The 72,089-nt window shown below is 40.0% G+C and overlaps 1 protein-coding gene and 1 long non-coding RNA gene across 2 annotated transcripts; both read left to right on the top strand.

The window, feature by feature from the left end:
* The first annotated feature begins 10,392 nt into the window (after window positions 1-10,392).
* LOC146579864 (uncharacterized) lies at window positions 10,393-15,350 on the top strand. The gene is made up of 5 exons (XR_014890874.1): window positions 10,393-10,632; window positions 11,645-11,704; window positions 12,067-12,126; window positions 12,274-12,339; window positions 12,476-15,350. It is a non-coding gene; the product is annotated as an uncharacterized LOC146579864 (long non-coding RNA).
* Window positions 15,351-33,722: 18,372 nt separating this feature from the next.
* On the top strand, window positions 33,723-68,140 carry LOC146579863 (Fc receptor-like protein 5). The gene is made up of 14 exons (XM_085265764.1): window positions 33,723-33,759; window positions 34,786-34,821; window positions 35,047-35,304; window positions 36,694-36,964; window positions 61,428-61,687; window positions 61,810-62,088; window positions 63,268-63,552; window positions 64,321-64,428; window positions 64,565-64,580; window positions 64,689-64,774; window positions 64,952-65,002; window positions 65,911-65,970; window positions 66,307-66,366; window positions 66,520-68,140. The coding sequence occupies exons 1-14, from the start codon at window positions 33,723-33,725 to the stop codon at window positions 66,606-66,608; spliced, it is 1,896 nt and encodes a 631-aa protein (XP_085121890.1). The 3' UTR covers window positions 66,609-68,140.
* Window positions 68,141-72,089: the final 3,949 nt, after the last annotated feature.

Here is a 72,089-nt window from a genome sequence, read left to right as displayed (position 1 = left end):
GCTCTGCGGAGAATTTGGGCTTCAACATCTACTGGCTCTTCAAGGAAGGGGCATGCCATGTCTGACACTTCCTACAGTCAGGTTTCCGACAAAGAGGCGGAGACAGTCAGGGTTAGTTGAAGTAAACCTGCTAGGGGGCAGGTTAGCTTCACGGAGTGTGTCGTCATAGTAACTCACTCAGGATTAATCTAAACTCGCTTTGTGAAACCGAAAACCCAGAGTTTTCGTTAACTCAGGGTATACTTACTCAGAGTTTGCACTAAACCGGCTTCCTGAAATAGGGCCCAGGGGCCCGTTCTTCGTACGTCGCTTACTACATCCAAGATCAAATGACACATCCAAGATCAAATCATCGCGCTAACCGTGAGCTCGCTAATCCGGTTCCCCGAACACACCTGCTGTTGACGATTACTACAGCTGGACGCAGGAATGTGACATCACTGGGTGTCGTAAAAGGGGCTACGCATCGATAGTAGAAACATTGATCGGCAACCCGCTGATTGGTCGGCGAAAATGTCCAAGGGGCGTGCTCGGTATTTTCCGGCAGCAGAGCAAGAACTCATGAGTGAGGGATTTCAGGAGTTTCAGAGTTTAATTAAAACGCAAGAGAACACTGCAAAGGCTGCAAAAGCAAGGAGAGAGGGCTGGCAGAAAGTTGCTGACAAATCAAACTCGTAGGTAATTTAATAATAATAATAATAATGGATTGGGTTTATATAGCGCTTTCCAAGGCACCCAAAGCGCTTTACGATACCACTATTCATTCACTCCCACATTCACACACTGGTGGAGGCAGCTACGGTTGTAGCCAGGCTGCCATATCGCGCCATCGGCCCCTCTGGCCAACACCAGTAGGCGGTAGGGTAGATCTATCATATGACACTATATTGTCCAATATCATATGGCATTATATTATATTATAATATGTTATATTATATCCCCTTTCACATTAGAGCCACAACAGGACCCACAAGAACATGGGAACAAGTAAAAGTGGAATACAGGAGTATTCTACAGAATGGTAATATTTATCTCTTAGATTGCTTTGCGTCTCTTGGCAAGGTAATACTGGCCTGTAATACTCTGTTAGTTTGTTCATAACAGCAACCAAGAAAAGGGCAGAGGAAAAAAAGACAGGTGGTGGTCCTGCACCCCCTCGTCAACAAGTTGGTTAAGTAAATAATACCCTCACGGGAATATCGATATCTCGCTATGAGCACACTGTCGCGCTGAGCTAAAGGATCCTGTCTGTCCCGCAATATACGCTGAATTCTGAGGACTCTCCTTATCAATCTTGCACCTTCCGCAATGGGTTGGTCGCGTATACGGACAGGACATGGCTGCGACAGGCTTCCCAAATCCACCTTCGCTTTTATAGCCGTGGTCTCTCATCTTGATTACACGAAGTAATTTACAATTACTACTCTGAAATATGAATTACATCTGTAATAATCACATACATGTAATAGAATGTTAATAGTACATTTCCCTTTTTTAGGAAATGACCTGTATGTATCTGTGTGACATCAATAAAAGGATCAAGTGCTGCATTATCTTTAGTTACATTGATAATATTTATTTATGGTGAAACAGTGGAAAAATATCGCTGTTGCTTTCGTATAAATGAAGCGGACATACCTGCGTGGCCGCGATCTAATCCTGTTTACATAAAGTAAACCTGCTCCCGAGCAGGTTTACGCTTACGGCTCTGTTGCTATGACAGCAAGTCCCGGATGAGCTTCGGGGAACCGACTGATCCAGGATCACGCGAAATCGTCAACAATCTAATCCGGCTAACCTACTTAGCGAGGTACGAAGAACGGGCCCCAGGTGTGTCACTCAGTGTTTACACTGCAATCTGCTTTTGGTGGCAACTGTGACATTCACTAGTAGAACTCACACACAAAACAAAACAACGACTACACCACTACACTTGAGACTCCAAACACGGTAAACGTCACGTATCTCTCACGTATCAAAACTCTCTCTCTCTCTTTCGCTCACTCGCTCTCTCTCGCCGGTCACTCCTAAACAAACAAATGCCACATGCTGCCATATCATTTTTTGATTGGTCGACATGGTACATTTTTTCCACCAATAGGGAAGGAGTTTTTTTTTTTTCACTCACAAGCAAAGCCTGTTCGCTAGCGCTCTCCTTAGAAAACACAGTTTTTACCGTTTCTTCCCAGATTAAACGCCACTGTTTTATTCAGAAAAAAACAAAAAACATCGGTTTTACGTGTCCTATCAACACAATTTAAAAACTGGTAAATGGTTTGAAGTCCGCACGTTAAACCCAAGTTGAAATGGAGACGGTTAATCAGAAAGCTTTAAGTTGGCTAGTTACAGGCAAAAAAGTATTTAGTCAGCCACCGATTGTGCAAGTTCCCCCACTTAAAATGATGACAGAGGTCAGTAATTTGCACCAGAGGTACACTTCAACTGTGAGAGACAGAATGTGAAAAAAGAAATCCATGAATTCACATGGTAGGATTTGTAAAGAATTTATTCGTAAATTAGGGTGGAAAATAAGTATTCGGTCACCTCAAACAAGAAAAATCTCTGGCTCCCACAGACCTGTAACGTCTTCTGTAAGAAGCTTTTCTGTCCCCCACTCGTTACCTGTATGAATGGCACCTGTTTGAACTCATCATCTGTATAAAAGACACCCGTCCACAGCCTCAAACAGTCAGACTCCAAACTCCGCCATGGCCAAGACCAAAGAGCTTTCGAAGGACACCAGGAAAAGTATTGTAGACCTGCACCAGACTGGGAAGAGTGAATCTACAATAGGCAAGCAGCTTGGTGTGAAAAAATCAACTGTGGGAGCAATCATCAGAAAATGGAAGACATACAAGACCACTGATAATCTCCCTCGATCTGGAGCTCCACGCAAGATCTCATCCCGTGGGGTCAAAATGATCATGAGAACGGTGAGCAAAGATCCCAGAACCACACGGGGGGACCTGGTGAATGACCTGCAGAGAGCTGGGACCACAGTAACAAAGGTCACCATCAGTAACACACTACAACGGCAGGGAATCAAATCCCGCAGTGCCAGACGTGTTCCGCTGCTGAAGCCAGTGCATGTCCAGGCCCGTCTGAAGTTTGCCAGAGAGCACATGGATGATACAGCAGAGGATTGGGAGAATGTCATGTGGTCAGATGAAACCAAAGTAGAACTTTTTGGTATAAACTCAACTCGTCGTGTTTGGAGGAAGAAGAATACTGAGTTGCGTCCCAAGAACACCATACCTACTGTGAAGCATGGGGGTGGAAACATCATGCTATGGGGCTGTTTTTCTGCCAAGGGGACAGGACGACTGATCCGTGTTAAGGACAGAATGAATGGGGCCATGTATCATGAGATTTTGAGCCAAAACCTCCTTCCATCAGTGAGAACTTTGAAGATGAAACGAGGCTGGGTCTTCCAACATGACAATGATCCAAAACACACCGCCCGGGCAACAAAGGAGTGGCTCCGTAAGAAGCATTTGAAAGTCCTGGAGTGGCCTAGCCAGTCTCCAGACCTCAACCCCATAGAAAATCTGTGGTGGGAGTTGAAAGTCCGTGTTGCTCGGCGACAGCCCCAAAACATCACTGCTCTCGAGAAGATCTGCATGGAGGAATGGGCCAAAATACCAGCTACTGTGTGTGCAAACCTGGTAAAGACCTATAGTAAACGTTTGACCTCTGTTATTGCCAACAAAGGTTATGTTACAAAGTATTGAGTTGTATTTTTGTTATTGACCAAATACTTATTTTCCACCCTGATTTACAAATAAATTCTTTACAAATCCTACCATGTGGATTCATGGATTTTTTTTCACATTCTGTCTCTCACAGTTGAAGTGTACCTCTGGTGCAAATTACTGACCTCTGTCATCATTTTAGGTGGGGGAACTTGCACAATCGGTGGCTGACTAAATACTTTTTTGCCCCACTGTACATCATGCTTTAGTTAGATCTTGTTACATTTTTATTTCTGTGTAAAAGGAAGGAAGCAGAGAGAAGTAATACAAACTCTTGGTTTCCTTCACAGCTCTTTGGTATCTGCTGTGCTGCTGCTTCACTCTCTCTCTTTACAGAAAGTTGTAGAAGTTTTCAGACGTGTCACTGCTGGATGTGAGGATGGGAGCCACTTTGCTCTGTGAGCTGGGCCTATTCTGTGAGTACATCACTGACTTCTATTGCTTGATTCATACTGATCCATAAACATGTTTTAGTAAGAAGAACAGAGCATCAGTCATTTGTACCATTTCAGGTCATGTGATCAGAGGACTCTCATGTTTGTTACCAACATGGTTGTTTGTAGACTGGATTAGATTTTAGTGCACTGACTCAGATCAGAGCGGAGCTGCCTTAGATTATCTAAGAAAGGTTTGTTTCTCCAACAGTGACAATTTAATGCATACAAATCATAGCAGCCACTGGTACAACCACACGTGTTTGATTTATTTTATAGTTGTTTGTCTTTAGTTTGATAATGTCTCTGTCTTTATTATAGTGCTCCTCTGCACTGGACATGCTTGAGGTGACTGAAACGTTTTCTCTTAAATTTCTTTTATTCAGTAAAGATTATTCTCAGCGTAGTTCATCACTGTACAGCACATCCCATTTCTATTTCCATTGTTTTATTTTTCAATGTATTTTCATTTCATGAACAGATTTTGCTTTGAGTACATAAAATTGTTTCGGATTGCTAATGATCTGTTTGTGTTGGATTCTAGATGCTGTGCTAACTGTTGAACCCAACTGGTCCAATTTTTTCATTGGAGAGGTTGTTACCTTCAGTTTACTACACACAGCCAGTCAGTCAGGATTGATGAAAAGGGTGAGTTTTTTTTATTCTTCTAGGAACCCAAAATGTGATAAGATAATGATCAGATGTGAGATCCATGGAGAAGACACTGAGTGTGTGTATGAAAGGATAACATCCAAAGAAAAATAAATCCAGGAAGTTAAATATGCTTATTAACCCCATAATGGAGTGTACAGGTGTAAAGGGAGAGCGCAGACCAGTATTCAACAGATTAGAGTGATTATTTCAATTTTTCACTATTCATTATGTTCTTTATACAATATTTAGAATAGAATCTAATTCCACACTCGCTCATTATCTACTGCATGATTATCATTATTAAAAAAACCACACTGTCTGCAGAGAAAATGTAAATGTTCTTCTGAGCTGAAACATTTTTTAGGCTGTTTATTAGCACGTAGAACTCATCCCAAGTCCGGATGAGAAAGGAGGAGGGTTGGGCTAGCAACCCGACCCCATAAATTTTTTTTTACCGCTACAGAAACGACAAGAGAGAAATATCGAATACGGGATGTTAGCGGTGAAGAGCGCCGTCTGATTACGGCGATGGAAGAAAGCCATCAATCGGACGTCCATCGCCTGATGCCCAGCGCCCTCTTTACGGCAAAGACAAGGACAAGGATCGGGACTTGGAATGTCAGAACTTTATTCCAGAGTGGACGGTTAGCACAAGTGCTGCGCGAGTTTGAGCGATACACGTTGGACATCTTAGGCCTGAGCGAGGTAAGATGGACTGGTAGTGGGCGAACTGTCAGCGACAAGAAGAGCATACTTTATGCGGGACACGTCACTGATCACGTTAAAAGTGTGGGATTAATTCAATTCAATTCAATTTTATTTATATAGCGCCAAATCACAACATAAGTCGCCTCAAGGCGCTTCATAGATACAGAGAAAAACCCAACAATCATATGACCCCCTATGAGCAAGCACTTTGGCAACAGTGGGAAGGAAAAACTCCCTTTTAACAGGAAGAAACCTCCGGCAGAACCAGGCTCAGGGAGGGGCGGCCATCTGCTGCGACCGGTTGGGGTGAGAGAAGGAAGACAGGATAAAAGACATGCTGTGGAAGAGAGACAGAGGTTAATAACGGATATGATTCAATGCAGAGAGGTCTGTTAATACATAGTGAGCGAGAAAGGTGACTGGAAAGGAAAAACTCAATGCATCATGGGAATCCCCCGGCAGCCTATGTCTATTGCAGCATAACTAAGGGAGGATTCAGGGTCACCTGGTCCAGCCCTGTAATAATGAATTACAGTAGTCCAGCCTGGAAGTAATAAATGCATGAACTAGTTTTTCAGTGTCACTCTGAGACAGGATATTTCTAATTTTAGAGATGTTGCGCAAATGGAAGAACGCAGTCTTACATATTTGTTTAATATGTGCATTGAAGGACATGTCCTGGTCAAAAATGACTCCAAGGTTCCTCACAGCGTTACTGGAGGCCAAGGTAATGCCATCCAGAGTAAGAATCTGGTTAGATACCATATTTCTAGGCTTTTCAGGGCCGAGTACAATAACCTCAGTTTTATCTGAATTAAGAAGCAGAAAGTTAGCGGCCATCCAGGTCTTTATGTCTGTAAGACATTCCTGCAATTTAACTAATTGGTGTGTGTTATCTGGCTTCATGGACAGATAGAGCTGGGTGTCATCTGCATAGCAGTGAAAATGTATGCTATGTCTTCTAATGATACTGCCTAAGGGAAGCATGTATAGTGTAAACAGAATTGGTCCTAGCACTGAACCCTGTGGAACTCCATAATTAACCTCAGTGTGTGAAGAGGACTCTCCATTTACATGAACAAATTGGAGTCTATTAGATAGATATGATACAAACCACTGCAGTGCAGTACCTGGATTAGTCCTATCGGAATGAGCCGTAGCCGCTCTGGTCAGTTGGCGACCAATCTCTGAACGACTGATCGTGGCAAGATTTATATCTGCCCATGCGAAAACCACTGTGATTCAAGTTTATGCTCCGACCGAGGACGCTGATGATATGGACAAGAAAGCCTTCTACGACGAGCTTCAAACTGTTCTGGACGAGGTGCACCGGCATGACCTCGTCATACTCATGGGCGACTTCAACACACAGATTGGACCTGATCGAAATGGCTTTGAGCAGGTGATTGGCCCACATGGATCGTCCGCGAATAAAAATGACAATGGCCTGCGATTGACTAGTTTCTGTGCGGCAAACAATCTCTGCGTCGGGAACTCATACTTTCGTCACAAGCATATTCACAAGAAGACGTGGAGAAGCCCGGATGGTCTAACAGCAAATGAGATCGACTACATTTGCATATTGAGGCAATGGAGGTCAGCTACTGCTGACGTAGTCACTCGACACGGCGCGGATGTTGGTCTGACCACTATCTTGTTATGGCAAAGATCCAGTTGCGGCTCAAACGAACAAGACAAGATGCTCGCCGCGTATGCTCTTTCGATGTTGCCAAGCTCAAGGATTGCGATTTCCGCGACCGATATAACGTTGAGATCTGAAATCGCTTTGCCATTTTTGGAAGAAGTCGAAGATCTGGAGGCACACTGGGAGTGTCTTCAAATTGCTGTGGCGGCCAGCTGCTGAGAAGGCCATCGGGTGGCGAAGAGGTACCTTCAAGGAACGTTGGATCCAAGATCAAACATGGCAGCTAATCGATGAACGACGAAGAGCAAATATCGCCCGGGATCAGACGACATCAAATGAACAACAGCAAGCCACAGAGGAGCGGTACCGACGCCTTGATCGGCAGGTGAAGCGAAGCTGTCGAAGGGATAAACGCGAAGGGGTCGAGCGGAAAGCAGAGGAGGCACAGGAAGCTGCTGATCGGAATGATACGAGAATGCTATACAGGATCGTGCGTGACCTCACTGGCACCTTTTCGGGTCAAGGAGTGCCAATTAAAAGCACAGATGGCAGACCTCTCGTCACGCAGGAAGACCAAGATAAGCGCTGGGTAGAACATTTCAAAGACCTCCTGAATCAACCCCAGACACGCCCTAGTTGGACAATGAGTTAGCCAAAAATGATGAACTCGTTGACACTGACCCCTTCACTATGGACGAGACAAAGGCGGCAATTAAGTCTCTCAAGAGTGGAAAGGCAGCTGGCGCCAACGAAATCACCGCGGAACTCCTGAAGTACGCGGACCCCGTTCTGGTCAGAGCTTTGACAACTCTGGTCAACAAATGCTGGGAAAGAGGCGAAGTACCCGGCGACTGGACAAGAGGTACCATCGTGAAACTCCCAAAGAAGGGTGATCTGTCAAACTGCAATAATTGGCGTGGCATCACCCTTCTCTCCATCCCAGGGAAGGTGTTCGGAAAGGTATTACTTCGGCGACTATTGAGAACGGTGGACGAACGGTTACGCGAGGAGCAGGCGGGTTTTAGAAGTGGAAGGTCCTGCATTGAACAAATATTCGCGCTGAGATCAATTATTGAGCAGAGCCTCGAATTCCAGCAAAGGCTATGCGTGAACTTTGTTGACTTTATAAAGGCTTTTGATAGCCTTAATCGAGACACGCTCTGGAAAATCATCAAGTCTTACGGCATACCCGACCGCTTCATTTCCGCGTTCCAAGCGTTGTACCGCAGCTCTAGTTGTTGCGTCCGAACAGACAAAGGCATCACGGAATATTTTAACATCGATACTGGTGTGCGACAAGGCTGCGTCCTATCGCCATTCCTCTTCAACATCGCCATTGACCATGTCATGCGCCGAGCAATTGGACCGAACACGATGGGCATCGCCGGACGTGATCCCCTGCAGCAGTTCACAGATTTGGACTTTGCGGACGATATAGCCTTACTTGCACCAACACTCCGGGCTCTTCAGAAAACAACCTCATCTTTGGAAAGAGAAGCAGCACCAATAGGACTCAGGATCAGCGGTGAGAAGTCGAAGATTATGCGAGTTGGTTACGCTACACCATCAAACACAGCGGTAACTGTGAAGCAGCAGCAGCAACTAGAAGAGGTGGACAGGTTCATGTATCTGGGTTGCACTTTTAGCAGTGACGGGGACGTGGAGCATGACGGAATTGGGAAAGCATGGGCAGCCTTTCAACGATTACGACCCATATGGATGACAACCACACTGCCTTTATCAACCAAGTTGTGGCTCCTGAAGACCATCATAAAACGGACAGCACTGTATGCAGCGGAGACTTGGAAATCAACTGCAAAGATCAACCGCCAACTTGACGTTTTCCAACAACGTTGTCTTCGACGGCTGCTCAAGATCACATATCGGGATCGCGTTACCAATGAAGAAGTATATCGTCGTGCGGGAGTAGAGCCGCTCCATGTCCTATGTTGATAATCTGTATAAATACATCTAATTAAAACCTGGTATTATTACAGCAGCACCTGAGCTTGAAAGCTCTTCATTTCTCACTCCTTTGATCGTTGGACTCGTTTGTGGAATTTTACTGATTCTTCTTCTTCTGCTGTTGTGTCGCTTCAAACAGTCAAAGGGTGAGACCATTATCAATCTGATATTAAACTGAATATGATGTAAATAATAAAATTCACAGATGTATCCTAAACACTCCATGTAATATTTCTGCACCAGAACAATTTACTATATATTCATTACAGATTCATTCTTTGTCAGGTTGGTTCAAATCTCCCCTCTCCAGTAGTAGAACTGCATCCCTTGTTTCTTATTAAATCTACAGGGTTACTACTTCCACGGGTTTCTACCAGGACTCGGAGCACAAATCAGAGCTCTGCAATGAATCACATGATCAAGGATGAAGCTCAACACAGTCAGCATGTTTCTACTCTCCAAAGTCAGCCTGATCCATGACAAGTTTTATTGTTGCTTTATTTATTCATTTATTTACTGAACATTTTTAAACTCAAAGTCCAATATATTTGTTTCGAGTTTGCTGATTTAATAATCAAATCTATACATTAGAACTTCAATTTTTAATCTAACATTGGCTTGTTTTGTAGGTGATTCTTGTGTTTATGAATCAATCAAAGACCACGATGACACAAAAAATGGTAATGTAGACACAGTAGCACAGAAGTATGTAGACCATAGGTGTCAAACTCTGGCCCGCGGGCCAAATTTGGCCTAATTACATTTGGCCCGCGAAGCCATACCAAATTACTATTACAGCTGGCCTACTGGTATTATACAGCTAATATATATATTGTTTAGCATTAAGCTTTGCTTGTTCCATATTCAGTTTTTCAGCAAAACTTGTTTGAGTCCATAAGAAAAGATTCATTCTTAAATCTGGAGGAAGATTTTTTTTTCAATAAATATTAATGTTAGCCCGCGACTTTGTTCCAGTTTTGAATTTTGGCCCACTGTGTATTTGAGTTTGACACCCCTGATGTAGACTGTGTGATTTAAGGTTTAAGAAATCAGCTGCACACCACACAGCTAAGAAAACAAAAGAAGCTGAACACTTGGTCCTTCCAGTGTGACACAAAGTCAGTTCAACTTTGAGGTCATCAACATACAGAAAAAAAATACAAACTTCAGGCACAGCTGGGGGCCGGCGGAGCTCATGGGCGTGTCACTGCAACTCCCCCTAGCTTCTGCTCCGCGGCTGCTGAGTGAACCCTCATCTGGGACTCTCCTCAGCTCTTACTGGAACAGTGGCGCGGCTGCCCCTCTGTTGGTCTTCCATGGTCTCTTGTGTTCTGGGGGCCTCTGGATGTCTGGAGTTTTGATCTCCTCCATACCCGCTTCACACCCTGGAGGACGGGGCTGTGGCCCCCCCACACTCCCTAGCAGATCGTTACATGGAGAAACCTTTGGAATACAAGCGCGCTGATCCACACAGGTATGCACACGGGTGTTCACTGCTCGTAGACCCAAATTACACCTTTCTTGGCCGCTACTTCGAAGCACATCTGTCCTGCGTGCTGCACAACAACATTGAATATTTAGTATTTACTGCTGTTTACACTTAGCTAGATTAATGCGATGGTGTTGTGTTTAGTATGTTGCTTTGTTTTTTTTGCTTGTTTTCTATTTTTCTCTCAACAGGTGATCCAGGAGATTTTTTTTTTCTCCCCCCCTTTCTCACTGTCCCTCTCCCCTTCTGTTTTTCCTTTCCTTCCTCTTTCTTTCTCCCTTTCCTATCCCTCACTCATGTCTGTCCCGTCTGTAACATCTGAAAATAAAATATAATAAATAATAAAAACAAAGATCGACCAAATGGACCAATACGGCAATGCCACGATGATCCATTTGGCAAAGTAAATCTATTGGGTATCCTTGTTGGTCTTCAGACAACAATTCTGATGGCTAAAGAACCAAATGGGACAGGCAAAAGAAAAAAAAAAAAAAATACAAACATAAATTCTATTTATTTCTTCATTTTCTAAAATCTTTGGATATATGTTTTTGTTTGTTTGTTTTTTAAATTTCAGAGGTTATTGTTTTTTCTTTATTTTGGTATGTTTTTTTGTGATGAAATTACTTTTTGTTTTTCTCATGCCAGATTACGGAATAAACATTATTATTGTAATTGTAATATTTTAACCTAGAAGCATTATGTAGAATTAATTTCAGTCCTGTTGTCAACAGAGTGAGTGAAGTCTGATCCTTAAGGTTTGGATTTGAGCTTAGTGGAAGGGTCATGCTGAGCAGGGTTGAGCTGATGTGACACTGAATTGAGGGCTAACAGGTTTTCATAGAAAAGGTTTTTAAACATGACACAAACATCTCATCTTTAACAGATTTTCAATAGATTTATGTGATCAGTGTGGTGTTGGCTGACAGAGATATAAATATAATGAAAATTACCACACTTAACATTTTATCCTGATCATCTGTCCATCCTCTTTCAGATGACATTTGTTTGTATGCACAGGTCTCCCACGATAGAGCTAAAACCAAGAAAGACAACGGTGAGTAAAATAATACATACCTTTTTTTCTTGTTTTTTATTTAGCAAGCAATCAACATTGACTACACCATTATTTCATCATTTTAAGAGGGTTATAATGACATCAGTTAGATATCATTGGATCATAGGGTCACTGACCTTAATAACCAGGGTGGAGGAAGCTTGAAGTGATCTGACACTGAAATGAGATTTAACAGCAGCAGAGAAAGAAACAGGTTTTCAAACATGTCTTCAATAGAGCTTCAAAACCTCCTTCAGTCAGTTCCTGTGATGAGTTACTGTAGGTGTTAACTGACAGAAATATAAAGGAAATTAAAGCCACTCAAGTTTGTTAATGCTGCTCATCTGTCCAACCTCTTTTAGATGACAGTCTGTTGTACGCACGGGTCTATTACATTAAAGCGAAACCTAAGAGACACAAAGGTAAGTAATGTAATAAAATAAGTAACTTATTTTTTGCTTTAGGTTTTAAATGTTTTACACAAGAAGGAAAATTGTATAAATAAATCAAGTCGTCACTTTGAACAAAGAGGTACTTGAAATCACATTTGACAAACTATTTCTTTGCAGGGAAACCAGCTCCTGTAGCAGCTGATGACACCGTTTATTCTGAAGTTAAATCACAAACAGCTCTGGGTAACTGTGCAGAAATAAAATAGCTTAAATGTTGTGATTTGTTGCTGTAACGATGAACCCAAATAAGTTTTAAAGGAAGTTAATTCAGTTCTAAATCACCTTTAATGACTGAATTATGCTGCATCGTTTCTTTCAGATTAATAACAAGATCTGCAAAACCAACTGGATCAGTGACAAAACTGAGTTAATTCCATTAGAAGTAAAGAGATCATTGAAGAAAATGAGATTATGCACTGTTTTGTAAAATAAAATAAAATAACTTTAAAAACTTTCTTCCATCATAATAGCACCAAATGATGATCTGGCTTTGAGACCAGGATGCTTTTTAGACATGAATATTCATTAAACTGTAAGTGTTATTACATGTAATTGTTCAATAAATTAATTACAAATAAAACAACACTTGGAAATGAAAATCATCAACCTACAGAGGGCTAAATGCAAAGACACATCAAAGTGACAACATAATGCAGCAGGTTTTTTTTTAACCATGTTTTTTAAAGAAAGAGAATAATCTGTTTACTGTTTCTCTCATATGATGACTGTGTGGCAGACAGAGCAGGACCTTAAATGCAGAACATGGTAATAAACTTTAAAAAAAAATCTTGATTTTATTCTCTGTGACTCACAGAACAAATTTAAATAGATAAGACAGAAGACACACAACCAAAGAGGGTCGAATGCGGCAAGAAACAAGGCGAGACTCAAACAACAAATGCATAAAAGGTAACATAGGAAGAGGAAACAGGTGGAAGAACAGCTGGGACTAACTGGGGAAATGATGGGGAAAGTAAAGCTGACCACTAACATATAAGAAAAAGGTTACCAAAAGAAAACAGGGAGTAACGAACACCTACCACAGAGACAAAGACTTAACAAGGTATGTGAAACACACTCTCAAAAGTGGAGTACGAGGATTTAACATCTATATGTTTATCTATATACTATTCTCCAAATAATTAATCATGCTTAATTCTAATTGAAGTATGACCCTAATTAATAGGATGAACAAGAAAACCTAGTTTGATCAATGAAAATTGTTTTAATGTCTGGATTTTGCCTGCACTGGCATCATTCACCTCCAACCTCAACATATTAGTCTCTGTGTGTGAGACTGGCTGCAGGAATGTGGTGAAGATAAGATTGTGGAAGTCTGTGGCCTGTCATCATGTGTGAGTGTTAAGTAGGTTGGTGATAGTTAATCATGCTTATTACTAATCAGAACCAATATAAAGGGTCTTTCTGGAGGTGTCTGGCTGAATCCATGACACAGAAGAAAGATTAAACTGAAGCAGAACATAAACAAACTATGACCAACAACTAAACTATAGCCTGATGGTGTAAAGACAAAAACATTACATGGTATCATAAATGTATGAAGCAAAAATTAGGCCCAATTACTCAGGATACTGAAGAATATGAATCTTGGTCTATAACTTAAAGCTGGGTCTAAAGACGCAGCACCATGACAGTCCCTGATCTCCTGCTATGTTACGTTTTCTGTGCAGCCTTAGTCAGCCTAAGAAGTGTGATTTCACCAGAACTGCTGTAATAAGTGCAGGAATCACCCCGAGTTATGATCAAATTCTAATAGTAGGTGATTTTAATATCCATGTATGCTAGAGGGTGTGGGGGGCCACAGCCCCGTCCTCCAGGGCATGAAGCAGGTGTGGAGGAGATCAAAACTCCAGACATCCAGAGGCCCCCAGAACACAAGAAACCAAGGAAGACCAACAGAGGGGCAGCTGCGCCACTGTCCCAGAAAGAGCTGAGGAGAGTCCCAGATGAGGGCTCACTCAGCAGCCGCGGAGCAGAAGCCAGGGGGAGTTGCAGTGACGCGCCCGTGAGCTCCGCCGGCAGCCAGCTGCGCCTGAGTGACCGAGCCCCAGGCCGAGAGGCCGGGGGCACCCCACCTCCGAAGTGGCCCGAGCGAGCCCCAGGCTCCAGGCCCCGATCAGCGGCCGCCAAGGAGTGAGCCGGTGTGTACCTGGACGCCCATCCCCGGACACAAAGAACCACGGTGGCACAGTGGTTAGCACTGTTGCCGCACAACAAGAAGGTCCTGAGTTCAATTCCACCATCAGGCCGGGGTCTTTCTGTGTGGAGTTTGCATGTTCTCCCCGTGTTTGCGTGGGTTCCCTCCGGGTACTCCGGCTTCCTCCCACCGTCCAAAGACATGCAGCTTGTGGGGATAGGTTAATTGGATGATCCAAATTGTCACTAGGTGTGAATGTGAGTGTGAATGGTTGTCTGTCCCTGTGTGTTGGCCCTGCGACAGACTGGCGACCTGTCCAGGGTGTACCCCGCCCTTCGCCCTATGACAGCTGGGATAGGCTCCAGCCGCGACCCTGAAAAGGATAAGCGAATGGATGGATGGAACCTTTTAAAAAAACAAAAAACAAGCGCGTCCATGCTCACAGGTGTACACACCCACAAACTACACCCTTTTTGGCTCCTACCTCAAAGCACACTGTGTTCTGTTGATCTTATGTGCTGCACAATAATGTTTAACATTTAGTATTTACTGTCATATTCCCATATATCATTGTGATGTTGTTTATTCTATTACTCTTGTTCTCTTCTGCTTGCTTTCTTTTTTCTTTCTCAGCAGGTGACCCAGGTGATTGATATATGCATTTTTTTTCTCTGCCCGTTCTGTTGGTTTTTGTCTTTTGCCCTTCTCCCCCGTCCCTCTTCTCAGCTGTTTCTCTTTCCCTCTTTCTTTCTCCCCTTCTTTCCCCCAGTCAAGTCTGTCCCGTATTCAGTAAGTGAAAATAAAATAAACAATAAAAGGTGAATCAAATGGACCATTAAGGCAAGGCTGGGATGGTCAGTTTGGTAAAGTAAATCCGTTGGGCATCTTTCTTTGCCTTTAGACAACAATTCTGAGGGCAAAAGAGCCAAACGGGACAGACCAAAAAAAAAAAAAAAAAAAAAAAATATCCATGTATGCTGCCCCCACAATCAGCTGGCTAAAGACTTTTTAAATTTGATTGACTCTTTTAGCCTCATCCAGCATGTATTGGATCCAACACATGTACAGGGCCACACGTTGGACCTCGTGTTGTCTTTTGGATTACCAATTTTTAATTTGGAAATAAGTGATGCAATCTTTTCCGACCACTGTCTATTAGTGTTTAATATACTTTTATCTCATTTCCATCTTAAACCTACATCCTCAACACGATGGTATCGTGTTTTTAAACCAACTTCCACAGAACAGTTTTCCACTGCCTTTGAAGGACTGTCGAATTCTGCTCTTGGTGATGGCATTGAGCAGATGCATTTGAATTTTAATAATAAATGTAAGACTATTCTTGATGAGATCGCTCCATTTAAATCAGTGCAATCAACAGCTTACTCAGACCCGTGGATAAACGACTCAACTCGATCAGCTAGGCGACAGTGCAGGAAGGCCGAACGAAAATGGAAAAAAGTTACAAGTCTCTTTCCTGCTGCTGAGAGAGAGCCTATCTAGATATCAAGTCATCGTAAAAGCCAAGAAAATCTAAGTTTCTCGCAAGCATTATTGAGACCAACTCTAATAACCCTCGAACTCTTTTCTCAGTTATTGAATCGGTCTTGAATACCTCCCCCGCTTTCCATATAGATAGCTCCATTGAAACTTGCGATAGATTCTTGCAGTTTTTTATTAATAAGATAGAAAGGCTTCGATCTACATCTATCCCATTGCTGTATAATGTCTCATTAACATATACCCCCTCAACAACTTTTGACCAGTTTGAGGCTTATCAGGTGGAATATTATTTTACTGTCTCTGTGTTACTATTCACACTTAGTATTATTGCTTTTGCATCACTTATGATTTATCATTTATCATGTATGGTTACAGAAGAATCCTACATTCCAGGCTTAATCATATTCATGTTAAACTGACCAATAATAAGAGGTCTGCAGATACATGCACTACACACTCCCCACACATTCCACTGTAATGCTGTCAGAGCTGAGGCCAACTAAAGACAACTCCATATTTGGTTTTGGACAACAATTGAATACACTTACACGGAGTACACACATTCAAGTCCACACTACACGCACCTACATAGTCATGTAGAACACGCACACACTTATGGAGAACTGTGAGGGCGTCTCAGGACATGCTCCCTGTTTGACACACACACACTCACAATAGACACGAATAGAAATACACACCACACACACTGGTTTTCTCTAAGTGCTGGACTGAGTGGAAACATCTGGAGGCCATATAAGGGGAACTTCCTGAGTTCTGAGAACTGACTGATACTTATCATGTGACTTGACGGCATCATTGCAATAAAAGCCTTGTGACATGGTTGTTCGGGGGAGATCAGCTCTGAAAGGTTTATGATGCTCATCTTCCCCACATATATATGTGTATAATAAAAACCACTATTTTGTGTCACGGTCCGCTGTGACGGACCGAGTGGAGAATGCGTGTAATGGACCCAGGTGCGTACACAAGTGAACAGACGGGAGTGAGCTTTAACAGAAGGCGAGCCTTTAATATGGCTGAAAACAAGGTGTGCAAATACAGCAGGGATTGCGTGGCTAAACAAAAACCTAAACTGGGAACAAACTATGGTGAGGTTATGGCTTGGAAGACAACAGACCAGGCATGGAAACACGGAGGGTGGGAACACAGACGACGCGACACAGACTGTAAGAAACACAGAGACTAAATACACATGAGGGATGATCAGGGGAAGTGGCCACACATGGGAACGCAGCTGACACACATGAATTTAACGACAGGACAGGAGGAGTGAGCTGAATACACAGACAGTGAATGCAGGCCTTCAAAGTAAAACAGGAAACATGAGACATGAACCGGGGAGACGTAGTACAGGGGGAGGTGACATAACTGACAGCATGAACTTGACAGTACAAGACACACAGACATAAACACACGAAGGGCAAGGGAGACGTAATGCAAGGGTAACATAATTACAAAAAGGGCTGGACTACCTTAAAGAACCTAAGCAAACAATAAACATCAAAATAGGTTAAGCATAACACACTGGGTCACACGACCCAGGACCATGACATTTTGACATCTACTGAGGACCATGCAGTCGTTTGTCTCCTCCTCAAAAACTCGAACCTTGACAGGCTGTATGTCTTAACGAGGCAGAAGAGCTTTGCAATAGCATAAAGATATCATCCTGCCCCTCAGATGCAGTCCCAACCCATTTTCAAAAAAAGATTATTAAGGTAGTCGGTCCTGACATTTTAACTATTTTTAACAGCAGTCTCAGCTCTGGAGTAGTACCAACTGGATACAAGCACGCTGTAGTGCAGCCAGTACTTAAAAAACCGAATCTTGAATCTTCTGTTCTTGCTAATTTTAGACCTGTCTCCAAGCTACCGTTTCTGTCAAAAATGCTAGAAAGGATTGTATTTGAGCAGCTACAATCCTTTCTAAACAGTCATAATATTTTTGAGAAGTTCCAGTTGGGCTTCAAAACCCACCACAGCACAGAAACTGCCCTCTTAAAAATACTTAATGATATTTTATTAATCACTGACTCAGGAGACCCAGCCGTGCCCCTGCTCCTAGACTTAACTGCAGCCTTTGATACTGTTGACCACAGCATTCTGATCTCCTGTTTGGAGCAATGTGGTATCAAAGGTATCCCCTTGGAATGGTTTAGGTCGTACCTCTCCAAGAGGACTTTTTCCGTGAGCCTTGATGATTTTATTTCTTCCCCAGCTCCTCTTACTTGTGGTGTCCCGCAGGGATCCGTATTAGGCCCAATTCTTTTTTCAATCTATATGTTGCCCCTAGGCCTAATTTTTAGGAAACATAACATCTGCTTTCACTCATATGCCGATGACACCCAGATTTATCTTCGGTTTAATAGAAACACCTCTACGCCCATGGAATCGTTAGTCAAATGTCTCGACGAAGTTAAAATCTGGATGGCCTCAAACTTTCTTACCTTCAACGAGAATAAAACAGAGGTAATTATTTTTGGACCAAGCTGTAATTTCAATGCCCCAGATTTGGACTTATGTAACCTAACATGTGCTGTTAAAACGCATGTAAAAAACCTGGGGGTTCTCTTGGATAGCAAACTTACATTTGAGAAACAAATTAATTCAGTTGTCCAGCGGTCCTTTTTTAAATTAAGGCTCCTATCCAAAGTGAGATCTTTTCTATCCTTTAGAAACTTGGAACGACCAATGCATGCGTTTGTTTTATCTCAACTGGATTACTGCAATTCACTGTATGTGGGTGTCAGTCAGTCCAGCTTGGCCTGGCTCCAACTTGTACAGAATGCTGCAGCTCGCCTTTTGACTCGTGTGAAGAAACACCAACATATTACTCCGGGGCTTGCTTCCCTTCATTGGCTTCCAGTGCGTTTTAGAATTAAATTCAAAATCTTACTTTTAACTTATAAAGTGCTAAATGGCCAGACACCGGACTATTTGTCTGACCTTGTGCAGCAGTATACGCCCTCTAGAGCCCTTCGATCAAGTGATCACCTACTCCTTACTTTACATAAGTCTAGGATGGTTCATAGAGGAGATCGGGCATTTGCAGTTGTGGCACCGAAAATGTGGAACGATCTACCTCTCCACATTAGAAAGGCCCCAACTGTTACTCTTTTTAAATCGCATCTTAAAACATATTTTTTTACTCTGGCTTTCGAAACTGTAGGAGAGTTACCAATTCTTTTATCCTAATCTGTTTTTAATTTTTATCAGTTGTTGTTGTTAATGTCACTGTTTAATTGTTATGTTGTACAGCACTTTGGTCAACGCCCTGTTGTTATTAAATGTGCTTTATAAATGAATAAATGAAATGAAATGAAGTGAAGAGAAACACAAGGAAACTATGTTAAGCTTAAGAAAGGCAAGTCTACACAGCAGGACACACAGTGTGGACGTTTTCCTCATCCACACGTAAATTTTACTCTCTGCAGTGTTTAAATGCTTACATATATAGTTAGAACTTTCGAAAATCTCCACCCTGGCAGGAGTTTTCAAAAATCTCCATTTTCAGTGACCGAAAAAGCCGTTTACGTGTGGACGAAAGGTGCAAATGCATAGAAAAATCTGTGTTTTCAAAAATACCCAGGTACATGTGGACGTAGCCTATGACTGTTAGATGCAGACCTTTTTATGTAGCTTGAGAATTCACTGTTGTGCTCATTACAGCAGTGTACATCCCACCCAGCGCTAATACTAAGGAAGCGCTCTGCGAGCTGATCAGTGAGCTCCTGAACTCACACTCCGATGGACTGTTTATTATCGCCGGAGATTTCAATCACGCAAATCGCAAGTCAGTCCTTCCAAAATTCCATCAACACGTTGACTTTGCCACGGGGGGTAAAACATGCTGGATCTTGTTTACACAAACATTCCCAGCGCGCAGAGAGCGAAGCCCCGCAGCTACCTCGGACACTCAGACCACTGGTCTATTATGCTAATTCCGGCATACAGACCGCTCATCAGACACTCCAAACTGGTTCTGAGACAGGTGGGAACTTGGCCTACTTGAGCTCTCTCTGCTCTCCAGGACTGTTTTGAGCACACTGACTGGAACATGTTCAGGGAGGCTACAACAAATGGCGACTGGACCAACTTGGAGGAGTACACATCATCTGTGACTAGCTACATCAAGAAGTGCATCGATGATGTCACCTACTCCAGGGATATTATAATACGGACCAACCAGAAAGCGTGGATGACTGTAGAAGTACGTGACCTGCTAAGGATTCAAGACTCTGCCTTCAGAGCAGGTGACAAGGGGGCCAAACTGTCTCAAACCATCAAAGCAGCGAAGTGCGCGCATGGCAGAAAAATCCGCAGCCACTTCCAGGACAGCGGTGACACGCAGCGCATGGTTTGATCCCCAGAATGATGTGCTGGTGAGGAAGTCATAATGACCAGGTTCTCTGTCTGACCTCTGCTGATGTGAGGAAAATTCTTTGCAGAGTTAACCCACATATCCAGATAAAATTCCTGGTAGAGTGCTCAGGGAATGTGCAGACCAGCTGACATATGTCCTCACCGACATCTTCAACCTCTCCCTGAGCACTGCTGTTGTCCCAACGTGCCTCAACCACCATCGTTCCTGTGCCAAATAAGTCCCCAGTGTCCTGCCTCAACAACTACCGTCACTCACACCCATCATGATGAAGTGCTTTAAGAGGCTTGTCATGAGGCACATTAAGACCCTGCTGCCACCCACACTGGACCCACTGCAGTTTGACTATAGCCCCAACCGGTCAACAGAGAACGCCATCACTATCACCCTACATCTTGCCCTCACCCACCTGGACAATAAGGGCATATATGTTCGAATGCTGTTCATAGACTTCAGTTCAGCATTCAACAGAATCATTCCTCAGTACCTGATTGGAAAACAGCCTGCTGGGCCTGAACACCTCCCTCTGCAAATGGATCCTGGACGGAGAGGCCTCAGACAGTCTGGATCGGCAACAGCATCTCCAACACCACCACACTGAGCACTGGAGCCCCTCAGGGCTGTGTGCTTAGCCCATTGCTGTTTACTCTGCTGACTCACGACTGTGTAGCAATGCACAGTTCAAACCACCTCATCAAGTTTGCCAATGACACGACTGTGGTGGGTCTCATCAGCAAGAACAATGAGTCAGTATACAGAGAGGAGGTGCAACAGCTAATGGACTGGTGTAGAGTCAACAATCTGTCTCTGAACATGGGCAATAGTGATGGTAAATTTGATTCTTTTTACTGAATCGAGTGTTAATGAGTCACTCACCAAAGTGAATCGGGTTTTTTGAGTCATTTGATTCACTGAGTCAGTTGACCAGAGAGTGCAAAAAATTTTCATTTTCACTCAAACTTAATTTGTTTCCCTTTTCATGTAAATCCCACTGCTAAGATGAATGAGTCAAAAAAAAAAACAAAAAACTATTTTATAGAGAAAAAAGAGCAAAAACATTTCTAAAATTAAGCAATTTCCTATCAAAATTGCTTAATAAACATTTATTTTGTTTTTTTGTATTTTATTAGTATTTTCCTTAAGTGTGTCAAATATATTTTTTCTCATCTAAATATCCACTGCGCTGTGAGCCAGGGGGCGGTAATGCGCCTTAACATTGGTTGCCAACCAAGAAGAAGAAGCTGTGAGCCAGGAGGGAGGGGGTGAGTGAGTGATTCGTTCGCTCGCTCTATGATTCAGCACAGGAGGGAAGGGGGTTAGTGAGTCCTGAGTGATTCGTTCGCTCTTTGATTCAGCACAGGAGGGAGAGGATTAGTTTTTTGTTTTTTTTTTGTTTGTTTTTTTTTTGTTTGTTTTTTTCTTTTATTAGTAATATAAACATACAAACAAAATGCACCATATATTACAGATTCAGAGAATAAACATTTCTTACATATTAGCAACTTTCATATATAGTGAAAATAAAATATAAAGATGGGGTCACATAAATTAACAGATTATTAACTCACTAAATCAAAATCTTCTACAAAGGAAACAAAAAAAGCAGCCTTTTTCTTTTTAACTAAAGTCAAAGATTTAACCAACAGGTTTAGGTCGTTTTTCCAGTGAGCCAGTGTTGGTTTAATCTTAAAAAAGCGACATTTATGTATAAAATACTTACACAAGATTAATAACACATTAACACCATAATTAGCTTTCTTTTCTTTCAAAAACACTCCAAACATTATCATATTTAAGGTAAATGGGGTAATTTGAATCCCACTGGAATAAAGCCAGGTATGAAAATCCAACCAAAATATTTGTATAAAATTGCACAAAAAGAATAGATGGTCCAAATCCTCCTCTTCTGTTTCACAAAATACACAATTACCCGTTTCTATTTTGAATCTATCACTAAGGAGTCTATTTGTCGGGTAAATTTTATTCAAGATTTTAAATTGGACTTCTTTCCCTTTAGGAGGGATAGGGAAGGTGATATAATCAGTTCTTATTTTTTCAATTTCTTCCCTTTGGAAATCTTTTAATATGTAATTACGTCTAAGTAAATTTGGAGAATAAAGCCTCCTTAATGAAGATCTAAGAAACTTATTGTTGCATTTAACATCACAAAATCGAATACCATCTATATATAATTGCCTTAACTTGGGGGAGATGTCAGAATATATTATATCATTTACAACTATGTTTTTAAGTGACAATGGAATGGATTTTATAACCCGATTAAATTCACTTTTAGAACATTGGATATTAAACTTTTGGCAAAAATCTTGATGTCCTAGAACATGTCCTTCCTCATCTACAAAATGGGCAATTGCCCAAACACCTTTTGATAACCAATCTTGAATAAAAATAGATTTTCTGTTCATCAGTATATATCTATTGTTCCAAATTGGGCTATTATGTGGAGTGAAATTATGTTTAAATAACATTTTCCAATAAAGAAGGACCTGTTTATGGAATTCAGAGAGTTTAGCAGGTAGCTTAGTAATTTCAAAGTCACACTTTAGGAGAAAGTCGATACCCCCTAGTGTGTTAAAGACCTTACTTGGTATAAAAAACCAAATGGAGTGTGGATTATTTAGGAAGGATTTTAACCATTTAAGTTTCAAAACACCATTCATTATGTCAAAATCAATTGCGTTTCCACCGCCTTCAATGTATGGTTTAACCAAATCATCTTTAGATATATAATGGCACTTATTCCTCCAAATAAAATTAAAATTCAAGCTATTAATTGTTTTAATAACTTTATTCGATATTGATAGAGAGTAAGCTGGATATATAAATCTAGATAAACTATCCATTTTGGTTAATAATATTCTTCCAAAAATTGTGATATCTCTTTGTAACCACTTATTTAGGATTGTCTTACATTTGTCAACATTATCTAAAATATTTACTTTTTCTAAGACTTTGTGATCTTTTGAAATTGTGATGCCCAAATATTTTACCACCTCCTTCACCTTTATATCGTACAGTAATTGTGAATTACACTCCTTTAATGCCAATAATTCACATTTATTTAAATTTAACTTTAAGCCTGAAGCTTTTGAGAATGTAGTGATTATTTGTTTTACCAGGGGAATCTGATGTTCATTTTTTAAGAAAAGAGTAGTGTCATCCGCAAGTTGACTAATTATTAAAGAATTGTCCATAATCTCAATTCCGGCAACGCTGCTGTTTTTAATTAGAATTGCGAGCATCTCCACAACCATTATGAACAACAACGGAGAGCTTCCACACCCTTGCCTAATTCCTCTTTTGACGCTAAATCTTTTACCAGTGCCATAGCCTAATGACACAGAGCTATTTATATCATTATACAGTATATCTATTATCTTCCTAAATTTATCCCCAAATCCAAATCGAGTTAGTGTTTCTAAAATAAAAGGATGTTCTACTGAATCGAAAGCTTTATAAAAGTCCAAGAAAAGAATAAAACTGTCATCACTAATCAGATCATTGTAGTCCAGTAAGTCTAAAACCAATCTGATATTATTATGAATGTTCCTGTCTTTCAAAAACCCTGATTGTGTCTCACTAATTATACTTGAAACCCCTTGTTTGAGCCTTGTTGCAACTGAGCTAGAGAAAATTTTATAATCTGTATTTAATAAAGTTATGGGCCTTAAGTTATCCAATTGTCGTTTATCTTTGTTTGGTTTAGGAATTAATGTAATTAATCCTTGTTTCATGCTAGACATCAATTCTCCCTTTTCAATACTGGCCAGTATAGCTTTGAATAAAATTTCCCGTAAGTCTTCCCAAAAAAATTGGAAGAAATTAACTGTAAGCCCATCTGGACCAGGGGATTTATTAAGTGCCATTTTCTTAACAGATGCATCTAACTCTTCAATTCTGAAGTCAGATTCACATAATTCCTTAAATGATTCATCAATTTTAGGGATCAGATTATCTATTTGATCAAAAAAGACATCACAATCTGCTTGGGAGAACTGTGAGGAGTATAAATTGGAATAGAATGTATAAGTTTCATTCTCCAAAATTTTAGGGTCGTCACATTCAATGCCATCAATTAACAGAGAAGATATAAAATTTCTTTTCTGTCTGCTCTTTTCTAAATTAAAAAAATATGAAGAATTTCTTTCCCCCTCCTCAATCCACTTGGCCCGTGAACACACAAAAGCTCCTTCTGCTTTATTTAGGTAGAGCTGATCTAATTTAGTTTGCAACTCCATAAGTTTACTCCTTTCTTGGGTATTTAGATCATATTTACTACAGCAATAAGTAATTTCTTGGAATAATTTACATTCATATTCTCTTTGCTTTTGACTTATGTTTTTACTGAATTGAATACTAAATTCTCTAATTTTGAATTTAATGAATTCCCATTTATTGATATATCCTACAATTAGATGATCAGCCATAATATCTTTTATATTTTTTTTGACTATGTTGCAGTAGTCTTCATTTTGCAAAAGTTTGGCATTGAACTTCCAATAAGTTATTTTATTTGATTGTCTAATTTCCGATTCTAAGCACAGTTCAATAAAGCAATGATCAGATAGAGGTGCATTTGACATTGCAACTTTTACAGTGTGGCTAAGAATGATGTCACTTCCTAGCCAATAGTCTATTCTAGATTTACAAGCTCCATTTGGTTTAAACCAGGAAAAGCTCTTAATTTCTGGATTTCTTACTCTCCAAATATCTGTCAAGTTGTTATTAATCAAAAATTCTATAATTAGGTTATTTTTTTGTGGTCTACCTGTCCTTGAGGGCCATCTATCAGTCCATTCATCAGGAGTCATATTCCAATCACCACCCATTAAAATGTATTCTGTAGGGTATCGACCTTTAAGTTCAAAAATATTTGAAGTTATATCTTCTAACATAATTTTATTCTGACTTTCATTGTTATATCCATAAACGTTGACTAAAATGAAAAACAAACTTTCAACTCTCATTACAGCAATCAACCAATGACCATTCAAGTCAGTTCGTTGTATTACAAGATCCCCGGGAAAGTTATTGAATAAAATTGCTACACCCCCCGACCTCATTGAGCCATGGCTAAACAGGATTTTGCTACCCCATTGGTTTGACCAAAAAGATACATCACTATCAGATGAATGAGTCTCTTGTAGAAAAATACAGTTTGATTTTTTACCTTTGCAGTACAAAAATAAGGCTTTTCTTTTAACAGATTCTCTTAAACCCCTAACATTTAAAGAACCAAAACAAATGTTAACATTCAACATGAACTATAGACAGAATATCACTCACCACGTGAGAAAAAGAAGAAAAAAAAAGTACTAAATGCTGAGCTCCTCAGACCGCGAACAAGTTTCCACTATTTCAGTTTTTGTCATTTTTAGTTCTCCTGTCTTTCCTCAACTTTGCGTCCATCAATGAAGGCATGTGGACCACGAAAGTAGGCCCGTTTACCCGCACGTCTTGCTTCCTCCACCAGAGGCCATAGGCGCTGTCGATCTTGTATGTCCTCCTGCGGCAACATCTCCGCGAAGCTGATGCCTTCTTGCTTGCAGGTTGAAGAGTCTTTGGTGCGCCTCCACAATTCTTCTTTAATTCGCCTCTGTGTAAATAGAATAATGATGTTTCTGTTTCTGCCATCAACTCGTTTCCCTAAGCGGTGGACAATATCAACGGCCTCTTCTAAGTTCAAGTCAGGGGCAATCTTCTGAAGCGTTTGCAAAACCTTCACTCTAATGTTTTCATCTTTGTCTTCCTTCACCCCTTTCAGTTTTAGGCACCACCTCATTCGGTAGCGCTCTTGTTCTCTCACTCTTCTTTTCAAGTCTTCATTTTCTTTAAGCAGCTGTTCATTGGCATTTGCCAGTTTAACAACTTTCAGTTTGCAATCAACTATCTCTGCAGCATTAAACTCTACAGCCTTAGCCAAGCTGGCAACCATAGCTGCACTTTGTTTGTTTTGTTCCTTGATATCCTCCAGTTGTGCTTCAAATTTTTTGTCAAGTCCCATAATGGCTTCAAAAATAGTTTTATTGGAGATATCATCTTCCTTCTCTGAAGATTTTGTTCTTTTCTCCTCTGGCGGTTGTTTTGAAGGAGTTGGCGGCGCCGAGTCTGTTCCTCGTTCTCGCTTGTTTAAGCCCACGTTGGCAGCTTCAGTGCTAGCATAGCCATGGTCACTGACTTTAGCATGCGACGACGTCTTAACAATGGGGTTTGACAGAATCAGAATCAGAATCAGAATGGGTTTATTGCCAGATGTTGAGGTTTACAACATTAGGAAATTGCTGCGGTGCTTCAGTGCAAACAATAAGAATTAAAGTGCTATGTAGAAAGAAAGATATGTGCATGAGATATACATGAGATATATACATGAGAATAAGAATTATGAGTGCTACGTAGAAAGATATATACATGAGTGCAGGTGGTGATCAGTGCCAGACATGAAATGATGCAGTGACACAGCGTAGGGTCATGTGTCAGTGGCGGGGACAGTCATGTGGTTATTGTTCATGTGTCCAACAGCAGAGGGGAAGAAACTGTTCTTATGGCGAGAGGTTCTGGTGCGAATGGACCGGAGCCTCCTGCCTGAGGGGAGCAGGTCAAACAGACTGTGTCCAGGGTGAGAAGGGTCAGCTGAGATCCGGGCTTCACGCCGCAGTGTCCTGGAGGTGTACAGGTCCTGCAGAGATGGGAGTCTGCAGCCAATCACCTTCTCAGCAGAGCGCACAACACGCTGCAGTCTCTGTTTGTCCCTGATAGTGGCTCCAGCGTACCACACGGTGATGGAGGAGGTGAGGATGGACTCGATGATTGCAGTGTAGAATTGCATCATCGTCCGTGTTGGCAGGTTGAATTTCTTCAGCTGCCTCAGGAAGTACATCCTCTGCTGGGCTTTCTTGATGACGGAGGTGATGGTGGGCTCCCACTTCAGGTCCTGGGTGATGGTGGTACCCAGGAAGCGGAATGAGTCCACAGAGGTGATGGGGGTGTCAGTCAGGATGATGGGGGGGAGTGGGGCTGTGTGCTTCCTGAAGTCCACAATAATCTCCACAATAAGCTGCACAAATTGCAGCTTTGCATTCTTAATAACCTTTTGGGCATCCATAGTTATAGTTCGAGTGGAAAGAGAATAAAGTTACTTAGTAAATTTTGCGGTCTTTCGGAGCTCCTGAAAAAACACGACTGTTCAAGCCGCCATCTTGGTGCCTCACCCCGGGAGGGGGTTAGTGAGTGAGTGAGTGATTCGTTCGCTCTATGATTCAGCACAGGAGGGAGGGGGTGAGCGAGTCCTGAGTGATTCGCTTATGCTTACGATTCAGCACAGGAAGGGAGGGGGTGAGTAGCTCAAATGTGTTGTTAGCATGTTAGCAGTGTGATGCTACTCTGAACCGAGGAGCTATTTTCTTGATGTGAGCTTCTACTCAGGGTTTTTTCTTCCAGTTCAGAGCAGAAATGCTTTTGTTACAAAACTGGCTGTTGTTTTTTCCCCCACAATTTTAATTATAAGCTAGATATATTTTTACTAATGGAATTAGTTTGCTAACAGCAACAGGGATGAGTCAGTGAGTCAGTTGGGCTTGTGAATCATGATTCACGAGTCAGTAAAGTGATTCTCGAGTATTGAACGATTCGTTCACGAAACATGGCAGAGCCAGTCGTCTATGCTAGAGCTGAAGAGGATGAACAGCCTTGGCCTCACATACAAAGGATGTTTCGCTTAAAAGCAGTACAAAAGAACAGCTATGTCTTCAGTGTCGGTGTCTTCAGTGAGAGCCAAAACAAACAAACTTTTCAGCGTGAAACAACTCAACTCGTGTAACCTGAGGAAACAGTAAGTTTTCTCTAAATATCTTTTAGCTGTGGTGTCAGTGGATGTCAGTCTTATGTTACAGACGCTGTGTCTAGCTCGAGCTGCGAGTCATATTTTCGGCGCTACGTTGTAGTGAGACAAGTTTGTGGGTGTTTTGTGCAGCTTCGGCTGTCCTGTTAACTGCTCGCTGGTTAGCCTATAAGCTAACAGCTAGCCTGGTTAATGACGCTAGAGTTCCACGAACATGCAAACAGCTCGTCTCTACTGCTTTAACTGTTAAAACAGAAGGCAATACTGCGGCTGACAGGGTTTAATATGTGAAACAGCAGCTTGTTTAGTTTAAACAGTCTGCATTAAGCTGGGCAAACACTGTGCGATTTTTTTCAGTCACGTTTGAAGAGAAAATCTCCGTCCCGGTTTCCCTCCAAGGCACGAGCACCGATAAGCAGAGTTCTGTCCTTTCTTTATTAGATTCCTAATTATTCAAAGTAACACTCAAGTATGCCGTTCAGCAGGTTAGTTACAGCGCCGGGAGTAGCTTGGGAGAACAAAATGACACAGAAACTGCTTCAGGTTGCTCTTCCAAAATCAACTCAAGGTTTATTCATCAAACAACAGCTTATATAGAGGAAAAAAAGGTTCGTGTGTCAGCAGGTTCCGGTACAGACCAAATAAGGAAACGTCTTCCTGCCTTCTGAGCAAAGAAGTATCCTGTGTGTAGTTTATCAGTTCAGCTACAATTTATGATCATCCCAGCAAAATACACTCCTAGACATAGAATACAGAGTTCTTTCATTAGTGAATTCTGAAACAAACCACCTGGCCTTTAACGAGCCTTTTTCTAAGAGATAAAGAAGAAGGGAGGATGGGAGTAAGGAAGTGGTCTCGTCTCTGTGGTATTTTCGACCTTGGGGTACCAGCCTGTGATTCTTACACATCAATACATGGGTCAGAGAGAAAGAGAAAAACAACTAGTAAATGGGCCTTATTGAGTAACAGTTTTCACTACAAAGCAATATCCTGTAAATGCTACCATGGTATCAAAATATCACAACAACGTTATTTAGCTCCTGCTCAAACTGTACAATTAAATCTCAGGGGTTAGAAGTTCATAGGTCACGATGCAGGGTCTCACACTATACGGCCTGATGCTCTGATGCGACCTGAGTGCTCAATAACATGAAGCTTATCATACAAAATCTGTCTCTTGCTCTCCCTCTTTGTGTCTTTCACTCACTCACACAGACACACACACACACACCATCAACTTTGCTAAATTACTAATGAAAAACATTGACCAGGCAGCTGTGATTGAGCAGCAATGTCCATCCAACTCTTTTCATGGTTGTTGGTTCATCTTTCCACAGGTCTCAACTTCATCAGACATCACCTAGACACAGAGATGGATGAGGCCAGCGCAAACAGCGGCCTATTCAACGAAGATGATGGATCCATGGGGTCAGGAAAGCCAGAAGCAGGGGAGCAGGAGAGGTACCTTTTCTTGTCCATTCACTGGAGGTGTGGATCTATTGCATGGCTTTCCTCACATCAAGAAGCTGTTGATCAAAGTCAATACAGCTCTTCCTGCATCTGGAGCTTGTGAAGGACTTCTCAGTCATGCAGGACTCCTGTTCACTGCTAAACAGTTACAGCTTCACAGAAAGAACCTTGAGAGCAAACTGCTGCTGAAGCTTAACCATCACCTCACTGAGTGAAGAAATGTCACATTTTTGCTAAATATGCAGAAATAAATGCACACCCATACAATTTATGGTAAACTGAGCTGCCTTGTATGTACATATGTTGAAGATGCCTCGTTCTGTTTTCTCTGAGACTCCTGTGCCGTTTGGAGCAAAAATGAATATAAAGTTTACAGCATATCTTGTCACTGGAAATTGTTTGCACTGTTTATATGTTTATATTATTTACTGTAGGTATTGGTGAAAAAAGCTTAATGTTGTGAAAAACTGAAATCTGGAAATTAGAATTGTTGTGCCTTATTTTGTTGATCTGTTTACATATATTCCTTTTGAAAATGGTAAAATTTGTATATTTATTTATTTCTGTTTGTCTGATAGCATTTATTTATAAAATAAATCGGACATTTGAAACAGTTACTCGCTACTTGAGTAGTCTTTTCGCCAAGTACTTTTTTACTCTTACTTGAGTAACTTTTTTGACAACTACTTTTCACTTTATTTGAGTAATAATATTTTAAAGTAATGCTACTCTTACTTGAGTACAATCTTTGGATACTCGACCCACCTCTGATACGATGAGGAAGTATACTCAAAAACAAACTACTGATAATCACTTATAATATTTAAATCCCCACTAAGATGGATCAATTACAAAAAACCTATAGATACAAGAGTAAATTTTCCCAACATGGCTGAAAATACTATTTAATGTGCAGCTTTAGATGACAAACTCATTATACACATAAAACAAAATCTCTACAAACTCTAAAAGACAAAATGCACAATCAGGGAAACACACAGCAGCAGGCCTCTCTTCATCCCTGTTTAGCACAGGTGCAAAACACATAAATAGGTGTTATAATGGATAAAAGTCAGATTAAATTAATATTTTTTCCTTTCAAAGTAATCAAAAGCACTTTGGGGACATTTAGCTCTAAGAACTAACACTTAGTAAAGCAACACCAAACTTAAACTTATAAGTTAGTACAGGGAGAGGACCTACAGTGAATGTGCCTTACCAGTGTGGAGATCATGCAACTCTGTCTGGGAACCTCCACATATGCAACATGTTTGCTAGCGGTGTCCCACTGACTAATGCCCCCGACAACATTGACATGTGGAACCTTATTATTACAAAAATTCAATTTAAATAATAAAAAATAAAATCTATGCAATGCAGTTTTGTGAAAGTTCACTGTGACTCACACATTATTACATAGTATATTATAGCTGCAGCTACATACTACATATATACATATAAATATATAAATAACATTATGATTTATGATTTGCTTCAAGATATGTTCTCTAACTGCACCTTTAGAGGAAGCTAATGTCTTCCTTCTCATTATCTCCGTCACTACCCAGAGCTTGTGACCACACAAGGGTAGGAAGATAAATCCAGATAAAGCCAGAACTCATCCCTAAAACACAGTTATGACTTCAACAATTATCCAGTGTCAATCATGGCTCAGAGTTGGAGGTGCTGATTCTCATTTCCTCCTCTTCACACTCAGCAGCAAATCGCCTCAATACGAGCTGGAGTCCACCATCTTATGAAGTAAAGGGTGCAGGAAGCACAACTGTGTTTCACCTATCCGGTTGTTCAGTGATGACGCGACGAATCCTACTTCCGGGTCTAAAGTAGTCTGCGTTTAATATGGCTTTTGTGTTGTTAACATGTTTAATGTTATGTATTTTCTTCTATTTGATCTCAAAAAGCTCCTAAAACAGTCAGTGATCACTGTTGACCTCCCTCGGCTTTTATTACCACTAATCATTTATTTAAGCTCAGTTTTTAAAACCTTAGGATGTAACTACAGCCCAGCCCATGCAGCAGTATATGAATGACTAACCTCGTATTGTGGATGGATTATCTCAGTTGTTCTCCTGGCTGAAGTTTGGTCCTTTTACAGCATCCTGCCATGCGATTACATTTGTTCCTGACCACCGAGAACACTCACGTTAACTTTTATCGAGTGGAAAAAAAGTTAGCTTGTTTATATTATGCTAACATACCTGTGTCGCTAGCGGTCACGTAGCACATCATTATATACCAGCTAGCCCAACTTCAGTAACCCTACAAACGTCACTGCTGTTTAGTTTTCTGTCTTAATTTATGTTGGAAGTGATAACAGAGCTGTACCTTTTAATTTGTTTCCAAAACCCCGCAGTCAGGACATGCTATATTGTATTTAGATAGAAGCTAGCGAGCTAACTCCCTGCTAACTTCTAACTCCGTTAAATGTCATAAATTCCGTTTTCATGGATGCCTGGATGTTAAACTCAATTGTTACACCTGGTAGTGCAGAACGCTGATCATTTTATTAAAGATGAAAGATTTTAGACAGTTTTTCAACTCTCAGTAATGCCATAGTGATCGTTTGATATATGGACCTGCAGCGGAGTTTAGACCCAGACATGGCTAGTGACGTCAGACTGAACAATCGGATAACTGTACGTTATCAGATTTCCATGGTAACTCTGCCTTGCTGAACTGCTTGCTTCCTCTTATTGCTTCCTTTATTTGACTTACACCGTTAATTCTGTAAAACACATTCAAGTATATAAACAGCTACTTTGTTTGCAGCTTTGCTCTGCTATCTAAAAATGTAGCCATGGAAATGAGTAACTAAGTGTGTAAGTGTGCTTTTTAGTTACTAAGTGTAGCTAAAAGGCACTTTCATTATTTATTAATACAGCAGTTACAACTACTTGTAAGAAAACAGAGAGGAGCTGAGAAAGGGGGCAGGACTTCATCTGGTCTCACGGTCACTTCTGGTTAAGGACACATTTCTATTTTAACTAGTGCACGCTTACTTTCTGTGAGTGAATTTATGACCAATCTAAGATGTCACCACAGTGGAAAGATATGTTAAAGGAATCTGCATTAGTTTAATGAAATAAAAATAAAATTACTGTCAGTTCTTGATTTCACTGCTGTGTGAGAAAGTGTGTGGATTACCAACATCTGCTGTGAACATTTGCTGTCAGTAAGTATGACATCTCTGTTTATCAGCTGGTATGGGGGCTCACCTCAAATCCATTTAATGTATATTTGAAGCAATGTAATGATTTTGTGCATCAATATTTAGTGTATCGTCATCTCCTTGTAAAGGAGCAGCAGCAAACTCAATGACTACATCTGTGACAGGAAGGGAATGGTAAAAGTTTATTGTCTTGGTTGTGTTTAATCAGTCGTCTTCATTTATGCATCTACTGCAGTTTAAAACGATATGAATGATGTGTACATGTAGTGTTTATGAGGGTAATTATTACTGGTGATAAAGCTCCTAATAATCAAACCAAGCATACAAGCAGCAGACAAAGGCAACAAAATATCAGTCGCTGCTTCTGTCGGACCTCAGTCAAATTTTAATAGAATAGAATTCAAATTTATTGTCATTGCACATGCACAGGTACAGGGCAACGAAATGCAGTTTCGTAATGCATGTAATGCCCAAGTCTGGAGTTATTACAGTATATACAAAAAGTCCATAGACAGCACTCTAAGCAACCAGGAAAAACGTATTACTAACCTTTTACTTTAATATCTAATGCTTGATAGATACTTGTTAGCAATCTGAATCTGAACAATGTTTCTCGTTGTGTTTCTGGGCTGTAAAATGAACTAAAGTACTTCACAGTTAAAGCTTGTCTTTGACTTGTGTCTATCTCATTTTGGGCACTCAGTCAAGCTATTATTGTTTAGTTTCAGTATATATATATTTTTTACAGCCGTTCTGATAAAAATCTGCCTGAAATGTTTCTGCAGGAGAGTATAAATGTATCACATGATGTGGTGGTCAGACTATGTTAAGTTGTTATTTCTGTGTAAAAGGAAGGAAGCAGAGAGAAGTTTTAAAACCTCTTTGTTTCCTTCACAGCTCTTTGGTATCTGCTGTGCTGCTGCTTCACTCTCTCTCTTTACAGAAAGTTGTAAAGGTTTTCAGACGTGTCACTGCTGGATGTGAGGATGGGAGCCACTTTGCTCTGTGAGCTGGGCCTATTCTGTGAGTACATCACTGACTCCTATTTTTTGATTCATACTGATCCATAAACATGTTTTAGTAAGAAGAACAGAGCATCAGTCATTTGTACCATTGCAAGTCATGTGATCAGAGGACTCTCATGTTTGTTACCAACATGGTTGTTTGTAGACTGGATTAGATTTTAGTGCACTGACTCAGATCAGAGTGGAGCTGCTTTAGTTTATCTAAGAAAGGTTTATTTTCTCCATCAGTGATAATTTGATGCTGATTAAATCGTAATACAAAATGTAACCAATCATAGTAGACAATGATAAAACGCCTAGAGGCAGTGATTAAAGCCAGTGCTAGATTTTAACAGCATTTTATTGCAGAAATATTCTTCCTTAGTCAAGGTATAAAGAGTACTAGACTAATCCTGCTCCTGACTAAATGAAACTTGCTTCCTAAAGGAAGATTAGAGCTCGTCCAGCCATAAATGGAGATTTAAAAAAGAAAACTGCCAGTAGGCAGGTTTAACTTCAGATGAATGTTGTTTGCTATGACACATAAATATGTCAAAAATGGTCAACAAATATCACCTTCTAGACAAATTCTTGTTGACAGAAGTGACCCACTGCAATTTGTCAATGGCATTAATTTTTGAGATTTTTTTCTAATATACAAAGTAAATACTGGGGAGATCATTTCCCTTTTGGAACCCAGTCTTTCACTGGCTGCCCAAAGAGGATGGCCTGTACCATTTCAGGTCATATGATCAGAGGACACTCATGTCTGTTATCACCATGTTTGTTTGTAGACTGGATTAGATTTTAGTGCACTGACTCAGATCATAGCAGACATTGAAAATCTCCAAGTGTTTTAAGGAGCTTGGTAAGAAAGCGACTGGACTTTAAACACTAGTGGGATTGTTCCTTAAGAAGGTCATTAACTCACTATTGATCATGTGCCTCAAGAAATGAGACACATCATTACCAACAGTTTTTTTATTTATGTTACATTTTGGTGTCTTTAGTTTGATAATGTCTGAAGTTTCTGTCTTTATTGTAGTGCTCTGTACGCTCGTCTGCAGTGGACACGCTCAAGGTGACTGAACAGTTTTCCTTTTTCTATTTCTTCCTTTTTATTTAATAAAGATTATTCTCAACCTGTATGACTCTAATGCAGATCCTATTTGTGTTTCTTTTTTTCTATTTATCACAGTATTTTCATTTTGTGTGAATATATATAAAGTGTTATCAATCAATGTCTTGCCTTGAGCATTAAATAAGTGTTTCAGATTGCTAATTGTCTGTTTGTGTTGGATTCTAGATGCTGTGCTCACTATTGAACCCAGCTGGTCCAGTTATTTCACTGGAGAGTTTGTTACCTTCAAGTGTGACATGAATGAAGGAAGAGACACTGACTGGTATTATGCACTCAACAAGGATGGTCGAGAGGATTTCCCCTACAGTGCACAAAAAGACTACAGATTCGAAACATATCGCAGTGGTGAATATCAGTGCTCTGGTAGATGGAAGGAGTCAGATTATACAAAGAACAGTAATACTGTCTTTATAAGTGTATTAGGTAAGTCCTCAGTGATTAATAATGTGATGATTCCAGTTAAAATTCTCATCTGAATTATTAAAAAAAATCTGTTTAATAAATGTTTCATTGAAAGTATTGTATTTCTGATGTATTGAAACATTGAACTTTAACCATGACCATTGCATTTTACCTAACTTTGTTCACAGTACACACTACAACCAAAATACTCAGACAATATGTTTCTTGTCATTACAACATGTGCATGTTTTAATGTATAACAAGAATAACTGTGGATGAAATGTAATTTAAATAATGAAAAAAGAAACATCAAAAGCTCCACATAATTTAAGGTGACGATGTTTCTGTTATCTAAATGTGAAACCAGGCAGATCCCTCTGAACCCATCGTGTGTTTCCTTCAACAGTGAACTTCATTAGTTTACATTCAGTGTGACTTCTTCAGGCCAAAGAATGGACAAACATTTGAAATGTGCTTATTTAGAGATCTACAACCTGAATTACCTGACTAACCTCAATATTGTAGCTCTCTTACTATGTCAGAAAAAATTAAAATGATCTTAAACTATATTAAAAAAATAAATTTAATTAGGATTAGCATTCAACTTTATTGTCACTACACATCTATAAATACAGGTTAAGGAAATACAGTTTGCATCTGTTTAGAGTGCAAGAGTAGTAAGTGCTTAAAATAGGAGCAATTATATACAGATAAGGGTAGTATAAATAAATGGTGGGATAGTTATGAACAGATTATATACAGAGAGAGCAAATATACAGATGACCTACAGACATATGTACAGATATACAGATGATCTATATAGTATACAGATGTTCTGTATTGCTATACAGACGGGCAGAAATACAGATGTACTATGAACAAATATAAAGTTTTGCTAAATATATACAGATGTGCTACATATGGTAAACAGATCTACAAAGTGCTATGAATATATTCACAGTGGAAGCGTAGCGCTCTGAACAGACTATAATAGTGAACAGTGTACGCACTATACCAGAGACTATACTGGTTCAGTGTCCTAAACTATAGCAGTAACCAATGTAAGCATATTCTGAATGTTGAGAATGAATGACAGTCATGATCATGGTCATTAGGAGGGATAAGTGGGTGTGGATGGAAAGGTTCAGCAGGGGACTGAGTTCAGTAAGCTGACAGCTGTGGGGAAGAAGCTGTTCATAAACCTGCTGGTTTTAGTCTGTAGGGTCCTGTAGCGTCAGCTGAAGGGGAGGAGCTGGAAGAGTTTATTGGCAGGATGAGAGGAGTCCCTGAGAATGATGCGTGCTCAACAAAGACATCTCTTCTTGGAAGTTGGAATTTAAATAAAATGAAAGCATATTTTAAAATGTTTTTCAATGGCTTTGTGTTTTCTTTTCGTCTTTTTGATAACAGAATATAGACCCTGGGCCACACTGACAGCAGGAACAACAATCATACCAGTAGGGGGCAGTGTGACACTGACCTGCTCTCTGCAGAGCTCTGATGGATGGAAATATGAGTGGTTCAGACGAACCCAAACAACCTCTGAAGTTCAAATCAGAGATCAACAAAACAGAGATATCAGAGTATCTCAAGGAGGAATCTACAGCTGCAGAGGAACAAGAGGAAACCCAGTTTACTACACTGATATAAGTGATCATGTCACCATTGAGAAAACCAGTGAGTTCAGTAATTTAGTTTGAAATATACATTCACTCATGATTATCAAACATACAGTGTGAAGTTTTCTGTGTTGATTTCATGTTTCTATTTGTATCTCAACTGTTAATATGTGTGAACAGTTTCCAATAAAGTTGTTGTAAAACAACGACCCAACTGGCCTCAGATATTCAGAGGTGAGACGATCACTCTGACATGTGAGGTGCAGGAAGGAGGTGAAACCACTGAGTGGGAGTATGAATGGAGAGGACCCAGGACACCCACACAGTGGACACACAATAACGATGTGACATTCAGAGTTTCTGAGTCCAGCAGTGGAGACTACATGTGTAAGAGTCGACGCAGAGATGACTCATATTCTTCAACAGAGTGGAGTGAAGCCTTCACATTGTCAGCATCAAGTAAGTCATGTTTGTTGTTGTGAAGTAGTCAGACTCGAATGTCAAGGAAGGTGGTAGGGAAGCAGACTATGCAGACATTTTAGGTTTCCAAGGTGAGCAATTTATTTACAGTGAACTTAATTTTAATGTAACTTAACAAAACTTACCCCAAATCAATTCATTTAACAAAACTCAACATGACATGGCTCTGGCGCCATGGCTCTGGTGACACAGCTCACCTCTCCACTCTCCTGCATCTGGTAGAGACTGGCTTTAAATAGGGCCATCAATTTCCCTCCAATTGCCCAGCCAGTACCACTCACTCAACTGAGGGATCTAAAACTCTACACAGATTATCTAAAAACACAAAACCTCTACACACTTCTAATATGCACATTTACACAACTAAATGGCAGTATTAACACAAGGAAAAACATTCAACAAATCCCTTTAAACATTAACACAAACAAAAGGAAGCATCTCTCTGGAAAAAGAAACCCCTCCACTTGGTTTGACCTGATGATGTCATGTGTGACATGATCAGGACTTTAAAATGAGGAAATGCCAGGCGGGCGTTTCCCCACACCTGACACTCATGATGACTGAAAAGACAAACAAAGTAAGTATGAACAAATGACTTAATCTGTAACATAATAAAGTATAAAGAAACATAACTTAGTATTTGTCTTAATTTGCAGAATGTTTGATTTGCCGGCAACAAAACGCTTACACAAACAAACCCGGGATAGTGAGTGAAGTAATGTTACTTGACAAATAGCAAATCATAGCAAATACATAGAAACAGAATAATGTGTACAATGTGCAAAAAAAAGGTAAACACATATGGGACAAATGGAGAGAATTACAACTGCTTCTCCACTTTGTCACAGTTGTGTGATCTCCATTTGACAAATGTCATCATGGTCAGCACAGGATGAATTCAATGGTCTACAAAGCATGTTACATTGTTAGTCAGACAAAGAGCTGCAGCTGATAGTAGCCTCATTGTAGACAGTTTGTCACCACTTTGTGTCATGAACTTTCAGCTGGTATAGAGACGCCAATGCTGACCTGCTGCTCCATCACCTGAGGACAATAATGACAGAAATACAAAAACAGAAAAAAACTGACAAGGTGGAAAAATTATTATTACAAACAAACACTGAGGTGATGTCTGTGGAAATACAAAGTGGACAGAATGTGTGGGGTGAAGATGTAGCATATTAACCATATTACATTATCCTTTTTATAATAGATAGTAAGATTTATATATTTTTTTTAATTACTGGTTGTCTTTGTGATTAATGGAGTTACAAGAAGTAATGCAATATTTTCCTTGTTCAGTTGCATTACTGTTGAAGATTTTTCTTCTTTCTCTTTTTGTCAGGAAATTGATGCTTTCAAAGACTTCATTTAAGAACAGTGGTAGATAAATCATTGCATTTTGTTGTATTGATGGAACGAACAGTGATGTGTGACTTTTTGATATTAGTGTGTATTTTTGCAACAGGAAGTTTATAGATACAGAGAAATATATTGATGCGTTTCTTCTGGTCATGTAGGAAGAAGACTATCCGCTAATCAAACCAAACTTGCCATGAACAAATAATCTAAACAAATGAAAATGCTTTATGAAAGTCTGAAATTAAAAATCTCATAAATAAAGTGTTTCTATTTCAAATTTCTCTGTGCAGCTACTAGTTGGACTACTACTAGTCTGGGAATTATAAACTTCAATTGGGAAGAAGTTCTGTGTCTTCTGTTGTGGTACTCTTTTATAAATCCAGAGAAGAATCATAATGAAACAGAAAAAAATAAACACTAAAAGAATAAAATGCATTATCGGCCTCTGTAAGAGCACTCATACCATGTCAGTTTGCTCTTATTCCTTCCTATGTGTTGTTGGAAACTGGAGAGCAAGTTTATTCCCAACAACATACAGACACATGCAGATTACATCAGACTGGTGTGATCCCAGCCTGTGTGTGGGGTATATATTCATATTTTCTTTCTGTCTTTGTTTAGACTCAACAGCAGATCAACCAAAGGCCCAAATAACTTCTGATATGAGAGACATTCCAGTAGGGGGCAGTGTGACCTTGACCTGCTCTGTGAACTCATCATCATCTGGATGGAAATACTACTGGTACAGAGATGAGAACTCCTCTGAACCTCTGACCACACAAGATGCAGTTTTCCACTCAAATGGACAAATCAGTGTCTCACAGGAAGGACTCTACAGGTGCAGAGGAGGAAGAGGAAACCCAGTTTACTACACAGAGGACAGCCAGTCAGTCAGCATTGATACAAAGGGTGAGTTTATAATATATTATTTAACTTTTTTTAACTTATAACTTAGGTTCAGTTTAAAACGTATGTTTCTTATCCACAGTAGATGTCCCGAGTCCTGAAATCTCTTCATTTCCTATTCTGATAAGCATTGGAACAATTTCTGGAATTACATTTATTTTCATCCTGCTCTTGTTGTATTGCTGTAAAAAGTTCAAAGGTGAGATTTTCATATTTTTCTTCTAATATTACATATTTTATATCTTAAATGATTAAATACACAGATGCAGCATTGAGTCATAAAATGCAAACTGTTCACAAGAATGTATAATCCACAACAACATAAAACAAACATCTAATTTTACATTTTTAATGAAGGTGCTGCTAATGAGCAGACGCTGAGTCAGGATGAAGATCAGCAGCAAGTGTACTCCTCTCTTCTTCATGGTTAGTTTTTCATGCAGTTTCAAATATTCTGATGCTATTTGCAACAAGACTGTACTTGTTACATCTGCTGCAGCTTTTAATATAAATGTTATTTGTAAGAATATTTGTGTTTAATTTAGTATCACAGACATGAGGTGACTGATTTTCTCTGACCTGCAGGTGATCGTTGTGTCTATGAGACAGTCAGAAGATGTGAAAACACTGAAAATGGTAAAGTTTACACTTTCATTAATACAGAGCTTGTGGAAGCTGGATGATGATACAGTAACTGTGTTTAACATGAAAGTCAATCAGATTCTTATTTCAGGTCCAGCAGAAGGTGATTACAACAATGTCACATCTGGGATTCAGCTCAGTCATTAACAAGACAAGTGAGTGCACAAAATGTGAGGTGATGACCATGAGAAAATACCTTGATAATTATCATCATTAATAATTACACTTGAAATGCTTTCATTTGATCACCTGAACAGGGCAACGTGGTGACCCAGAGGAGAGCTCTGATTACAATAATGTCAATCCAAATTCAGCCACAGCTCTTAACAGCAGCTCTTCAGCTGTTTTGTAATTGTCGATTGAGCCAGCACCGAAAATGTATTTAATGGTAAAGAAAGAAGACTCCACAAGAACCACCTGCAGACCACCCTGTGTGATGCTGCACTTGCCAAAAGACAAACTCTTGCAGTACTCCATCCATGTCAGATAAAGTGACACTGCCAGAGACTTCCCATTCAGGCAAACACCAGACCTCTTATATCCATCAGATCACTTGAAATAACTGTACATACTTCTTTCTCCCATCATTTCTTTTAAATGTCTTATACTGTAAATATTCTAATTTTATTGTGAACGTTCATTTTAATCAGCTTTCTTATTATTTAAATATGTTTCATTATAAGTCAAAATTAGTTTTGTTTTTTTTTAACCACTTTTTTAACCCTTTAAGACCTACCATAGAACCAAGTCTGCCAGAGCTTATATTATATTTTACATGCTGTAGTACCATTTTGGGAACATTTCAAGTTGCTATACATCAATACAACTGTTATTGCCCATATTTTAATAATATGTATGCATTAAGTCCATAGTAACTACATTAATTGCAAAAATGTGCAATAAACTACAAAAAAACCTGAAAATTGTTTTTGGTTTTTTACATATATTTCTGCTTGGAGAAATTTAAGAGGTTTATCCCTCAAAACTTAAAATACAAAAAAGTTGCAAAAAAGAGTTTACAACAACAGGTATTTTATTTTGAGTGTCTTCATAGTTTTATTTTTGAAATACACCAATTTTTATATACTGCAGGAAAAACGAAAAACAATCCTATGATGCAAATTTTCAAAGAAAACAGCATGTGCATTAAAATAAACTATTTTCAGCAGTGCAATTTGAGTTCTAAGCATCCCAGAAACTATTCAGAAAAGCATAAAGTCAAACATGACTTATAAAAACACAAGTATATAGGCTTTGAAGGCCTACAAGTAAAAAACTACATTTTCTGCGAAAATGATGTCTCTTCCGGTTTCGGGCAGGTAATAGCGGACACGCCATCGTTCGCGCTGAATGTGGGAAGTGTTACGAACAGCTGATCGGATCGGCAAAGCGTGTTTCTGGAATATTATGTTTTTGTTTCTGCAAGGGCTTTTTATGCAGTTTTTGCAAAGCTATATGTGGAAGGAAACCGTGACCGAGGAAAAGCTGATGGCATGAGATGTAAGTACAACTCTTCCGGTTTCATATGCAAAAAAATTTATTGCGCTAGCTTATGTGGTTCCGGTTCTACAGGGATTTAAAAATAGTTACGCAAAACCAAGCGTGCCAGCTCCGACAGGCTTTAAAGGGTTAAAGAAAGAGAACAATCCATTTACTGTTTCTGTCATATGATGACTGTGTGGCAGACAGAGCAGGACCTTAAATTCAGAACATGGTAATAAACTTTAAAAAAAAATCTTGATTTTATTCTCTGTGAGTCACAGAACAAATTTAAATAGATAAGACAGAAGACACACAACCAAAGAGGGTCGAATGCGGCAAGAAACAAGGCGAGACTCAAACAATAAATGCATAAAAGGTAAAGTAGGAAGAGGAAACAGGTGGAAGAGCAGCTGGCACTAACTGGGGAAATGATGGGGAAAGTAAAGCTGACCACTAACATATAAGAAAAAGGTTACCAAAAGAAAACGGGGAGTAACGAACACCTACCACAGAGACAAAGACTTAAAAGTGGAGTACGAGGATTTAACATCTATATGTTTATCTATATGCTGTTCTCCAAATAATTAATCATGCTTAATTCTAATTGAAGTATGACCCTAATTAATAGGATGAACAAGAAAAATTGTTTTAATGTCTGGATTTTGCCTGCACTGGCATCATTCACCTCCAACCTCAACATATTAGTCTCTGTGTGTGAGACTGGCTGGAGGAATGTGGTGAAGATAAGAGTGTGGAAGTCTGTGGCCTGTCATCATGTGTGAGTTAGGGCTGCTCAATTAATCGAATTTTAATCACGATTACGATCTGGGCTTTCAACGATCATTAAAAGTGACTGAGCCGATTATTAGCCCCTCCCTCGTGCTTTACTCTCGCGCTGCTCCATGTGGCAAATCGAGCGCACCTCTCTGCGTTTCGAACACGCGTCACAACAATTAAGAGGACCCGAGGGAAACTCGGAAAGCTAAGCAGAAGTTATTTGGAGAGGAGAGTGATTGCTGTTGGTTGAAGAGGGGTAAAAAAAAAAACTTCAGTGGTGTGGAAACATTATGGGTTCGCGGAGTCAGACGTGGATCAAGTAGACATAGTGTGTAAACTTTGCTACGGTGTCGTAGCTGCACCACAGAGCAACAGTGCAAAGTTCACTAAACATAGATTTTTCATTTATTTCTTATATTGCAAACATTTGCACTGTTATCAGTATTTGCACTGTTTTATATTATTTTTTTAAAGTCATTATTCAATACATTGTTATTGTTAACCCTTTAAAGCCGGTCAGAGCGGGCATGCTCCGTTTTGCATAACTATTTTTAAATCCCTGTAGAACCAGAACCGTGTAAGCTAGCGCAATCATTTTTTTTTTGCATATGAAACCAGAGGAGTTGTACTCACATCTCATGCCATCAGCTTGTCCTAGGTCACGGTTTCCTTCCACATAAAGCTTTGCAAAAATTGCATAAAAAGCACTTGCAGGAACAAAAACATAGTATTCCAGAAACACGCTTTGCCGATCCGATCAGCTGTTCGTAACACTTCCCACATTGAAACAGACGGCAGCGCAAACTATCGCATGTCCGCCATTGCCAGAAACCGGAAGAGACGTCATCTTCGCGGAAAATGTAGTTTTTTACTTGTAGGCCTTAAAAGCCAATACTGGTGTTTTTATAAGTCATGTTTGACTTTTCTGAATAGTTTCTGGGATGCTTAGAACTCATATTGCACTGCTGGATATAGTTTATTTTGATGCACATGATGTTTTCTTTGCAAATTTGAATCATAGGATTGCTTTTTTGTTTTTCCTGCAGTATATAAAAATTGCTTTATCTCCAAAATAAAACTATGAAGACACTCAAAATAAATTTCCTGTTGTTGTAAACTATTTTTTGCATTTAAAGTTTTGAGGGATAAACCTCTTAAATTTCTCCAAGTAGAAATATATGTAACAAAAACAAAAATGATTTTCAATTTTTTTGTAGTTTATTGCACTTTTTTTGCAATTAATGTAGTTACTATGGACTTAATGCATACATATTATTAAAATATGGGCAATAACAGTTGTATTGACGTATAGCAACTTGAAATGCTCCCAATGGCACTACAACATGTAAAAAAAAAATATAAGCTCTGGTGGACTTGCTTCTATAGTTGGTCTTAAAGGGTTAAATAAATATCGTCAAATAATCGAGATCTCAATTTCAGTGAAAATAATCGTGATTATCATTTTTGCCATAATCGAGCAGCCCTAGTGTGAGTGTTAAGTAGGTTGGTGATAGTTAATCATGCTTATTGCTAATCAGAACCAATATAAAGGGTCTTTCTGGAGGCGTCTGGCTGAATCCATGACACAGAAGAAAGATTAAACTGAAGCAGAACATAAACAAACTATGACCAAGAACTAACCTATCGCCTGATGGTGTAAACACAAAAAAATAATGTGGTATCATAAATGTATGAAGCAAAAATTAGGCCCAATTACTCAGGATACTGAAGAATATGAATCTTGGTCTGTAACTTATTTTTTATTTTTATTTTTTTTCTTTTTGGCCTGTCCCGTTTGGCTCTTTTGCCATCAGAATTGTTGTCTAAAGGCAAAGAAAGATGCCCAACGGATTTACTTTACCAAACTGACCATCCCAGCCTTGCCGTAATGGTCCATTTGATTTAACTTTTATTGTTTATTTTATTTTCACTTACTGAATACGGGACAGACTTGACTGGGGGAAAGAAGGGGAGAAAGAAAGAGGGGAAGAGAAACAGCTGAGAAGAGGGACGGGGGAGAAGGGCAAAAGACAAAAACCAACAGAACGGGCAGAGAAAAAAAAATGCATATATCAATCACCTGGATCACCTGCTGAGAAAGAAAAAAGAAAGCAAGCAGAAGAGAACAAGAGTAATAGAATAAACAACATCACAATGATATATGGGAATATGACAGTAAATACTAAATGTTAAACATTATTGTGCAGCACATAAGATCAACAGAACACAGTGTGCTTTGAGGTAGGAGCCAAAAAGGGTGTAGTTTGTGGGTGTGATCACCCGTGTGTACACCTGTGAGCATGGACGCGCTTGTTTTTTGTTTTTTAAAAGGTTCCTTCATGTAATAATCTGCTAGAGGGTGTGGGGGGGCCACAGCCCCGTCCTCCAGGGCGTGAAGCAGGTGTGGAGGAGATCAAAACTCCAGACATCCAGAGGCCCCCAGAACACAAGAGACCAAGGAAGACCAACAGAGGGGCAGCTGTGCCACTGTCCCGGAAAGAGCTGAGGAGAGTCCCAGATGAGGGCTCACTCAGCAGCCGCGGAGCAGAAGCCAGGGGGAGTTGCAGTGACGCGCCCGTGAGCTCCGCCGGCAGCCAGCTGCGCCTGAGTGACCGAGCCCCAGGCCGAGAGGCCCGAGTGAGCCCCAGGCTCCAGGCCCCGACAAGCGGCCGCCAAGGAGTGAGCCGGTGTGTACCTATGACCAACAACTAAACTATAGCCTGATGGTGTAAAGACAAAAACATTATATGGTATCATAAATGTATGAAGCAAAAATTAGGCCCAATTACTCAGGATACTGAAGAATATGAATCTTGGTCTGTAACTTAAAGCTGGGTCTAAAGACGCAGCACCATGATAGTCCCTGATCTCCTGCTATGTCACGTTTTCTGTGCAGCCTTAGTCAGCCTAAGAAGTGTGATTTCACCAGAACTGCTGTAATAAGTGAAGAGAAACACAAGGAAACTATGTTAAACTTAAGAAAGGCAAGTCTACACAGCAGGACACACAGTGTGGGAGCCAGGTTACTATAGTTCAATTTATATTTGCTGTTAAACTTATTTTGGGTAATTAGTAATTTAATAAGTAAATTCATGTTTATAGTGAAACTAAAATTATTTTATTGTGTTTTGGCTTGGTAAAGTAAAACTTTGAATATGTTCACTTTAAAGGCTAGGTTTATACTTTAAATCTATGCATCATGGATTTATGCAACTAAGTGCACACGGTGCTGAGGGGGTGGGGACATAGCAGAGGCAAGACGCTGCAGAGCCACACGGTTTTTCTACCGTAGTTTGTTTGTTGTTGAGGGTAACTTAAACCTCATTACGCCTGTAAGACAATTTACATGCTCTGAATTATATTTCTGTTTGTATATTTTCATATCGGAGTCCCGTGGAAGGTTTTTCCTCTTCAAATGAACATACACGAGTGAAGGACGGGGAAACACACAGTACCCCACAGAAACAATTTGCTTGGAAGTTCTATTTTTATAAACGAAAAGAAAAATTGCTGACAGGACTACTAAAAAGAGGAACGATGCTGCCCAGTCTATGAGTTCTGTTCAGGATGAGGAATAATGAAACTATATCCACAGACAAAACATGTTTAAGTGGACAGATTACAAACTGTACAGAGCTTCATCTGTAGACAAAATCAAAATAGGACACGTTTTTATTGCTGTCAGGTTTAAAAAGTCCAAAAGGAATCAATACTAAGAAAACTGACTTATGAACACACAAGTGTTGTAATGATCCAGGGAACACTAGAATACACACAGCTAAGTATCTGGGTAACAAGAGCAAATACACAACAGAGGCAGAAAACTGAAAAAGCGACGGAAGACTGAGACAATAACTACAAGAGGATATGAGGCGAGTAGAAACAGGTGGGGAACACAGTGGGAACAAGTAGAATTATTACAAGTTTACAAATATTATTATTACAAGTAGATGAGATGGCGGTACGGCAACAGCACGCAGCGACCACTCTGGACCAAACAGTGCTGTTTTTGTGTTTTTTCTATCGCCTTTTTATCGTGACCTCTGAGCCACATGGACACCACAACGAGAATAATCGGTGTTCGGGTTTACCAATGGCATAGGTAACACTAATGTGCGTGTTTCGAATACTCCCAGATCAAAAAAGGCATGTCACCCAAATTTGACACCAAAGAGCTCAATGATTTGGACCAGTAGGTTCGGCTACGTACAGGAGAGGCGAACTGAATGAGACTCAGACAACCGCGAGTTTTGAAAAGTTACCGGAGTTGTATTTTTCTTTTCATTTAGAAACAACAGAACATTATGATAAACATTCAAAACATTTACAAATGAAATTATTCCCTTTCGGTACCAGTACTCTCTTAATGATACCTTTTGGCAAAATCACAGTAATCACTCGATGAGAAAGAAATCTTACCTGGGTGCACCCTTTCTAGAAGTACAGTTCACATCCAACAATGAACCACAATTTCAATCATCAGCATATAAATGTTAACACTTACTTGCATTTTCACAGATTTCGTTACAATTAGCAACAGTTAATCAGCTGGAGGGTTATTTCCAACCGCTCACACTCACTTTTGTTCACATTTATGGAATGTACAGAGTCCGTGAACCCAAGTCCTTATAACAACCCACCCGCAAGTCCAGAGGGATGTATGTGAAGAAGGGGGACTACTAGTACAAAATGGCGTGGTGTGTTTCTGTTTTGTTACATCTGGCCTACCACACTCTGATGTGCAGGACAGAACAAAGTCAATTGGTCCTTCAACGGGGTTGGCTCGCTATCAATTTCAGGATCCGTTGGAATGCACCAGGAAGATACAAACCAAAGAAACAAAAAACAAAACCAAACAACAAAAAAAACCTGACCTGTCAAGGACAGTGTCATGGGACATATTAAGTTCCTCATAAAATCACAATTCACACATTCGCTTCAACTACTGGGTTTCAGTAAATTGAACAGTTTCCTACAGAACATTCCTAAACAATTATCATTAAACACTGGAACATTTTACTTGCAAGGCATTCATGAAACACAGATAAATAATGAACAAGTAAAATACTTTGCTCACCGATCTCAGAATTAGAAAGACGGAGCAGCGCGAGATGGCGCACGACCGATGAAATGGCGTCGTCTCTAACTCCCGACCTTTCTCGACTAAGCAATGTAAAAAGAACCAGCTAATTACTCGTCTTAGCAATATACAAACAATAAAATAGTTTTAGTAAACGGTGAGTGCTAACTCTCCGCCTATATTACTCTTTTTCATACCTTGTCTCAATAATTCGCCGTGTCTCGTTTCCTTACTAGCTTGCTCATGGAAGGTTCGCGAGCGAAAAAGAGAGAAGAGAAAAATCTGTGTCCTCCTAGGCAGGGGCGGCAGGCGGAGCCTGTACCATGTTTCAGCAGCTCATTGGCCTAGAGTAACACGTGTCTAAACCAGAACAGTTAACTCCTTAACTGCTGCACCTATAGTTTATTCATTATAAATGAAGTGTGCTGCTTAGATTAATGATTCTTTTCTCATTCTGGCATATTTTATCTAAGCCATACTCAAATGTGGGTTACACCCTCCCCACGTGATGGTATGCACGTCCCTGTGCATCTAAATGGCTAGACTGCATAAAGCTTGAAATGGCTTCGTTTAGGCTATTAAATACTGCATTAACAACAGTAAAATACCTTAGGTAAGGGGTTACCTAAGGTAGAATACTGCAACCTTTCTGGTGCTTGACATGACCTTTGAGATCGACGAAGAACGTCATGTTCTTCCTGAGAGCTGTTCTGTGAACCAAGCGAACTAGGCTGCTCAGTTATGACTCCTTCTTGGTCATTAGGACGCTCTAGCATCGTCTCATCCACATTGGGCAGGACTTGCTTGCTAGGTTGCTGGGTTCTCTCCACAGGATCTTCAACTTGAATGTTGGTCTCCAGCAAGCTAGGCTCAGGTAAGTCCACATGTTCGGGTAAGTTTTCAGTTGCAGTTTCAGGTAAGTTCACAACTTCCGTTTCCTCAATTTCCTCTGATTGTCTGTCACGTCCGATGGGATTGTCACATTCGGTGGGATTGTCACATTCGGTGGGATTGTCACGTTTGGCTTCATCATAAGCTGGAAACTGTCTTTGCACACTTTCAGTGTGGGGCACAACGAGAGTTGGCTTGACAGAGCTGGTAATGGAGATTGGTATCCAGGTAGGTACTGGTAAATACTCGGAGTCGAGGTCGTCGTCGTCTTCCTGAACAACAGTTTGCCTTCTGTTCCGCCGAGCTTGGGGCTTTTTGGGACTGCTTTCAGTTGACTCCGTGACCGGTATGAAGCTACAAGGAAGGAGCAGGTCTCTGTGCAATGTTCGGACTGGTCTTTCTTTCGCTTCCGGTTCAACCGTATAGACTGGTAGTTCGCCTGCTCTTTTCAGAACTACGTACACATCATCTTCCCATCTGTCTGCCAACTTATGCTTTCCCCTCAGTTTAACATTACGCACGAGAACCCTGTCACCCACGTTCAGAGTTGAGTCAACCACTTGCTTGTCAAAGCGGGTTTTATTGCGCTCAGCATTCTTTTGTGCGTTTGAGGTTGCGATCTTAAAACTCTCCTCCAACCTATGTTTTAGATCACTGATGTACTGGGAGTGCGACTTCTTCTGGGCATTCACAGGCAACCCAAATACTAGATCAATGGCCTTGGTTGTCTCCCAAACATCAGCACATAAGCAAATAGCCCGTCACATCATTCTTGGTACAATTATATGCATTTACTAGAGGTTTTACATACTCTTTCCAATGCAACTTCTCATTGTCATTCAAGGTGCCAAGCATTTGGAGAAGTGTTCTGTTGAACCTCTCAACTGGATTGGCTCTGGGGTGGTACGGCGTTGTGTGTATCTTTTTCATGCCAATAATTGCGCAGAGTTCTTTTATTGTCTTCAATTCGAAATCGGGGCCTTGATCACTTAAAAGTCTCTCTGGGACACCATAATGAACAATGAAGTTCTCCCAGAGGGCCTTTGCAACAGTGCGCGCTCATTGGTTTGGTGTAGGGACAGCTACTGCGAACTTAGTGAAGTGATCAGTCATAACTAATACATCCTTAGTGTTAGACTGATCTGGCTCAATAGATAGATAATCTATACAGACCAGTTCAAGGGGCCTGCTTGTCTTGATGTTCATGAGGGGAGCTGCCCTCTCTGGCCTACACTTCCGGCGAACACACCGTTCACACGTGTTGATCATTTTTTCAACTGACGTCTTCATTTTTGGCCAGTAAAACAGAGTTCTGACCAGGTCAATAGTGCGGTCAGTTCCTAGGTGGCCCATGTTACTGTGGAGGTGTTGGAAGACTACTGGCCTCAACTCCTCGGGTAACACGAGTTGAAAGGAGATGTCTGGACTGGTTTGCCTCTTTCGGTAAAGAACTCCATTCTGCAGTTCAAGACGACTGAGCTCATGCAGTAACAAGGGAAGCTCAGGTAGTTCTGCTCTAAGACTGGGAGGTGGGGTCTGACCAGTTTCTAACAGAGTGACTATAGCATCGAGAGCTGGGTCTAGCCTCTGTTTCTGTCTGAGCTCATCCTCTGCCATAGGCGGAGGAAGAGGAGAACCATTCAACAGCTCTTCTGCAAAGCTATCAGGGACAGCTGTAGCATGTAAGGCTAAGGACTCAACTAAAGCCAAACCTGGGCAAGTGAATGACTCTGAATCCAGGCCTGCTGAATTAACTGAATGCCTTTCGCAGATGGCCTGTACAACCTCCCTAGAAACCATTTCTTTGTCATCGCCACTGAGGTGAGTGAGGGCGAATTGCCGGATCCTTTCACTTTCCTTCTGTGAGACAGGATCATCACCTGGGCTACCATGGGGACGACGAGACAGTGCATCCGCGTCTACGTTTTGTTTACCAGCCCTGTACTGGAGTTGGAATGAAAAAGTAGACAAGGCTGAGAGCCAACGGTAACTCGTTGCATCCAGCTTCGCTGATGTTAGGATGTACGTTAACGGATTACTGTCCGTCACTACTGTGAATTCCGTACCATACAGGTAGTCGGAGAACTTTTCGATGACAGCCCACTTAAGAGCCAAGAACTCCAGCTTGTGGGCTGGATATCTCATCTCACTTCTTGAAAGTCCTCTGCTAGCAAAGGCTATGGCCCTCAACTGTCCATCCTGGAGTTGGTACAGAACGGCACCAAGGCCAATGGTACTAGCATCCGTGTGGAGGATATATGGGAGTCTGGGGTCGGCAAAACCCAACACTGGGGCTGAGGTTAGCCTACCAATGACTTGTTCAAAAGCCTCTTGACACTTTTGAGTCCACCTGTCACCAAATAGCTCTTTCGGGCTATGGTACATGGAGCTTTGTTGCTTCGTGGGTCTTTTCTTTCCTTTTCTCAATGGTGGGTAACCAGCGGTTAACTCATTCAACGGCCTTACAATATTAGAAAATCCCTGGATGAATCACTGGTAGTACCCAGCAAAGCCCAAAAATGACCTTAACTCTTTAAGGTTGGTGGGAACGGGCCAACTCATGAGGGCTTTGATCTTCTCTGCATCAGTCTCGACTCCACGCTCTGACACCACGTGGCCGAGATACTTAACAGAGGTTTGGAAAAATTTACACTTCTCGGGTGCTAATTTTAACCCAAACTCTTTCAACCGCAACAGGACCTTCTTCAGGCATTGCTCGTGTTCTTCAAGAGATGATGAAAAGATGATGAGATCATCAATAAAGACAAGGACTTCCTTGAGATTCATCGGACCAATACACCGCTCCATGAGCCTTTGAAAAGTGGAGGGTGCATTGGTGATCCCTTGGGGCATCCTATTGAATTCCCAAAATCCTAAGGGACACACGAAGGCTGTTTTCTGTTTGTCTGACTCTGACATTTCAATCTGATAATATCCCGACTTGAGATCCAGGACCGAGAACCATTTTGACCCTGCTAGAGCGGAAAAAGCTTCTTCCAGATTCGGGAGTGCATATGCGGCTTTGATGGTTTGGAGGTTTAACCTCCGGTAGTCAATGCACAAGCGAACTGAACCATCTTTCTTTTTGACTACTACGATTGGGGAAGCGAATGGTGATTCAGATTCCCGTATCACTCCCGCGTTGAGCAGTTCCTGCAGGTGCTTCCTCATGGCCTCCACATCGTGTGGATGTATTGGTCGGGGTCTGGACTTGAATGGGGTTTCATCACTAAGCTTGATGTGATGTTGCACCTTCTCTGTGTGTCCAAAATCCAATGCATGCTGCGAAAATACTTCAGGCATTGAATTTAGCAACTTTGTGACACGATTTCTCCATTCATCAGGTAAGTCATTTCCAAAGTCGAAACTGATTTCTTCAGGTTGAAAAGAATTTCCTGAGTGGTCTGAAGAGTTTGACATCTTCTCTGTCTGTTCTTTACATATGACTCTGGTCACGGCATTAATGTCGGCTAGCACACGGCCTGACGGGACAACAATGTCGTGGTCGGTTTCATTTTTCACTACAACCGGCAGTTTACAAGGCTGCTTGGCTGGCAGGTTGACAAGACCAGTTAACACAAGCAAACCACTGGGCAAGGGAAAATCTGATGACGATTCGACAACTGCACATTTCTCATTAATGGAGTTGGGAATATACACCGAAGCTTCTAAAACTGCCGTCTGCCCTGCCGCCACCACGGCTTGCTTTTTACCCGTTAACTTTGCACACCCAAGGCTGCAATTGCTAGCGGATTTTCGACGTACTCCAAGGATTTTGAGGAGCGCTCTGAAACCATGGGGGACGGGCTGAAAGTTCGCACTGGACTCATGGAAGTCCGCATAAAGGGCATCTAAGGTATTTGTACCTATCAAGATCTGTTCTCGCGCCTCGGCTCGCAGAGGGGGGATAACTAATGCTAGGGTATTAACACTAATATCCGAACCCACAAAGTTCTTGGGAAAGGTGATTGAGAGTTCTACATAACCTAGATAAGGGACGGATTGGCCGTTTGCACACTCTACGTCCAGGAGATCGCCCAACGGGTTTATAGGCAAGTCTGAGAGATGCTTCTCATAAAAACTCTGAGGCACGGTTGTCACTTGTGACCCTGTATCAAGAAGACAGTTCATTTCTCTGCCAGCGATGTTGACAGTAGCAGAAGTTTTGGTTCCGACCAAACCCTTTGGAAGGTGTATAGATGGCGCTTTTGACTGAACTTCCTTTGAAAAAGCACATTGTGGCTTGGGACGAGAATTGTCTCCGGCAGCCCCCACTTGTCCCACACTGGAGGCTGGGATTAGTTTAAAGGCGGCTCATCACTGGCCCTAGTTGATGCTTCCCAACTAGATTGCCTTTCTCTCAGCTGTTTTCTCTTCGTGGCCACTAAGGATGGATTTAGTTCGTTTTCACATGATGAGGCAATATGACCGTCCTCACCACAGTGAAAGCAGTACCAAGGACGCGGCTTTGCATTGGCTTTTGCAAAGTTCTGTGTGGTCGAAGCCTTCCTTTTCGTGGGGTAAACTTCAACTTTGGCATTAACTGTGTGGCACTTTGACTTTGAGTGCTTGGGCTGATTTTGCTTTTGGCTTTCTATTTTCCAACTGTTAAGTTGTGCACTCAAATCAGCAATTTGTTTCTTTAACACATCGAGGTCGGACTCACAGCTACTTGCTGTTTGTACATTTGACATGGCCCGGTGCTTTGGATTGCTAGGGCCAGGTTTGCTCTGACCAAGATGTTGTCTCATACGACGGACTTTTGAGGCTTGCTTGTCCTCTTCCGTGCGTAGAAGCAAGAGTAGCTCAGAGAACGAAGGTGGGCTCTCTTTTCTTTGTCCTAGCTGGAGGTCACTGATGAGACTGTCCTCCCAACAGCCACGAATAAATTGCTTTAACAATTGCTTGTCAAAATTTGACATATTGACACCTCCTCGTCGCATTGCTTTGGTCAAACAGACATGTAACCTTTGCAAATAGGCTGATGGTCTTTCTCCTTCATTCTGTAGTGTGTTCATGAATCGCGCATAGAGCTCATCGCCATGTTCGACGGCTCCAAACGCAGAATCGAGTACTCTCAGGTACTCAGAGGGTCTAGCATTTGGACCTAAATGCTTAGTGACGTCTGTGGCAGGCGACAGGAGACTGTCAAGTATCCTCTGTGTGCAGTTCAAGTCAGAAACGACTGGATCACTCATGAGGACTTCAACACTTGTGCGCCAGGCGTCGCAATCAGCTTCACTGTTAGGGCGGGGAATGCGCCCAGAGAAAGCTCTAATCCTACTCGGCATGGGCGAGTGTGAAGAAACTTCACTACTGCGCACCACATGTTCAACTACCACCCGCCAGACATTGGGCGGGTTAAGCTCAAGTGTGGGATGGAACTGGGTCGGTGAGTCAAGATCGATCAGGTTTTGATTTAAGATTGGAATCGAATCCGTAGACTGTGAGAAATCGGCAGCAGGTTGACTGGGGGAATGATCACCCTGTGCATGCCTCTGTCAACAGGGGGAGAAACTGTAGGCTGAGAGGATAGAGGGGGCGCGTTTAAGTTAGCTAGCCCCTCTTTGAGCATGTTTTCTAGCGAGTGGCCACTAAGATTGGCCATTTCAGACAGTTGTCTCATGTATGCTCTGGTGACATTCCTTGCATTTGCTGCATACACCACAGTTAAACTCCTAATCTCAAACGTGACTTCAGGCTGAGCAAACCTTTGGATAGTCTGCGGCAAAAGGGGATTCAAAGTATCCATTGTGCTGGCATGATTGAATTCAGCTATCATCTGCCTGTGAAATTCAGAATGCGGATCATCTATACGGATGTGGCGGTTAACTGAACCGTGTTTCCCCAGGTAAATAGCTACTTCGTCATCGAGGTCGCTGTTAGTAAGCCCTTTTATGATTACTGCGTTAGGGATTTTAATTGCCTCTTTAAGTACTACGTCCATTTTGTCAAACTAGGTTTTGATTGTTTCTTATCGTTGTAATACTTAATAAGATGAGTCTCATGCAGTTTCACAATAACTCCTGGCTGCTGGCTCGCCAACTGTGCGCCAACTCGCCACTGTTGTGCTCATTACAGCAGTGTACATCCCACCCAGCGCTAATACTAAGGAGGCGCTCTGCGAGCTGATCAGTGAGCTCCCGAACTCACACTCCGATGGACTGTTTATTATCGCCGGAGATTTCAATCACGCAAAATCTCAAGTCAGTCCTCCCAAAATTCCATCAACACGTTGACTTTGCCACGGGGGGCAAAACATGCTGGATTTTGTTTACACAAACATTCCCAGTGTGCAGAGAGCGAAGCCCCGCCGCCACCTCAGACACTCAGACCACTGGTCTATTATGCTAATTCCGGCATACAGACCACTCATCAGACACTCCAAACTGGTTCTGAGACAGGTGGGAACTTGGCCTACTTGAGCTCTCTCTGCTCTCCAGGACTGTTTTGAGCACACTGACTGGAACATGTTCAGGGAGGCTACAACAAATGGCGACTGGACCAACTTGGAGGAGTACACATCATCTGTGACTAGCTACATCAGGAAGTGCATCGATGATGTCACTTACTCCAGGGACATTGTAATACAGACCAACCAGAAAGCGTGGATGACTGCAGAAGTGCGTGACCTGCTAAGGATTCAAGACTCTGCCTTCAGAGCAGGTGACAAGGGGGCCCTGGGAACAGCAAGGGCCAAACTGTCTCAAACCATCAAAGCAGCGAAGCGCGCGCATGGCAGAAAAATCCGCAGCCACTTCCAGGACAGCGGTGACACGCAGCGCATGGTTTGATCCCCAGAATGATGTGCTGGTGAGGAAGTTCAACCCCCATCATAACGACCAGGTTCTCTGTCTGACCTCTGCTGATGTGAGGAAAATTCTTTGCAGAGTTAACCCACATATCCAGATAAAATTCTAAGCTGCCTTGTATGAAGGCATGTATGTATTTATGTTGAAGATGCCTCGTTCTGTTTTCTCTGAGGCTGCTGTGCCCTTTGGAGCAAAAATGAATATAAAGTTTACAGCATATCTTGTCACTGGAAATTGTTTGCACTGTTTATATATTTATATTATTTACTGTAGGTATTGGTGAAAAAAGCTTTATGTTGTGAAAAACTGAAATCTGGACATTAGAATTGTTGTGCCTTATTTTGTTGATCTTTTTACATATATTCCTTTTGAAAATGGTCAAATTTGTATATTTATTTATTTCTGTTTGTCTGATAGCATTTATTTATAAAATAAATCGGACATTTCAAACAGTTACTCGCTACTTGAGTAGTCTTTTCGCCAAGTACTTTTTTACTCTTACTTGAGTAACTTTTTTGACAACTACTTTTCACTTTTACTTGAGTAATAATATTTTAAAGTAATGCTACTCTTACTTGAGTACAATTTTTGGATATTCGACCCACCTCTGATACGATGAGGAAGTATACTCAAAAACAAACTACTGATAATCAGTTATAATATTTAAATCCCCGCTAAGATGGATCAATTACAAAAAACCTATAGATACAAGAGTAAATTTTCCCAACATGGCTGAAAATACTATTTAACGTGCAGCTTTAGATGACAAACTCATTATACACATAAAACAAAATCTCTACAAACTCTAAAAGACAAAATGCAGCAACACAATCAGGGAAACACACAGCAGCAGGCCTCTCTTCATCCCTGTTTAGCACAGGTGAAAAACACATAAATAGGTGTTATAATGGATAAAAGTCAGATTCAATTACTATTTTTCCCTTTAAAAGTAATCAAAAGCACTTTGGGGACATTTAGCTCTAAGAACTAACACTTAGTAAAGCAACACCAAACTTAAACTTATAAGTTAGTACAGGGAGAGGACCTACAGCGAATGTGCCTTACCAGTGTGGAGATCATGCAACTCTGTCTGGGAACCTCCACATATGCAACATGTTTGCTAGCGGTGTCCCACTGACTAATGCCCCCGACAACATTGACATGTGGAACCTTATTATTACAAAAATTCAATTTAAATAATAAAAAATAAAATCTATGCAATGCAGTTTTGTGAAAGTTCACTGTGACTCACACACTATTACATAGTATATTATAGCTCCAGCTACATACTACATATATACATATAAATATATAAATAACATTATGATTTATGATTTGCTTCAAGATATGTTCTCTAACTGCACCTTTAGAAGCTAATGTCTTCCGTCTCATTCTCTCCGTCACTACCCAGAGCTTGTGACCACACAATGGTAGGAAGATAAATCAACCTGCCAACAGACAGCTTCACTTTCACACTCAGCTCTCACTTCACTACACCACACTGGTCCTGCATCCATATCACTGCATATGTCACACAGTATCATCCAATCCACCTGCCAATCTCCCACTCCGCTCTTGCCACAAGATCCTTAAAATCCTGTGCTTTGGGCCAGAACTCATCCCTAAACCACAGTTATGACTTCAACAATTATCCAGTGTCAATCACGGCTCAGAGTTGGAGGTGCTGATTCTCATTCCCTCCTCTTCACACTCAGCAGCAAATCGCCTCAATACGAGCTCGAGTCCACCATCTTATGAAGTAAAGGGTGCAGGAAGCACAATTGTGTTTCACCAATAACTGTACGTTATCAGATTGCCATGCTAACTCTGCCTTGCTGAACTGCTTGCTTCCTCTTATTGCTTCCTTTATTTGACTTACAGCGTTAATTCTGTAAAACACATTCAAGTATATAAACAGCTGCTTTGTTTGCAGCTGTGCTCTGCTATCTAAAAATTTAGCCATGGAAATGAGTAACTAAGTGTGTAAGTGTGCTTTTTAGTTACTAAGTGAAGCTAAAAGGCACTGTCGTTATTTATTAATACAGCAGTTACAACTACTTGTAAGAAAACAGAGAGGAGCTGAGAAAGGGGGCAGGACTTCATCTGGTCTCACGGTCACTTCTGGTTAAGGACACATTTCTATTTTAACTAGTGCACGCTTACTTTCTGTGAGTAAATTTATGACTAATCTAAGATGTCACCACAGTGGAAAGATATGTTAAAGGAGTCTGCATTAGTTCAATGAAATAAAAATAAAATTACTGTCAGTTCTTGATTTCACTGCTGTGTGGGAAAGTGTGTGGATTACCAACATCTGCTGTGAACATTTGCTGTCAGTAAGTATGACATCTCTGTTTATCAGCTGGTATGGGGGCTCACCTCAAATCTATTTAATGTATATTTGAAGCAATGTAATGATTTTGTGCATCAATATTTAGTGTATCGTCATCTCCTTGTAAAGGAGCAGCAGAAAACTCAATGACTACATCTGTGACAGGAAGGGAATGGTAAAAGTTTATTGTCTTGGTTGTGTTTAATCAGTTGTCTTCATTTATGCATCTACTGCAGTTTAAAACGATCTGAATGATGTATACATGTAGTGTTTATGAGGGTAATTATTACTGGTGATAAAGCTCATAATAATCAAACCAAGCATACAAGCAGCAGACAAAGGCAACAAAATATCCGTCGCTGTTACTTTAATATCTAATGCCTGATAGATACTTGTTAGCAATCTGAATCTGAACAATGTTTCTCGTTGTGTTTCTGGGCTGTAAAATGAACTAAAGTACTTCACAGTTAAATCTCATTTTGGGCACTCAGTCAAGCTATTATTGTTTAGTTTCAGTATATATATATGTTTTTTATCGCCATTCTGATAAAAATCTGCCTGATATGTTTCTGCAGGAGAGTATAAATGTATCACATGATGTGGTGGTCAGACTATGTTAAGTTGTTATTTCTGTGTAAAAGGAAGGAAGCAGAGAGAAGAAGTATTAAAAAGTCATTGTTTCCTTCACAACTCTTTGGTATCTGCTGTGCTGCTGCTTCACTCTCTCTCTTTACAGAAAGTTGTAGAAGTTTTCAGACGTGTCACTGCTGGATGTGAGGATGGGAGCCACTTTGCTCTGTGAGCTGGGCCTATTCTGTGAGTACATCACTGACTTCTATTGTTTGATTCATACTGATCCATAAACATGTTTTAGTAAGAAGAACAGAGCATCAGTCATTTGTACCATTGCAGGTCATGTGATCAGAGGACTCTCATGTTTGTTACCAACATGGTTGTTTGTAGACTGGATTAGATTTTAGTGCACTGACTCAGATCAGAGTTGAGCTGGTTTAGTTTATCTAAGAAAGGTTTGTTTCTCCATCAGTGATATTTTGATGCTTTTGACATCGTAATATAAAATGTAACCAATCATGGTTACATTTTATTAAACACATAAAGGCAGTAATTAAAGCCAGTGCTAGATTTAAAAATAGGCCTTTTAATGCAGACTAACAGAAATTTGCTTCCTTAGTCCAGGTAATCCTACTCCTGACTAAATGAAACTTGCTTCCTAAAGGAAGATTAGAGCTCATCCAGCCATAAATGGAGATTAAAAAAAAAAACTCCCAGTAGGCAGGTTTAAATGTAGAAGACACATAAATTAGTTAAAATATGTCAATGTTGATCAACAAATACCTCCTTCTAGACAAATTCTTGTTGACAGAAGTGACCCACTGCAATTTGTCAATGGCATTAATTTTTGAGATTTTTTTCTAATATACAAAGTAAATACTGGGGAGATCATTTCCCTTTTGGAACCCAGTCTTTCACTGGCTGCCCAAAGAGGATGGCCTGTACCATTTCAGGTCATATGATCAGAGGACACTCATGTCTGTTATCACCATGTTTGTTTGTAGACTGGATTAGATTTCAGTGCACTGACTCAGATCATAGTAGACATTGAAAATCTCCAAGTGTTTTAAGGAGCTTGGTAAGAAAGCGACTGGACTTTAAACCCTAGTGGGATTGTTCCTTAAGAAGGTCATTAACTGACTATTGATCATGTGCCTCAAGAAATGAGACACATCATTACCAACAGCTTTTTATTTATGTTTCATTTTGGTGTCTTTAGTTTGATAATATCTGAAGTTTCTGTCTTTATTGTAGTGCTCTGTACGCTCCTCTGCAGTGGACACGCTCAAGGTGACTGAACAGTTTTCCTTTTTCAATTTCTTCCTTTTTATTTAATAAAGATTATTCTCAACCTGTATGACTCTAATGCAGATCCTATTTGTGTTTCTTTTTATTGATTTATCACTGTATTTTCATTTTGTGTGAATATAAATAAAGTGTTATCAATCAATGTCTTGCCTTGAGCATTAAATAAGTGTTTCAGATTGTCTGTTGTCTGATTGTCTGTTTGTGTTGGATTCTAGCTGCTGTGCTAACTATTGAACCCAAATCATCCAGTTATTTCATTGGAGAGTTTGTTACCTTCAAGTGTGACATGAATGAAGGAAGAGACACTGACTGGTATTATGCAATCAACAAGGATGGTCGAGACTTTGTCCGCTACAGTGAATACAAAGTCTACACATTAGAAATGGGATCTACAGATCGCAGTGGTAAATACCAGTGCTATGGCAGCTCAAAGTGGTCAGATTATACAAAGAACAGTAATACTGTCTCTGTAACTGTATTAGGTAAGTCCTCAGTGATTAATAATGTGATGACTCCAGTTAAAATACTCATCTGAATTATAAAAAAATATGTGTTTAATAAATGTTTCATTGAAACTATTTTATTTCCAATGTATTGAAACTTTAAACTTTAACCAAGATCCTTGCATTTTACCTAACTTTGTTGACAGTACACACTACAACCAAAATACTCAGACAATATATTTTTTGTCATTACAACATGTGCATGTTTTAATGTATAACAAGAATAACTGTGGATGAAATGTAATTTAAATAATGAAAAAAAAGAAACATCAAATCTCCATATAATTTAAGGTGACGATGTTTCTGTTATCTAAATGTGAAACCAGGCAGATCCCTCTGAACCCATCGTGTGTTTCCTTCAACAGTGAACTTCATTAGTTTACATTCAGTGTGACTTCTTCAGGCCAAAGAATGGACAAACATTTGTACTGTGCTTATTTAGAGATCTACAACCTGAATTACCCGACTAACCTCAAAATTGTAGCTCTCTTACTATGTCAGAAAAAATTAAAATGATCTTAAACTGTATTTAAAAAATAAATTTAATTAGGATTAGCATTCAACTTTATTGTCATTACACCTTTATAAATACAGGGTAAGGAAATACAGTTTGCATCTGATCAGAGTGCAAGAGTAGTAAGTGCTAAAAAATGGGAGCAATTATATACAGATAAGGGTAGTATAAATAAATGGTGGGATAGTTATGAACAGATTATATACAGAGAGAGCAAATATACAGATGACCTACAGACATATGTACAGATATACAGATGATCTATATAGTATACAGATGTTCTGTATTGCTATACAGACGGGCAGAAATACAGATGTACTATGAACAAATATAAAGCTTTGCTAAATATATACAGATGTGCTACATATGGTAAACAGATCTACAGAGTGCTATGAATATATTCACAGTGGAAGCGTAGCGCTCTGAATAGACTATAATAGTAAACAGTGTACGCACTATACCAGAGACTATACTGGTTCAGTGTCCTAAACTATAGCAGTAACCAATGTAAGCATATGGTGAATGTTGAGAATGAATGACAGTCATGATCATGGTCATTAGGAGGGATAAGTGGGTGTGGATGGAAAGGTTCAGCAGGGGACTGAGTTCAGTAAGGTGACAGCTGTGGGGAAGAAGCTGTTCATAAACCTGCTGGTTTTAGTCTGTAGGGTCCGGTAGCGTCAGCTGAAGGGGAGGAGCTGGAAGAGTTTATTGGCAGGATGAGAGGAGTCCCTGAGAATGATGCGTGCTCGGCAAAGACATCTCTTCTTGGAAGTTGGAATTTAAATCAAATGAAAGCATATTTTAAAATGTTGTTCAATGGCTTTGTGTTTTCTTTTTGTCTTTTTGATAACAGAATATAGACCCTGGGCCACACTGACAGCAGGAACAACAATCATACCAGCAGGGGGCAGTGTGACTCTGACCTGCTCTGTGCAGAGCTCTCATGGATGGAAATATGAGTGGTTCAGACGAACCCAAACAACCTATGAAGGTAAAATCAGAGATCAACAAAACAGAGATATCAGAGTATCTGAAGGAGGAATCTACAGCTGCAGAGGAACAAGAGGAAACCCAGTTTACTACACTTATGAAAGTGATGATGTCACCATTGAGAAAACCAGTGAGTTCAGTAATTTAGTTTGAAATATACATTCACTCATGATTATCAAACATACAATGTAAAGTTTTCTGTGTTGATTTCATGTTTCTGTTTGTATCTCAACTGTTAATATGTGTAAACAGTTTCCAATAAAGTTGTTGTAAAACAACAACCCAACTGGCCTCAGATATTCAGAGGTGAGACGATCACTCTGACATGTGAGGTGCAGGAAGGAGGTGAAACCACTGAGTGGTGGTATGAATGGAGACGACCCAGGACACCCCCACAGTGGACACACAATAATGATGTGACATTCAGAGTTTCTGAGTCCAGCAGTGGAGACTACATGTGTAAGAGTCGACGCAGAGATGACTCATATTCTTCAACAGAGTGGAGTGAAGCCTTCACATTGTCAGCATCAAGTAAGTCATGTTTGTTGTGTGATCTCCATTTGACAAATGTCATAATGGTCAGCACAGGATGAATTCAATGGTCTACAAAGCATGTTACATTGTTAGTCAGACAAAGAGCTGCAGCTGATAGTAGCCTCATTGTAGACAGTTTGTCACCACTTTGTGTCACGAACCTTCAGCTGGTATAGAGACGCCAATGCTGACCTGCTGCTCCATCACCTGAGGACAATAATGACAGAAAAACAAAAACAGAAAAAAACTGACAAGGTGGAAAAATTTATTATTACAAACAAACACTGAGGTGATGTCTGTGGAAATACAAAGTGGACTAAATGTGTGGGCTGAAGATGTAGCATATTAGCGATATTAAATTAGCCAACATTAAGAGATAGTAAGATTAATGTTTTTTCTTTAATTACTAGTTTTCTTTGTGATTACAAGAAGTAATGCAATATTTTCCTGGTTCAGTTTCATTACTCTGGGGTGAGGCATCCTAGAGAGAGAGAGATTTGGTTGCATCAATCAACATTTTTAGTGACTGGTTTGTTTTGCCAGCTGAGGTGAACTGTGTGAAAAATGTTCTTCTTTCTTTTTTTGTCATGAAATTGATGCTTTCAAACACTTTATTTAAGAACAGTGGTGGATAAATTAATGCATTTTGTTGTATTAATGGAACAAACAGTGATGTGGAAGTTTTTGATATTAGTGTGTATGTGTTCAACAGGAGGTTTATAGAGACAGAGATATGTTGGTATGTTTCTTCTGATCATGTATGAAGAAGACTATTCCCTAATCAAAGCAAACTTATGATGAAAAAATATGCTAAACAAATGAAAATGCTTTATGAAAGTCTGAAATTAGAAGAAATCTCATAAATAAGTTCTGTGTCTTCTGTTGTGGTAATAAGAAGGAATCACACAGAATAAGCACAAGTATTATTTTATAAATCCAAAGAAGAATCATAATGAAACAGAAAAAAATAAACACTAAAAGAATAAAATGCATTATAGGCATCTGTAAGATTACTCATACCATTTCAGTTTAGTCTTATTCCTTCCTATGTGTTGTTGGAAACTGGAGAGCAGGTTTACAAGAGGTAACATCAATGGAGACAACATCAGGGCCGTGTGATCCCTCATGTGGGGTATATATTCATATTTTCTTTGTGTCTTTGTTTAAACTCAACAGCAGATCAACCAAAGGCCCAAATAACTTCTGATATGAGAGACATCCCAGCAGGGGGCAGTTTGACCCTGACCTGCTCTGTGAACTCATCATCATCATCATCTGGATGGAAATACTACTGGTACAGAGATGAGAACTCGTCTGAACCTCTGACCACACAAGATGCAGTTTTCCACTCAAATGGACAAATCAGTGTCTCACAGGAAGGACTCTACAGGTGCAGAGGAGGAAGAGGAAACCCAGTTTACTACACAGAGGACAGCCAGTCAGTCAGGATTGATCGCAGGGGTGAGTTTTTTTCTTCTTCTAGAAACACAAAATGTGAAAAGTTAATGATCTGACATTTACACCTTTAGTGGATGTATGAATAGAAAACGACCAAACTTCCAACAAAAATGAATTCAGGAAGTTAAATATGCTTTTAAAACCCGATGATGCAGAATACAACTGTGAGGGGAGAGTGCACACCAGGGTTCAACAGATTAGCGTGAATACTTGAGTTTGTCAGTATTCATTATGTTTTTATACAATACTTAGAATAGATGAAGATGTGAATCTACTTCTATGCTCACTCATCATCTACTGTATAATTATAATGATAATTATATTACTGAAAAATTCACAGTGTCTGCAAACAAACGTAAATGTTCTTCTGAGCTTAAACATATTAGCACAGAGCTTTAAAGTATAAATACAAATTGATAAAATAGCGATATATACTTTTGTCTCTGTAAAGCTGACATTATGTATTTGAATTAGAAAACTATTCACAGAATTTATCACCACTTGCATGAATCAAAATATGCTGCTGGTTTAAAGACCTTTGTTCATAAAGGAATGATAAACAGGTGATGTGAAATTCAAAAGGTTTTTTTTAAATCACTATTCAGGTAAATAGTCACCACAGAGAAATATGATAGTAAAACAAATAGAATATTTTCAGTTATTATTAGGAATAGTGATATTGTAAATAATACTATATTTTAAAATGTTCCCATGTGAATTATGTTAATAATCTGTATAAATGCATCTAATTAAAGCCTGGTATTATTACAGCAGCACCTGAAAGCTCTTCATTTCTCACTCCTTTGATCGTTGGACTCGTTTGTGGAGTTTTACTGATTCTTCTTCTTCTGCTTTTGTGTCGCTTCAAACAGTCAAAGGGTGAGACCATTAACCGTCTGATATTAAACTGAATATGATGTAAATAATAAAAATCACAGATGTATCCTGAACGCTCAATGTAAAATTTTGCACCACAACAGGTTACAATAAAAAATGTAATTGTCTTTTCTTACAGATTCATTCTTTGTCAGGTTGGTTCAAATCTCCCCTCTCCTGTACTAGAACTACATCCTGTGTTTCTTATTAAATCTATTGGTTTACTACGTTTGTTTTTTTTGTTGTTTTTTTTGTTCCACCAGGACTCGGAGCACAAATCAGAGCTCTGCAATGAACCACATGATCAAGGATGAAGCTCAACACAGTCAAGATAACTCTACTGTCCAAGGTCAGCCTGATCCATGACAAGTTTTGTTGTTGTTGTTGTTGTATTTATTAATTTATTTACTGACGATTTTTAAACTCCAGGTCCAATATATCTGTTTCTAGTTTGCTGATTTAGAAGATAATCAAACCCATACATAAGAAATTCAATTTTTAACCTAACATTGGCTTGTTTTTGTAGGTGATGCTTGTGTTTATGAATCAATCAAAGACCATGATGACACACAAAATGGTAAAGTAGATACAGTAGCATTGACATATGAAGACTATGTGATTATTTATGTTTAAACATTGAAGTTTTAGAAATCAGCTGCACACAGATAAGAAAACAAAGAGGTTGGACACTTGGTCCTTCCAGTGTAACACAGGGTCAGTTCAACTTTAAGATCAGTTTGTCCTACAAAACGTAAACCACTGTGAATCTGTTTTATGAATCCATCTCATTCCTCCTGACTAATTGTTTTCTAGTTTCACTTTTTGCTGGTGTTCCTGTCACTACTAACAGTATGAGACAACAACCAGTAATCAACCTCATGTCTTCATTTTTTAACTCTTTGCTTATATCCTTTTTTTGTTTGGTTGTTTTTACATTTCAGAGATTAATATTTTTTTCTTTATTTTGGTATAATTGTTTTTTAAATGTCATTATGTTTTGTTTTCATTTTTCTTATGCCAAGTTATGTATTAAACATCATTGTTATTATTGTTATTCTAATATTTTAACCTAGAAGAATCACGTGGAATTAATTTCAGCGCTGTTTCAGATAAGAGATTAGAAGAAACATTTGAGGAGTCTGTTGATTAGAGCACATTATCTTGTTTTAAGAGGACATAAATTGTATGAGTAGTGCAGGAGTATAGAATGGCAAAGATGGAGGAAAAGTGAACGGTGATCCTTAAGGTTTGGATTTGAGCTTAGTGGAAGGGTCATGCTGAGCAGGGTTGAGCTGATGTGACACTGACTTGAGGGTTGACAGGTTTTCATAGAAAAGGTTTTTAAACATGACAGAAACATCTCATCTTTAATAGACCTTCAATAGGTTTCTATGATCAGTGTGTTGTTGACTGACAGATATATAAATGTAATGAAAATGAACACACTTAACCTTTTATCCTGATCATCTGTCCGTCCTCTCTCAGATGACAGTGTGCTGTATGCACAGATCTCCCACGATAGATCTAAAACCAAGAAAGACAACGGTGAGTAAAGTAATATAATATATAACTTTTTTCTTGACTTCATTGACTACACCATTATTTCATCATTTTAAGAGGGTTATAATGATATCAGTTAGATATCATTGGATTATAGGGTCACTGACCTTAATAACCAGGGTGGAGGAAGCTTGAAGTGATCTGACACTGAAATGAGATTTAACAGTAACAGGTTGTCATAAAATCTCGTCTTCAATAGAGCGAAAATCTCCTTCAGTCTGTTCCTGTGATGAGTTACTGTAGGTGTTAACTGACAGAAAATATAAAGGAAATTAAAGCCACTCATTTTTTAATGCTGCTCATCTGTCCATCCTCTTTTAGATGACAGCCTGTTGTACGCACGGGTCTATTACACTAAAGCGAAACCTAAGAGACACAAAGGTAAGTAATGTAATAAAATGAGTACCTTATTTCTTTTGTTTTGGGTTTTACACGTTTTACACACCAAGGAAAACCGTATAAATAAATCAAGTTGTCACTTTGAACAAAGAGGCACTTGCAATGACATTTGACAAATCATTTCTTTATTTGCAGGAAAACCAGCTCCTGCAGCAGCTGATGAAACAGTTTATTCTGAAGTTAAATCACAAACAGCTCTGGGTAACTGTGCAGAAATAAAATAGCTTACATGTTGCTGTAACGATGAACTTAAATACTAAAGTTTTTAAGTTTTTAGGGAGTAAATTTAGTTCTAAATCACCTTTAATGACTGAATTGTGCTGCACCATTTCTTTCAGATTAATAACAAGATCTGCAAAACCAACCGGATCAGTGACAAAACTGAGTTAATTCCATTAGAAGTAAAGAGCTCATTGGAGAAAATGAGATTATGCACTGTTTTGTAAAATAAAATAAAGTCAAACAAACTTTCTTTCATCATAATAGCACCAACTGATGATCTGGCTTTGAGACCAGGATGCTTTTTAGAGTCGTTTTACATTTAGATTGCTCAATAAATAAACAACAAATAAAAAAATAAAAATAAACAACATTTGGAAATGAAAGTCAACAACCTACAGAGGGCTAAATGCAGAGACACATCAAAGTGACAAAATAATGCAGCAGGTTTGTCCATTTTGTCAAATGTTCATTGCACCAACTCAGAATGATACTCAGTTGTCAGTTTGGCCAACGTGTGCTTGTGTGCATGCCTGACAATCTTGGAGCATATGAATAATGAGTCAATGGTGTCCTGGGGATCTCCTCCAAGATCTGGACCAGGGCATCTGAGCTCCTGGAGAGTCTGAGCTGCAGCATGGCAGCTTCAAATGGAGAGAAGCATAATGTCCCAGTTGGATTTTGGTCAGGCGAGTGTGGGGACCAGTCAGTGGTATCAATTCCGTAATCCTCCAGGAACTGCCTGCATACTCTCAACACATGATGGTGGTCATTATCATACCAGGAGGAACCCAGGACCCACAGCACAATAGGGTCTGACAGTGGGTGACAGACTCTTGAGCATGCACTGAATTGGCATCCTAGAGGAGTTGGACATCCTGTACAACCTCTGTAGCATCCAGGGATCGTCTCACCCTGCTGTACCTAGTGTTAACTACATTTTCTGCTACTTCATCGAGGATAGACATTTGAGTGATGTGATGCTAAACACTGATTAAAAATAATTCCTTTAATTTTTTTTGAGCAGTGCATGTTTACAGATGTTTCCTGTATTGTTTCTAAAATCATTTGATGTGTATGATAAGCATACATGTTTCTCTTCCCCTGCATGAATTAAGCATCACTTGACATTTTTCTATAAAGTTGCTTTTCTTCTTTTAACAGCTTTAGGAAAAGATCAACTTTAAATTTTATTTTATGGAAGCTGCTTGGAGAGCTGCAATTGTGTTATATGAATATGTGTTTCCTATAAGATATTTAATCTCAAATATTGTTACATCTACAGTCTTGTTTGTTGAAAAACAATTTTTCTTGTTTTCTTGTTTCTGCGCTTCATTGCTCCAGATAGATCTAATTCACACATGGCTGATATCATCCACATATTTTAGTTTCTGTCAGTGTAAGATTTAGTTCTTCCTCCCAGCTGTTACCAGGTGCTTGTTTAAAGCAGACTTTTTATTTTAAGGTGATTATCTTATAAAATAAAGCATTTTGAGGCGGCTATTATTGTGAGTTGTTGTTAAATAAACAAAATTGATTCAAATTGACTTGAACGTTTGTGTTCTAAACACTAAAGTAAGTTAAGTGCTATCAGATCATAGATGGCTCAGAGTGGGGAATGTTCATGAACAGCTATACATGGGAAGAGAAAGACAGAAATAATAATTATATGTACAGTGTGACTACAGGATTTACTCTACTGTTAAAAATAGGAGCCTAGATATTGATCTTCAGAGGTACCAACAAATACACAGATTACTGTCTTGCAACTGCTGATGCCTTGGGTGTTGATGAGGGTACTTGTTCATCAAACACACTCAGTGATACAGTATTTATTTGTTTGTTTATTTGTTCAGTTTTACAACAAATACATCATCTGGTTATTTTATAAAAATAGAAAGATTGTCTCATTCTTGGCTTTAAAAAAGGAGCAGGATTGTGAAAGTGTTTAGACAGCAGATATGATGATTCAAAGGTAATAGATAAAAACACTAATAATTACAGTACATCAATTTAAAATTATAATAATATTCTAATGACGTTTTGACTGTCTCAGCTTAGAAAGAACACCCAATAAGTTATTGCACTCAGTAACTGAAGTAGACCCGTAGACTTTTGTTTTCAATAACTTTCATAGTGTAAAAGCCCTTTGATTACTTTATCATTTCTTACTGGTCTATATCCTGTTCTTTTTGTGCAAATACAACATGCCCAGTGTGAGTCATCTACTCATCCATCCATTTGCTGTAGATTAAAATTTCCATATTCTTCGGTCACAGAGGGGCTTGAACCTCTCAAGGCAGGGTGTAACCTGGAGAGGTCACCAGTCTATCAGAGAGTCAACAGAGAAGGAAAGAGAAAATCACTCACAGCTCCAGGGAATTGCAAATCACTGATTGACCTAACATGCATATGTTTGGAGGAAGCAGACGTACTCTGAAAGAACCCACACAGGTATAGAAAGAGCCAATCCAGACTCTAGTGCAGCAGTGCCACTGTCAAGTTAAATGCTGCTGTTCTCTGACATGAATACCTCGTCTTCCATGTAGTTCCATGGTAACAAGGTTGTGCCAGATAAACCCAACAGTTTCCTGACGTGGTCCCCAAGTTTCTCTTGTGATGGCCTGGCTTTTGTCTCTTTCTCTGTCTCCTGTTGGTGTTTGTGTGTGTGCTTGTGGACATGTGTGGACATTAGTGATGGGACGTTCTGTATCGAGGCTTCGGAGCGTGTGTCGAGTAATGGAGGGGGCGTTTCCGCGAAGCGCGTATCGAGGCTTGCTTCATTTATGGGAGGAGCTGAAAATGATGACGTCCGAAGCCTCGCTGCCCGGCTGTACCACGTGACTGGTTCATGAAGCGGTTCGAACTTTGCCGCAAATAATCATTTTCCATACTGCCAGCATAAATATACACAGTATACTGCCATCACTACAATATACATGTTTTACACACTCCTTTTGTTGTTGACATTTACAGGCTGTGTGCAAAATGCCACACTCTTCAAATTCATGCCAGCTATTATTTTTACGTCCAGTAGGTGTCCTGCTAGAGCAAATGAAGCTTCATGAAGCTTCGCGTTGGGGTGAACCAATTGGATGAAAAGCTCCAGTGCTTCATGGGGCTTCATCTGCCCATCACTAGTGGACATGAGCTCCACTCATTTTCTCTGCTGCCCCATTGGCTGCTCTCCTGTAGAGGATCAGCTGATCAGATTCACCTGCTTCACCATTTCTAATCAAGCTCAGTATTACGACGGAAGCAGATACTCAGCTGTTGCCATATTATTGTGTCAGTGAGATATGTGCTCTGCTTCTTTCTTATATGAGTTTCTGTTTGTCTTTCAGTGGAATAATCAGTCTCTCTGTGTGTATCAAGCCCCCTGAGTTTCAAACAACAGTGCTTTCCTTGGAAAGCCTCAATACTTTCACCGGTCATTAACAAGAGACTAGAACTTGAAAGAATGCTGAGGTGGCAATTCAGCCATTTGATTCATGTCACAGCAGCTCATGAGTGAATGAACGTGGTGCAATAAAATTGCTTTAAGAAGTAAATTATTCCAAACAATTACATTTATTGTAAAATTACATTTTACAATAAATGTAATTATTGTAATTTTACAATTACAATAAATGTAATCCAACAAGACTCCAACAAAGACAGAAAGTCAAGATAAAGTGAGAAAGCAAAGCTCAGGGTACTCAAATTTAGAAATGTCAAACAAATAGTCATAAGTAGGGTTAGGGCACAGGTGTCAAACCCCAGGCCTCGAGGGCCGGTGTCCTGCAACACAGCTGATTCAAGTGGCTAAATTACCTCCTCAACATGTCCTGAAGTTCTCCAGAGGCCTGGTGATGAACTAATCATTTGATTCAGGTGTGTTGACCCAGGGCGATATCTAAAACCTGCAGGACACCGGCCCTCGAGGCCTGGAGTTCGACACCCTGGGGTTAGAGGTTGTAACCTCAGCATGCAGTCGAGTTCAATAATTTCTTGCTAATGACCTACTAATTTTATTCAGGTGTGTTGCAGCAGGGACACATTTAAAAGTTTCAGGACAGTGGCCCTCGAGGACTGAAGTTTGTCACCCCTGCATTAGAGATTCACCAGCTGCTTTGTCTGTTTCTATTCACACGTGAACAAACCCGTCTGTGAGTGGGTCTATCATTCTGCCGATCCATGACATCGCCACCAATCTAATATTGTCGTACAACTAGGGTTAACCTGAAAGCATTATACAGGACACCAAGTGTCTATTCAGCCTAGTTATAGCTTTGCTCCAAGTGTGTTTTTGAAGGGGGAAAAACCTCCGATTAACAATCTTGCGACCTCAGTAAAGTGCTATCATCAAAGCACATGGTTTTGGGTAAATTGTCAGTGGGAGCTAACAAATAATTGTTAATAACTTTCAGCTTCAAATATAACAACATTTTAAAATACAAACATACTAGAAACATATATGTGAGGAGTAGTCATACACAAATAAATCACTAGATACTGAGGTACAACCCCAGGCTTGGGTGACTTTGGTATATTGTATTCTTTTGATGTTGCATTTTGAGTTTTGTATTTGCTAACTTAAAGATTTTATTACTAGTTCGTTTAATTGAATTTATATTCTCTGCACTTAGTTTTAGTTATCTGGGTTCTCTTCCTGGTCATAGTTAGTTATATTTTGTTCCTCTTTTTCACTCATCTTGCTTAAGTCTTGTTACGTCAAGTGTCAAGTTTTGATGTTTGAGCAACAAATATTTATCTGTGCCATGTAGTATTTTTGTCCTTAAAAGTTAAAACTGCATATGTTACAGCTGTACTTTTCTAACCTGCATTCGTCTGCTACTGTGCATGACATTTAATTTTGAACATAAAATGTGGTATTTTTGCTTGAGAATTCTGGTCGTGGGATGAGTTTCTCTGACAAACCTGCCACGCAATGGATGACTATGTTGTTCCATTTGTCATTCTGATTTCCTAGTAGGTGAAACAACTCATATATTTCAGTATCTTAGTTGTAGTTTTTTAATGCAAAGACCTTTATTCCACTGTCTTGCATGAAGCAACTATTTTCTAACATTTCACTCTACACTTCCTCATTTATATATATAAAAAAACACAACAGCGGACTTTTTATTCAAAACCACAGGAGTGTCAGATGCTGTAATACTTTTATAAACCCTGTTGATCTTTAACTGTATAGCATTTTTAATTGCACATCTTTCCTGAATGCATTATAAATATATAAAGAAGTTTCTTTGCATACGTATAAAGCTCAATGTCTGAGATGATGTCAAAGCCCTGATCTAGCAGCACATTGCAAGGTGTGAAAAAGAAGTTGAGCTCATCAACCACATGCTAACCGTCAGTGTCATGGTCCCCTAGTCCTCCTAAACTTCCTGCTCCAAGTTTAGTTTTTCTCCCTATCTCTCTCTCTCTTCTGTGCATGTGTGTCTGTCTGTGGGTGGGACCCACTACAGGTTCCTGCCTCTGGC

The sequence above is a fragment of the Mchenga conophoros genome, linkage group LG3 (genome assembly GCF_057382185.1).
Source record: "Mchenga conophoros isolate Kocher_MC1m ecotype Shallow Benthic linkage group LG3, M_conophoros_male_GT1.1, whole genome shotgun sequence".
Taxonomy (NCBI): domain Eukaryota; kingdom Metazoa; phylum Chordata; class Actinopteri; order Cichliformes; family Cichlidae; genus Mchenga; species Mchenga conophoros.
The sequence above is the reverse complement of the archived record's forward strand: the minus strand, read 5'-3'. Positions and strand labels throughout refer to the sequence as shown.

Bases quoted from the DNA above. Each gene is read 5' to 3' on its own strand.
- LOC146579863 (XM_085265764.1), top strand. From the start codon at position 33,723: ATGGGAGCCACTTTGCTCTGTGAGCTGGGCCTATTCT. The intron at 64,775-64,951 runs GTCAGCCTGATC...TTGTTTTTGTAG, and splicing joins AGATAACTCTACTGTCCAAG to GTGATGCTTGTGTTTATGAA. The intron at 66,367-66,519 runs GTAAGTAATGTA...CTTTATTTGCAG, and splicing joins GAAACCTAAGAGACACAAAG to GAAAACCAGCTCCTGCAGCA.